At 37.8% G+C, this 69,547-nt stretch overlaps 2 protein-coding genes and 1 pseudogene across 2 annotated transcripts; 1 reads left to right on the plus strand and 2 right to left on the minus strand.

Annotated features, from left to right (window-relative positions):
- Positions 1-28,631: 28,631 nt before the first annotated feature.
- LOC125809981 (uncharacterized) lies at positions 28,632-29,270 on the minus strand. Its single transcript, XM_049489505.1, has one exon. The coding sequence runs from the start codon at positions 29,268-29,270 to the stop codon at positions 28,632-28,634; it is 639 nt and encodes a 212-aa protein (XP_049345462.1).
- A 3,791-nt stretch (positions 29,271-33,061) lies between these two features.
- Positions 33,062-44,270, minus strand: LOC125809982 (protein FLOWERING LOCUS D-like; annotated as a pseudogene).
- A 15,563-nt stretch (positions 44,271-59,833) lies between these two features.
- Positions 59,834-60,718, plus strand: LOC125809983 (uncharacterized). The gene has a single exon (XM_049489506.1). The coding sequence runs from the start codon at positions 59,834-59,836 to the stop codon at positions 60,716-60,718; it is 885 nt and encodes a 294-aa protein (XP_049345463.1).
- Positions 60,719-69,547: the final 8,829 nt, after the last annotated feature.

The raw sequence follows: 69,547 nt of genomic DNA on the forward strand, positions 1-69,547 counted from the left end.
TTTTTGTTTACACGGTGTTGTGAACCACTAGTGTGTTTTTGTTATTATATGTGGGTATAATTTTTCTAAAAATGGCATTCCTAATAGCATATCTTTTGTAGTCAATTCAAAGTTATATATTTCTTCTATAGTTAATATCTTATCCCATATTTGTATTTTTATATTTTTTGCCTTATATGTGATCATGCTTCCTTCATTATTAAATCATGTTACTACTATCGGTGTTTTTAATTATTCCCACTTATCTTCTGGTAAACAATTGTATTTACATATATTAGCTTCTGCTCCCGTATCTATCATTGGTGTATAATATCTGTTGTAATATCCCTCTATTATTATCTTTGCAAGTATATATATTTTCATATTTTTATCATACTAAAGTCCTTTTTATTATTACTCTTTTATTTTCATAATTTATTATTAACTGTTTGTCTTCTAGATTATATGGTTTTACTTGTTCTAGCTATTTTATTCCTAAAGTTATATTTTCATCTCCTTGATATATTTTAAATTTTATTACTATTGGTACGCCTCCAATGATTATTTCTTTTACTGTAGTTTCTTCGGTATACATTAATGCTTTTGGTAGTTCGGGGCATAATTGTTCAGTAGTTATTATTTCATCTTCCGTCACTAATTCTCTTGTAATATAGGTTTTTTCTAGTCCTGTATTTATTAGTATTAAATATTGTCGTTGTTCCATTATTCCCGTTATGTAGTAATGATGTGGTTTTATTTCTTCTTTCATTGATTTTTGTGGGGTTTTATCTATTCTTGTTGAGGTACTCATTTTTGATGATATTTGGGGTAATCCATTGTTTATTCTTTTTGATGTACTTAGTCTTTCTTTTACTATTTCTAAATCTTTTTCTATATCAATTTCATTATAACTATAATCATTACTATCTATGATTGTAACTATCCTTTCAAAAGGATTTTCTATTTTTATTTTATTTATTTTATTTTTTGCTGTTATTTTATGTTTTCTTGTTAAAACATATAAGTTTTTACATCTGACTGTAAATATTTTACTTCCTGGGGCTAGTTCTATTCCTGACATTTTCCAATATGAACACTAGTGATTTATCTATGTTCCTGTCATTTACTGCTACTGAGTAGTTAGCACCTATTATAAATTTAAATTTTTGGTATATGAGGTTACCTTTTACTGCACTTATTATACTTTTTTCTATGGGTTGTTTAATTCTATGGGTGTATCTATTCCTTCTCTAAAACATGCTTTTATTGGTATTTCTGTTCCTCCTAAGTGTACATATTTAATTGGATTTTTAGTCTTAAGATCTTGTATTTCTTTGTTTATTATTCGTTTATTTATTATTGGTATTTTAGTCTTTCAATTCCTTTGGTGTATTTGCAATCTATGATATGTTCTCTTTGACTTACTACATAATACTCTTCTTTTTGTCGTTTAAACCAATTTCTTATTGTTGGTATTTCGAATATTTTTTCTATGCTTAGGTCTAATTCTTTTCCTTTTATTTGTTCAAATATATTATTATCAAATATTATTTTTTGTTCTGCGGATTCTTCATCTTGGTATTTTTCTTTAGTTATTATTTGTATATCTGTTTCAGTCATTGATATCGTATTCATTTTCTAATTCTATTACTGGATTATTTTCCATTTCATTTTCCGATAATTCATATATACTATCACTGCTTTCTAATTCATAATCTATGTACTCTATCTGCATATATTTTTCATCGTCTATTATTATTTCTGATATTTGTTTTTTCTTTGGATTTTTAGGTAATTTACAATCTCTAGCTATATGTCCTAATTTTCCACAATTATAACAAGTACATTCCGTTAGTTTTCTTTTTGGTCTATATGGTCTTTTGGTTTGTAGTTTTTTACATAGTATCTTCTTCTTGGTTTTTTATATTTATATTTCGATCTATATTTTTTGTTATATCTCTTTTTATAGTATTTGTCCGTACAATCAAACTGGGGTGCCGTTTTATTTTTGCAACATGCTAAGTTTTTTACAAGTATTTTTTCAATTTTTATTTCTTCTTTATGTTTTTCACATAGTTCTATAAACCATCGTTATAAGAATTTTATTCTAGCTCCTAAAGTATTTGTTAATCCTGCTTCATTCCAACTTTTTATTACTTTCGAATTAAAAGGTTCCGGTAATTTTGTAAAATATAATTTTCTTATTTCTTTACTTTCGTCTATGCTATATGTTCCTTTATAATAGTATTCTCTAAATGCACATGTATATTCATCTATACAATACATGTTACATATTGCTAATTTTGTCATTAGATTCCGGTTTATGATTCTTTCTTTATTTTGTTCTTCTACTTCTGTTGTCATACTACTAAATTCGTTTCTTATGGCTCTTTTGTATTTATATAATATTTCCATGGATGCAGTAGCTATTCCACCATCAAATTTTTTATTACTTCTTAGAGTTTGTAAACTTTCATCTGATAAATTTTGTAGCCATAATTTTACTGTTCTTATAAGTGTTCTTTCTATATATCCTGATGTTTCTGTTATTACTATTTTGTTATCTATTAATTGTTTTGATAGATATCCCATCTATAATTGGATTGTTTTATTTATATCTGCTACAAAATCTACATCTAAAAAATTATGTTGTTCAGTTATTGGTTTAGGCGTCCATTTTTTATTTAATCTTTTATCCCATATAGTTTTTTCTCTATCATATTGTCCATAGTTTTCATTATAATATTTTGGATTTAAATTTTTTGGATTTTTTACTCCTGATGTGCTAGGTTTTTCATCCATGTCTATGTCTCCTGTATTTATTTCTAAATTCTTTGTATTATCTATGTTTGCTAAAAGTTCCGTATATGTTTCGCTTGTTTCCGAATGTTGTTCATCTAAATCATTGTCATTGATTTCATCAATTCTTATTTCGGGTAGATCATTTTGGTTATTTTCTTCTTTATCTTCTAATTCATCTTTTAATTGCAATTTTTCTTTAAATTTATTTATCTCATTTGCTAATTTTGTTTTTTTGTTCTCTTTCTTTTTGTTTCATTTCATACATTTCTTTTAACATTGCCAACTTTTTTTCTAGTTCTATTATTTTAATATTTTTGACTTCTTCTAATTGTTGTACTTCCTTTTTTGCTTGTTGTTTTATTCTTTCAATTTCCGTTTTTCTATCTATTTCTTCATTTTCTTTTGTTATTCTTATCATAGCAGTTAAACTATCTTCTAGTTTTACCGTTTCCTTTTCTAACATCAAACTTATATTGTCACCTATTTTATTATATCTTCTTCCTAGATTAGAAAATATTATCTTTATTTTTAATCCATCATAGTTTTCATATGTTTTTTCATCTATTGTATATTTTTCCTTATTCATTTATAGATTGTGTTGAAGTTTATATTCTAAATTTTCTATTTGTATTTCTAGATATAAAATAGTTTTTCTCTGTGTTATTATAGATTTTTTATAAATTCATGCGAATATATTACTGTTAAGTCTACTTTCCCTAAGTGCTAATTCTTGTCTTTTTGCTATAATTATTTCAGTAAGTTTTTGTCTATATTCGTTATTCTCGTTATTCATTGTATTTTTAAATATTGAATATATTTATATTATATTTTAGATATATTATCTATTAATTGGTTTAATTTGTCGTTATCGGTTTTTGTGATATTGAGTTGTTTATATTCCGGATATAATTTGTTTAATTTTCTTATCTTTCTACTAGTATGTTTCTTATTATCCATAGCTCTGATAGTATAATAAGTGCTGTAAAAGGTAACCTCATATACCAGAAATTTAAATTTATAATAAGTGCTAACTACTCAGTAGCAGTAAATGAAAGATAAGAGAATAATTGGTATATTAACCATTATACAAGAACTAGCAAATAATTATTTAAACGGAAACGCTATATGGAGCTACTATGCAAGAGATCAATTGATGATTTATTCCAATTCAAGGGAGCTAAGGAAAGCAGATATGGATAAAGTCCAAAGATGAATTTTATCATTACTTATGCGGATAGCCTACACCATGACAAAAGAACATATAACCATATTATGCGAACCTATATAGAAAATATATACAAAATCCAAACATTTATAAACCTTAAACCCAGATCTACTACAACCCAAGAACCCAACCAAGATTATTTAACCCAAAAATTACAAGGTTATAATAAACTGATTGCACAACCGAAAACTTACGCCAACTTAGTAAGGACATGTTACAACTATGGACTATTAAATACAATATATCTGCGTATATTTTTCATCGCCTATTATTGTTTCTGATATTTGTTTTTTCTTTAGATTTTTAGGTAATTTACAATCTCTAGCTATATGTCCTAATTATCCACAATTATAACAAGTACATTTCGTTAGTTTTCTTTTTGGTATATATGGTCTTTTGGTTTTAGTATATGAGGTTACCTTTTACTGCACTTATTATACTTTTTTCTATAGGTTGTACAATTCTATCATCCGCTAAGTATATTTCTATGGGTGTATCTATTCCTTCTCTTAAACATGCTTTTATTAGTATTTCCGTTCCTCCTAAATGTACATATTTAATTGGATTTTTAGACTTAATATCTTGTATTTCTTTATTTATTATTCGTTTGTTTATTATTGGTATTTTAGCCTTTATCTACATTATGACACATCTACCTACTTTATGACACAATGACACACTTTATGACTTTTTACATATATAATACACCTACTTTATGACAGACTTTCATGACTTTTTACATACTAATACTATTTACTTTTGCCATATGTCTTCTTTTTCTTCATCTTTATCTTCTCATCATCTTCTTATCTTATCTTTTAGGCTTCCGTCTTTATCTCTTATTCCAGCTGGACGTCTGGAATTATATTATCTTCTCTATTGCATTTCGGACATATATGGTCAGGGTATTTGTGACCAATTAGCTTGCAATATCTGGTTATAACTCTACCGAAATAAATTCTACTTTTAGTGCTCGTGTTGTAGGTCATTCTTCTGGCTTAAGTAATGATAAAATCCATCTCTGGACTTCATCCATATCTGCTTTCCTATTGTTCTCTCGGATTTGATGATCAGTTCATCTATTTCAAAGTCAAAGTACGCTGCATGTTAGACAACGTTGATACCTATAGGGATGCCACACAAGCAACTATTGGGCTAAGAAAGAGAAATAGAACCATAAGCCCTTCACAAAGATTTATTTGGGATCCAGGCCCAATTAGCAGCTAGTTTAAAAGGACACATAGTTAGAAAGAATAGTTTAAGAGTATCATAATCATGCTTAGGCAAAATCTATATCTCTCGTCCTGCTTTCTGTTTGTCTAATTTCTCATATTTTTCTTCTTCAGTAATTAGCTATTTTACTTCTGCAATTTCCCTTGTAATTTCTGATTCTAGAGATCCAATACATCTACTACTTGTATGTTGAGTTATAGCTTATAAATACAAGTGCGGTTACTGTTTCATTGTGTCAATTTATTACCGTTAGAATTCCAGGGACAACCTATTTTATAAAAAAAAATTGATTTGATCATTGGAGACTAATATTTCTTCTTTCCATAATGGTTAAAATCCCAATTGAAACAAAAAAAGATAAATCTTTGCACTAAGCTCTCTCACTATGCACATGGTCGAAAGACGTAGAGGTAGTTCCAATAGCTCGAACCTAGGTCTTTCTATTCATAGGATGACAACTCTTATCGTTAAGCTAAGGCTCCCTTCAATCAATACAAAAAAGATAACTAACAGTTGGCTATATACATCAAACAACAATGAAAAGAGAAACAGTTGACCAAAAATAACCATATATCATATAAACTCACAAAGTCAAGTTTCTAATTAGTCTATAATGATTTTGTAAAGTTTATACCATAATGAGTCTAAATATTAGTATATGAAGCTATATCCCGTCGCCAACATTATCGTTGAAATTACCCCAGAATCGCATAGTGTTGTAACATCAATGTTTTGGTGACTTTAAAAAAATGCTTGGACCTAGAACTTTGTCCTAGAGTTGAATATTTTTGTTGTTGCCTAATGGTAAATAGTTTTAAAGTTGTCTTATCTTACGGGTTGGTGAACACAGGAAACAAGATTAGTTTACTCCACCAATCAAAGAACATTAGGTTGTCTTTTCCAGAGGATAATATATCCTCACTTGACATGAAATAACCTAGTCAATACATTCAAGCACCATCACAAAAGTTTTATCTTGTCTTTTGAGAACACAAGTTTATTCAAGGACCTCAGACGGACCTGATAGAGCTATCACCTGTACCTTTTGAGTATTGTAGTACTTGTGTGCGGTCTATAATAACGTTACATTTCTAAATTATAAAGAAATGAACAATTTTTTCTTTATGAAGTGACACTTGAGCTTGGTTAGAGTTAACTGGGCTGGTGGTGATTAAAGTCTATATTAATTACTTTTAGTTAATATAGTGGGCAATAAATATATTGCTTCGTCTCATTTTGTAATAGAGTTATTATGGGTGGTAGGATTAATAGTTTAATCCGTACATGAGGGTTTGTGATCTATAATCACATGTTGCTTAAAAATAGTGGACGCAGTTAGAAATCATGTGTGACAGGTCATGTTTTTTCTCTCTTGAGCAAGGAGGTTTCCACGAAAACTCCTTGTTGATCTTATTTCACAGTTTAGTATTTCTCTACTGCTTCTTGATTCATTATAAACCCGGTCCCTTAGTGTGCGGTGGACTAGAACATCTCATTAATTAGTATTAGAGCAGAACTTTCTATCTAATTAACATAAAGAAAGGATCCTGCAAAGATGCATGGAAGCCTTACAAAGCTTAGAAGAAGGACAATTTACCACATGTCCCCCTCGTGTTTACGGACAGTACGTAGTACAGTTAGTGGAAAACTAAAATACATGGCTATATGATGGAAGAAGAGAGTGAAATATGGGACATCATTCTCATTGGCCCTCATGTTCCGAATAAGGAAGTCAAAGAAGGAGAGATAACTCAGGTGGTTCCTAAAACTAGAAGATAATATGATAAAGTTGACAGAAAGAAGATTGAAAAGACATATAAATCCAAGAAGTTGTTGGTTTATAAAATTAGTGCAAACCAGTACAACATGATCTGAATGTGTGAAACAACCAAGGAGATCTGCGACTGTCTGAAGACAACCCATGAAGGAACCATCCAAGTGAAGGAATCAAAATTGGACATACTCACTACTCAGTAGGAAAACTTCAGCATGCAAGAAGGAGAGACCATTCATGAGATGCACACAAAATTCACTTACATCATAAATGAGCTTCGATGAGTTGGTGAATCCATTCATCCAAGTAAGCATGTTCGGAAGATTCTTGAGCTCTTCCCAAATCATGGGAAAGCAATGTAAATGCGATCATTGAAACTAGGGACCTAAACACTTATCATGGATGAGCTGATTGGGAATCTCCAAACATATGATCTAAACAAGAAACAAGGATAATTCCAAAAAGGACAGAAGGAAAGACAAGTCCTTGGCAGTAGCCTGTCGGAAGATGATAAGGAGATGGCCTATCTGACAAGAAGATTTTAGAAAATAGTCAAAAAGCATGGAAGAATTTTGAGGAAGGGAAACTTTAGTCGATTAGCAAATGTCAATGCTATCTGTGACAAGTGCGAAAAGCCATGACACTTCATGAGAGACTCTATAATGTACAAGGTGATTACAAAGAGTACGCCAAAATTGGAGGAGATTGAGAAAATAGTAGGGACTACGTCCCTAAAAATTCTGGAAGAAAAGCAACTAATGACTAGGTGTCATGACCCAAAAATGGACGTGATGGCACTCATCTTATCTCACCAAGACCAGTCAGCCTAAAACTCAACCATTACAACAAAATGCGGAAAAATTCATAATCAACTCAAAAATACCCCAAAAATTTGGTTGTCACGTGTACAAGCCTCAAAAGTATTACAATTAATTCAAAAGAAAACACAAGTCTCAAATGACCTTGTTTCTAGAATAGAAGAAGATCATAATAAAGAAGAAAAAAGGTCCACTGGAATGACAAACAGCTACCTCACAAACATCCACAAGAAGCCTCGGACAAGGAGAAGAGAAAATATCACAAAGGTCTGGGCTAGTAACCTACAAAAAAATGTAGTAGCAAGGGGTGAGTACCAAACCACATGGTACTCAACAATTAAACCTCTAAACACGAGCTAAGGGGATAGAATACGAGTACTCGTAACACCCCAACCGAACCTTCACAACTACAATCTGTATAAAACCAGCCCAATCTAACAGTTCACAATTTACAAGCACATATCTCAACAACAACATTCTAACAGTCATATATTCTCAACAACAAGCTCAATATTCATTAATTACAACCTCCACAACTACAACCTGCTTAAAACCAGCCTAAGATAACAGTTCACAGTTTACAAAGCACATAGCTCAACACAACACTTTAACAAATTCATACCCTCAACAACAACAGTTTCATATCCTCAACAACAACACTCTAACAATTGCATATCTTAAACAACAAGCTCAATATTCATCAGTCACAAGTTCCACGGAAAGGCACTCACAAGATCAGCAACACACAAGATCAAGTTCACCAATAATAAAGAAGTGCAATGCAATGTCAAGTATAGTGATGCATGTCTGACCTAATGATACACAGCCGTTATCTCTCAGTCTGGGATACATAGGGGATATATATGTCCATGCATCCATCGCGGCGCGCGATACGACCCTAGATAATAGTAACCATCGCGGCGCACGATAGGTCCCTAGAAATTTAGTATCCATCGCGGTGCGCGATACGTTCCTCGAAATGGTACATCCTCTTTAATTTATTATTCTTTCTCAATTCACATAACATTTGTCACAACCATGTCTCAGAACAATGCAAATGACATGTTCACACAAATAATGAGGAAATGACCATTTTCATAACATTGCACAATTCACAACAACACAATCATGATACAACATCAATAATGATTCAACAAGCCTTTCAAACCACTCAACACATCACACACAAATAATTAATCATTTTGCATTTTATTACCCTTTTTTCATCATTAGAATTAATCAATGTGGACAAGTCAACCATCACGAAGTCTCATTACCCCCAACACATATTACAAGGAAATACACGAATTTCATACACTTAACAAGGGTTTAGAAATCCACTTGCCTCAATCAACCAAGAATTCACTCCGGGACTTGAACCTTCCCTTTTCGTTGAACTTCCAACTCAAAGCAATCTATTCAAATAAATGACCACAATAAGATTTCGAAACTAACAACATTCATATTGTTATGTGTTTTGTCTAGACCCAATAACTTACCCCAAATTTATAATAAAGTTTTTAAGTTTCAATCTTATGGTTAAGTCTTAATTTCTCCCAATAATACAATCCTAATAGTTTTCCTACAATATAATACACCCACAATTTAACTAACCATAATATAATATCGAACTTGATTCACAGTATGATAATCAAAGAGTAAAAAGTCAAATCGGTGACAAGTTATATCAATTCTTATGTCGTCCGAGGTCCGTAGGTCAGACCGTGGTCGTGAGCCTCGACAACTTTGCCAAGGTGGCCAATCCACGGACCACACTACAGTCTATGGTCCTACCCATGGGCCGTGGTTGGCCTCCGTGGCTGGCACCTGCAATTTCCCAAAAGTTGTTTCATTTTTCTTTTTCGGATACGAGGTATTATAATATCTCCCTCTTGGGGTCATTCGTCCTCGAATGAGATTCAAATTGGTTCTAAAAGAGTAGGAGAGGAACTAACAACCCAACCCACAATGCAACTTCATCTAATTGTATGCAACCAAGGAGGAACTATTGACTCCTAGCTAGGACGATATCAAAACATCATAAGAGGGGTGAAACTAATTCTAACAACGCACCATGCATGGAATGCACAAATCAATGAGGAAACATCAACTCCAAGCTAAACCTACTTAAGGCATCATAAGGAAGTATGAACTACATCTACCAAGCCAATATGCATGAATTTTCAAATTTACTCATGTTCAAGGAGGAACTACCTTCTCCAAGCTAAAAGCATGCTCAACACAATCTCATGGATCCCATAAGCAATTCGTTATCAAAAAGCATAGCTAAAGCATGTTCATCAATTAATCTCATGAAGTCTATAGGAAACTCATACACAATGCACAACAACATGAGTAAAATCAATCATATAAACTCATTTTATTTCAAAACACAATGTTTTCATGAACATGCATAACATAAGTAAATCATGGAAACACATAAAACACATGACTCCAAAACAAAGAATAAACCAATAGGAACTCACTATCTCAAGCTAGAATAGGAGTAGAAGGAAAAAGATGAGGATATCGAGACATCATATCGACCTCGGCCTCCCAAGTAGCACCCTCAACTAATTGATTCCTCCACAACACTTTCACGGAAGCTATTTCTTTATTTCTCAACTTCTTGACTTGCCAGTCTAGAAACAATACTGAAACTTCCTCATAATAAAGATTCTCCTTAACTCCCAAACCATCTAAGAAAACTAGGGATGTCGGATCTCCAACGCACTTCTTAACCATAGAGACATGGATAACTAGATGCATTGATGCCAACTCATTCGGCAATTCTAACTCATAAGCAACCTTACCAACATGTCTCAAAATCTGATATAGGCCTAGGCCTAAATATCGGGGACTAAGCTTCTCTTTCTTGCCAAATATCATCACACCCTTCATGGGTAAAATTTTCAAGTTAACCCAATCATGAATATCAAACTCAAGATCCCTTCTTGTCACATCAGCATATGACTTTCGCCAACTTTGAGTCGTTTTCAACCTTTCTCTAATAAGTCAAACTTTCTATATGGCCTCATGTACCAAATCGGGACCTATTAGGGCAAATTCACCCCCCTCAAAAAATCCTATTATGAAACCTATACCTCTTACCATACAATACCTCAAATGGAGCCATACCAATACTCGAGTGATAGCTATTGTTATAGGCAAACTAAATCAATGGTAAATAGTCATCCCAATTGCCTTTAAAAGCAATCACACAAGACATTAGCATGTCTTCCAAAGTTTTTATAGTTCCCTCCACTTGGCCATCGGTTTGTGGATGAAAAGTCGTGCTAAGTTTGACCTTAGTGCAAAGACCCTTTTGGAAAAACTTCCAAAACTGATAAGTGAACTGGGTACCACGATCGAAAATAATGGAAAAAGGGCACTCCATGCAACCTTACCATTTCTCTCAAGTATAACTTGGCATAGTCCTCTGTCGTACTGGAAATATTGACGGGAGAGAAATGAGCTGATTTCGTCATCAGATCTACTATCACCCAAATTGAATCATGTTGTCACCGGGTGCGAGGCAAAAATACTATAAAGTCCATATTCAAGTCTTCCCACTTCCAAGTAGTTCATGAGAATAGCCTTTCAATGAATCAGAAAAACATTATCATAATCATGGATATTCACTCATAGTCATGCATAAGTGTGTGAGAGAGAATAGCCTTTCAACAACACCACAATTATATCATAGGCATAATCACTTTACTCTCAAAGTGTTCTTAAAGCATATACATAAAATTCATAAAGCATGCATAATATCATATATTTCCCTTTGAAGGGTCAAGCTCATATCAAATCAACAGATTTAGAATGACTACATTAGACATGGATATAATCATAATTCAAGTAGTTCAATTACTAAAAGCATAATCTCATACTTCACTTCCTTGAGGTTCAAAACTTACTTTCAATCATCACACTTTCGGTCCAAACACTAGACATGGAAATCATCATATCTCATGTCATTCTATTACTTCATACCTTCAAATATTCATGAGTTAGATTAGGTAGGTACAGGTCTTTCACCATAGTTCTAACCATTAATCTTCTATTTTCACTTTACTAGCAATCCTTAACATACATAATTCATCTTATTAACTTTACCTTCAAAACCCTAGAAGTCAACATCCATGACTACAAGACTTAATCTCAAAGATTTACTTCTCACAACCATCATACATATCTAGATCGCAAGATAATCTAGTTACAAGCTTCATCTTTAAGCAATTCTAGTCATAATTCATCATAAAGGCTCGATATCATTCATTACTAGTCAACATCCATCATATAATATTTAATATAATTCAATTCATGTTTACATATTTCTATTGTTGAATAATTCAATGCATGTCATCAATTCTAGAAGATCACCTATGAATCCTCAATTTCACTTCACAAGGCATAAACCCACATTCTTCAATTTCATCAATTAGACTAGGGTTAGCAGAAAACATATAATATCATCAATACATCATGATTCAATACAAAATCAAACATAAAAAGGTACTATCCACTCAATTGGAATCATACTCAACTTAACCCATGATTTTGAAAGGAACCTTAACATGAATTGGGAATTTCATCTTCACAATTAGGGGAAATCTAGAGGGATTAATGGATGAAAGAATGCATGGATTAATAAGATAACATACCTTGATTATAAATCCCACACAAAAGATTGCAACAAATGGAGGAATTTTCTTAGCTTTCTTCTCTTCTTCTTCTTCACTTTCTAGAGAGAGAATTTTAGGGGGGAAATTGGTTTTTGATTTGGGTTTTAGGATTTTATGAGATGGATGGGTTGTTTAATGACTTAAAAAGTCTTAAATAGGTAAATTAAAACTATACAAAATGACTTCACTTAATACTAATTAAAATAGGAATTACCTAGACTACCTTTCACCTAACCAAAAAAAAAGACAGTTTACAGATCCCATCTACGACCCCCACCTATGGGGCATGGACTGACCCACGGCCCTACTGGTGGGGTGTGGGGTGGGGTCCGCAGCTCCTTGACTTGTCCTTGACCCACGAGGATCCACCCACAGAGCGTGGACCACCCTACAGGGAGTAGGTCCCTCCGTGGGTACACTATTTTGGGCAGTGTTTAGGTAGGGTCCTCCTCAAGGAACCTTGGTTGGTCCTTGTGGAGTTGTACCTTTATGTTAAACCCCTAAACCGTTCATTCTAAGTACGAGAAGTCATACTTACGATTTTAATCCTCACGTCAAATTCTAGAACCCTCTGTGTGGTGAGATATCCTTGAAATACATCTTGGGTAATACCTAGAACTTGTCCAGTTAATCCAATTGACTAATGTAGGCGAACCATAGAGATGATCTTAGGCAAAAATTGTGAAGAGTGAACCAAAATTGGTATTATACATCTTTGTGACCACCTTGTGAGAGTGTGAACCTAGCTTGGCACCATTAAAGCCTAGCATTTTATTTGGATGAAACATGACCATTTTTTACCTCTTTGTCCCATCACCCATAACCTTCATGAAGCATTGGTTCGTTTGAATAGCCAGCTTAGGCCAAAAGCCTAAGTTGGAGGTGTGGTGAAAAAGGAGAAAAGTCACGAAGTTTGTAAAAGTCTGACGTTGATGAATTATGTTGAAAAAGAAGGAAACCCTCTATATTGACAAAGTGACGGGATTGTTCTATCTTTTAATTTGTTTGATCTTTAACAATCAATCTTTCCATTTAAATTTGTTTTCTAAAAAAAGGTGTAATAGTTACTACAACAACATACCTAGTGTAATCACGCAAGTGGGGCCTGTGGACGGTAGTGTGTATGGAGTCCTTACCCCTACTTGGGAGGTAGAGAGGTTGTTTCCGATAGACCCTCAGCACATGTATTGTGTAAATACAAAACCAAAACATCAAAATTAGTATCAAGCGTTTGCGGATTTCTATGAGATGGTGTGTTGTCTCCTTCATCGAGCTAGTTAAATAGGATAACCATTAATCATTCTTAATTTTTATACTTCGTATATAAAACACATTTTAAAATAATATTCACGTGATTTTGTAAAAAAAATATTTACTTATTGGCAACACGGTAGATGTGCTATGTGCATGCCCTAAGACTAAAATGGGAATATTTAAAGTAAAATATTGAAAGTCCAAAAAGCTTTTCAAAAGTTGACTGACCATTTTTCCCTTAAAAGTATAATTTATCCTTACAAAATCAATTCATTAATTTTCTTAGTTACTCTTTATAGCCAAAGAAATTGAAAACTTATATTGATTGATACACTAATATAGACCACATTCATGTGCAAAAGAGCTGAGAAATTTAAAAGTATGAAATGTTTACTAATATAGACCACATTCATATGCAGCAACAAAAGGTCATTTGAATAGTCATTTCCTAAGGTTATATGTACCTATTAGAGTTAGAAAAGATATTATGATATATAGTTGTTTTAATACCCACAGCCTTTTGTTTAGCGCTAAAGGAAAGTTGATATCTAACGTCTAGTCGGGTTTTATTTCCTTGTTTAAAGCTCTATAAGGATTATATGTAGATGAAATAAACGCACTATTGTGCATGATCATACCTTTAAATAATTAACTAGGAGATCTAATCTTGTAACGTAGGTTCATTGCCTCTTTTGTACTCCTTGATACGGCTTTTAGCTACTTACACAGTTTAACTTTACCGTAAATCAACTGTCACTAAAAAATAAATAAAAAATGCATACAATAACTGTCCATGATACGTATTACGATATTTTGTAGATCTTCATTAAAGGACAAATAATTCTCCTTTATTTTTGAATTCAAATTAGTTTTTGCATTTTGTTTTGTTTTTGGTTTTTGTTTTGTTTCATTGTTTACTCTAAATATTTTAGTTGTCTTTGCTATTTGTTGCTCTTGGTCAATTCAACTGCATGTTGCTTTTATTGTTCTTCATATTTATGTCATTTGCAGTTGTAGCGTATATTATACTTGAGGCTAACATTTCATATTTATTTCGTTTGCAGGTGTTGTAAAGTGAAGAGCAGTCAATGTCAAGTAAAAAATAGTCAGGTATGAGTCCTTCCCTTTAGCTTCCACATTCCTATTTCTTTCCTTTAGTATGTCCTTTCGTTTCTTTAGGATGATAACACTCAACTGCACCTCATCTAATACTAGGTGTAGGTGATCACAGTCTAATATAAACCCAACAAAGAGTTGGGGTCGATCCCACAGGGAATGATACAAGTTAGAATTCTGTTACGAAGTGAAAGGCATGTTCTAATCGATTGTAGGAATAGAAATTATCCAAATCATGTAAGTAAATCAAAGGGTTGACCACAATTGTCAAATGGGTGGTTAAGGTTTGTCAATTGATAACTAAGAAAAAACATATGAGTAATCAAGTAGATAAGGGATACTTGGGGATGTGATCGATTAATTGTCAATTTCGCTATACGGGTGATTATTAATTATCAAAGTTTGCTGGGTCTTAGTAGGTAGGATAGGCTTTTGATGTAATAGACCTCTCCCTATCAACTACTAGGAATCAAGTGAGTTCTCTCGAACCTCAACAAGCACCTACTATGAACAGCCCATTACCTCAATTCATCTACTTTCTCGAGCTAGAAGGTAGTTTCGGATAAAGATTCACTCTCTCGAGTTGAACCCATAACAACCCAATCACTACAATCATCAATTAGTAATCTTAACTATAAAACCTCTCTCTCAAGCAACCATAGAATACTAAATTAGAATTGCATTTTTCAACTACAATTCATAAATTGAACCTCAATTACCAATCAAATGCACTTCCAAACAGCAATTAAATCAGTAATTACTAATACCCATAAGCTAATTAAGGAAATTAATCACATAATCACACCCCCAAGACTGGCGGTTTTAACCACACATCATAAAAAGTAAGAAATCAATATCAATTACGTTCTCCATAGTTGGGTATTAATCTCCGAGTCTTTATAATGATTCAATTTAGCTTTAACTCCAAAAACCAATTCAAAATCTAGTAGAAAAACTCTTCAAAACTAAGCAAAAACAATGTTTTCATTCAAAACTCTAAGTCTAACAATGATAGCCTCCTTTTTATGTTCTTAAAAATCAATTTATATGTTCTCAGAATTTGGCCTTCGGGATCGTTCGACGGTATAAATCGATTGTCACTGAAAAAATCAAAGACGCGCTAAACGCTTCTTTCCATCGCCATTTTATCTTGCATTATCACCATTTTGGTACTATAATATTAGGCGATCGAGGTCGAGATCGCCGACCTAATCGGCGATTCGCCATTTGTCCTTTCTGATAGTCGTTTTTGCATGTATCTTCACCAACAGTTCTGTACATTAGGCAATCTGAGTGGATGTCGGTGATCCGGTCGGCGGTTCGCCAAAAGTACAAATCCATCGCCAAGGTAGCTTCTCCCTAGGGCTGGCAGTCTGGAACTTTAGGCGAGCTGAAGTTCCACTTGGCGAGTCGCCGAGTGGCTTTGGCAATTCTCAGCTTTCACTATCTTCGGCCTTTTTCATCTTTTTTGCTCCTTTTTCCCCGGTTTTGTCCTTGCCTTGCTCTTTTGCCTTTATATCTGCAAATTAGCATTAACACATCAGTTTAGAGCACAAATAGGCATCGAGGAAACTAATACTATGAATAACAAGCCCTAAATGAGTCTAAATCCCAGAGTCATCAACACCCTCAACTTAAATTTTTGCTTGTCCTCAAGCAAAACACAAGATAAATCAGTTCAATGAAGATGTCTACAAACAGTTCTACTCAAGACTCAACACAAATGCACACAAGCGGTTCAAACTACACATACAATGTTCAAGTGTGCACTCTAAGTTTCAAATTGTGACTAACCATCATTAAATTGAACTCAAGCTCACAAAGATTGCTTCAAATGCGAGTTCAAGCTCAACAAAAGTGTTCAAATGCCCTTACACAAAAAATGATTCCATGCACACACAAAATTCATAAACAATTTATAATTTCGTTATTAAATACAACTCTCACACTCCTGAAGATGAACACATGCATGACTCTACCCATAGGCTAGCCCTTATTTTCCAATCAACATTATTTTCAGCTCACTCAAGATCACAAAGGTCATTCAAGAATTGTAATAGGCTGAGTGTAAAGGTATGGTCATTTTGGTTTAGTGACTTCTACCTTCATGATGTATGGCCTGAAATTCACTTTTTCTCCTTCTCTTTCACACTCTATGATGTTCACAATCCATCCTATTGTTCATTTAATCATGATGCATTAGATACCTAATATCGTTTACTCCTTTCACAAACTTTACTTCAAAAACTCTTCTTTTTTTCAATCTTTTTCTATTTTCTCATTTTTCTTTTCTTTCTCTCTCTTTTTTTAACATGGAGGGGTTCCATATTTTTCAACATGATCCTTCAAAGGTGGATTTTTCACTTTCCTTGATTTTTCTTCTTTTCCACCACACCCCCAACTTAGGTTTTTGGCCTAAGTTGTCTATTCAAACAAACAAATACTTCATGAAGGTTATAGGTGATGGGGAAAAGAAGTCAAAGTTGTTCAAGTATCTTCAAAGGAAAAGGATAGGCTCAAAATGTGTCAATCTAGGTTCACACTCGCACGAGGTGGCCACAAAGAGGTATAATATCAATTTTTGATTCACTCTTCATAAATTGGGCCTAAGATCATTTCAATCAATTACTTACATTAATCAATTGGACTAACGGGGCACGTTCTAGGTATCATAAGAACATAGTTCAAGACAACCTTACCACACATGGTATTCAACAGAGTCATCAAACAAGACTCTACCATTTTCAGCTAACGTGTAATGATCATCACAAGAGATCAACTCAACAACCAGCTAGTCACAACGAGATGCTAGGAGTTTGCATATGACTTATGTAACTCAATTTGCCTCATGTAGCCGTACACTCATATCGTTCAATTGAGAGCACTATTAAAGTCATCGGTATTGATCATCACCAACGCTCAAAATTTCAAGAGAACAGCCATATTCAGAAGTGGTATCAAGCCTTCATCCCACCAAATAGACCTAACATTGTCCTCAATGCAAAGTGAAAAAAAAAAATATCAAGAGCAAAGTACTATATGAAAGAAATGGGTTTAGAAGAATTCTTCACTATGGTACCCAACAGTGAAGCTTGTTATAGGTCACCGAACAACTTGGTGAACTGTCGAACTACATGTGGCCCACTAAAAGTTACAGAACACTGGCCCTACAAAAGTGACCAAATGGCAGTTAAAATTGAGCTCATCGAACCCCATTGGCGCAGCGAGATGAGTCCACAAATTGGACTCATTTAGGGCTATATTTTGATAGAAATAGTGTCCTCAAATGCATATTTTATCTCAAAGGCAGCTAAAAGAACGAAGATCTGAGAATCGCCGAACCCATTCGGTGAATCACCAAAAGGTCTTATCCTCACCTTGTGTTCCACTGTGCTGAGCCCTAAGAGAAAGGATCAAATCGGCAGTGAAAAAGAGCAGTCAGTGTGTCACCGAGAATTTTGCGAAGAAGTACTATGTTGCCCAATGATCCAAAACAGGACGAAGCTAAAGGACAGAGCAAGACGGTGAAGAAACCTACCAAAGGGCGGATCGCCGAGTTGATCGGTGATCTCCACTAACGATGCCGAATGATCCGCTGCAGCACAGATTTTTGAAAACTATAAATACTCGTTGAGAGTTGTAGCTTAGTATCAGATTTTTAATATAGAATTTTTAACATAAACTTTTGAGTTCTAAGTTTGGAGAGGGTTTTGAATAACTTGAAGATTAAGAGGGTTTCAACTCCAAGAATTTGGACTTGGGTCTTGTGGATTCTTCATTCTTTGCTTGTTTTGAGACTTAAATCTTCATGCACATTTGAATGCAAACTCATTTTGGTATATATTTCTATCACTTTTACATGTCTAGCTAAAACCCCAATTCTTGGGGTTTGATTTTGTGAATATGGGTTAGATTATCTGTTGGGTCTTACTTGTTGATAGTTTATTTGTTGTGTAAATGTGATTTCATTTAGTAGTTGTGGTCGAACTTACCCACTTGAAACAGGGTAAGTTGCTCGAGAGAGAGCTTATCCCCCTTTAAGTCTAGCCTAGTCACAATTATTCTACAAATTCTCTATCAAAAACATGTACCCAATAATCTCGTTTATCCCGCATTCCTATCACATCCCAAGAATCCCGTCTCCTTAATTAGTACTCTTTGCAATTTTGTTGTTTTAGCTTATTTGTCACAAACCCCCATTGATAATTGACGCTTGTGTCACCTCTTAGATTTAATATGTTTACATTCGATAATATTTTTAGCTATGACTAATTAGAACTTAATTTTATTTTTCTATTAATTCTCAAGGCCACTCCCTTGGGATTCGACCCCAACCCTTGGTTGGGTTACTTTACTATTGTACGATCGTAGACACTTGCATTGGAAGTTGTGTCTTGATTATGCAAACATCAAAATGGCACCGCTGCCGGGGAATGGTGTTATTTGAGAATTTTTAGATTAGTAGAAATTTTGTTCTTCTTAGTTGTAGTTACTCACTTAATCTTTAGTATTCTTTTATTTACTTGTGTGAACATTTCAGAAAGCATGAGTGTTAACTGTAGCTAGGTGGGCTACCAAGACGATATCGAAAATCTCAACGATGTCCAAGAGACCAACATCCACGGTACCCATCTCATGGGAGGTATTGGAGCTATCCGGTTACCTCCAGCCGAGGGAAATGCAGTGTTCCACATAATGGGTACTATGTTGCTACTCTTGCAACTAAAAGGACTTTTCAGCGGGTTGGCTCACGAGGATCCTCACGAGCATCTTCGAAACTTCGTGGATGTGTGCGGACCATTCTCGTTAAAAAACATATCTCAGGAGTCAGTTCGGTTAAGATTATTCCCTTTCTCATTGATGGGAGAGGTGTGCAAATGGTTGGCCGAGTTGCCGCGTGAATCCATCACTTCCCGGGAGGAATTGGTAACCCCATTTCAAGTGTAATTTTTCCCTCCCTCGAAGATGATAACCCTTCGGGATAGCATTTAGAGCTTTAAGCGTCTGGAAGGAGAGCCTCTGCGAGAAACTTGGCTGCGGTTCAAAAATTTGGTGCTTCAATCCTAACCCATAATGTGTTGCTTCAGTACTTTACTGAAGTTTTGACTCAGTAAACAAAGAGGTCGTTGACCAACTTTCACTTGGAGGCTTAATGCAGCAACCGTATGTACTAGCAGCCCAACTTTTAGATGGCATGAAAACCATCAACAAAGCGTGGTACAGTCGCGAGGACCAAGTCTTTCCTCTCACCTTCAAGCTATCTAAGGAGCAGATTGAAAATGATCATGAGAGAGACCAAAACATGGCCAAGATCATGACACAGCTTGACATTTTATCCAAAAATGTCATGGGGGCTGGTGCCCGTGGTGTCAATGTCGTGGGGTCGGGTGTGCAAATCCTGAAGAGATGAAGTTTGAAGCCTTGTATAACAAGGAGGTAAATTTTCTATCCAACCAAGGTGGTGGCTATCGTTCAAACTACCCAAGGCACGGTGGTAACTAAGGTTGGGCTAGAGACGAAGGCTGGAAGGATCGAGATCGTGAAAGGAGGGACCGTAATCCGAATTGGAAGGATGTGGAGAAAGATAGATATGTGCCTCCCCATGAGCGCCAAAAGCCCAAGGACTCAGAAGGTGGTAGGTCAGAGGATATGCTCTCACATATTCTCAACAAAATTGAAGGGTCAGACAAAATGCTAAAAGGAATGAAAGAAGATGTGTCCACCCTTAACCAAACTGTCACCTCCCATTCAGTTATGATTAAGCAGTTAGAGACCCAAATGGGTCATATTTCGTCTCACCTCAATCTAAGACAACAAGGGGGTTTTCCTAGTGACACTATGGTAAACCCCAAAAATGAGGTTTAAAGGTGGACTTGCATTGTGCCACGACGTTAACTAAGGCGTTGTTTGGGAGGCAACCCAAAACCTTTCATTGCTTTATGTTGGTTTTAGAAATAATGGTGTGTTAATTATGTAGGATTAAGTGTGGGAACCATTTGGAAAGAAATAGATTGGCAAGAGAAATGTTCGTTTGGTGAGTCGTCGATCAGCTCGGTGAACCCAATTTGTATCGCAGTTTGGATTCCACAATTAACTGGGGGATTCTGTAAAACTCGATGAGGAAGGTGATTGCTCGGCGTGACCGTGAATGGTTCGGCACTCACGACTAATGTCGTCGAGTGGGCAAGAACTGGATGATTTTTCAAGCCAAAGGTTTAAAAGTTTCAATTTCCTATGCTCTCCCTCATTTTCAAACTTTGCAAACTCGCACCTAGTTTTATTCTCAATATCGATGCATCTCTATTGTGTTTTGGTTATTAAATTGTGCTTGGATCTGGATTGCATTGCCGCCTAGCATCTCAGTAGCATCTTAATTAGCATCTGAGGTTGATTTCCGAGCCCTAAGTTCTTTTTTATCAAAAGTTGTGCTCAAATGCGATGACATTACTTTGATGATGTGTGTTGGTCCTCTTCGGTAGGATTTAAATTTTTGTTCACTTCCTTTGATTCGATAATATTGATTGTACTAAGTTAAATAGTTAATTCCTGAAAATTGTGCCCTATAGTGGATGAGAAATTATGGGTTATGCATAAGTGTCGCTGGGTCTGAGCCTAATTTGGCTATTGCATGTTTTGATTTTTCTTTCTAGGGTGGGTTGCAGGGTTGAATTCGAGAAGCTGGGTCGATAGTAGGCACGTTGGGTCATTTGGTGAGCTGGGTCGAGCTCGCCGAACCACTCGGTGGTTCGCCTAATGTCCCCTCTCGCCTATAATTCAATGCTAAATGTGATGTTGAATTCTATAACTTTCGGTGAGAAGCATGATGTTATCAAATGCATTCGGCGCCTCGCCGAAAGGCTACCTCTACGCCCTTTGTTTGCACCCTTGTATTCTCTGTGCACTGTACTCGATGCACCGCCTAAGTTGTTTAGCGCTTCGCAACTAGTTCGGTGAAGTGATTATGAAATTGAACGGCCTTGCTTTAGTCTGAATACTTTTTAACTTTTTCTCAATGCTTTGCATAAATAGCTACATCGAAAGTAGTTGGAAGAGATATGTCACCCCGACAAACAAGAGCAAAAAAATTCAGGAAAAATACAAAGGTAATAGATCCTCCCAAAATGGATAATAAGGGCAAGAAACCCCGTTCAAGCCAGAGAACAAATCCCCTAAACCCCATTATTCCCTCGTGGAGACGTGGATTCTTCTCAGCTATCCACTCCTTTCTGGCGGCTTATGACTTGGACAATCTCAGTAAGTCAGCTGCCGCTGAATCTTCTGAAGAGACTTCAAGGACTATTATCAAATTCCAGGCTGACAGATCGAGCACTAATTCCCCGACAAATGGAGAGATTGCATAGACAAGATTGCTCATTACCTCCCTCTCTGTCTTTCTTTATTTTACATTTCAGATTTTGTGTCATTTGCATTTGAGGACAAATACTTTTATTTGTGGTGGGGTGAGGCCCACTTTTGTGTGCTATTTGTGACTCGTATTGTTATGTATATATTTGGGCAGTTCTGTTTAAATTGTGTTTACACTGCTTTCTGTGGATGTTTGAGCTTGTGGCGCCTTTTATTTTAAATTGCAAAATGATTTTTGACCCGTCAGAAAATTTTTGCCACCTCTCATGTGTTGAATGTGGTTGTTCTTTTGCGAAATTTGAGTCTCGGTTTCTATCAATACCGATGACTTGAATAGAGCTCTCAATCAAATGAACATGAATGCGCAGCTACGATGAGTACAAATGAAGTCAGATAGACAATATGTGAACTATTTGCATATCGTTATGACTAGCCTAGTACCGAATTGAGTCTCTTGTGATGATCATTGCACACTAGAGAAAGTGTGGAGTCTTGTTTGACTTGTAGTGTCAATGCCTAGTGTGATGAGCTTACCTGTGAACTATGCATGATGGATCCTAGAATTTGCCCCGTTGGTCCGGTCAACTAATTGTTTCTATCTCTTGATATGATCTTAGGCAACTTCAAAGAATGTGAGCCAATTTGACATATACCTTTTTTGTGGCCTACCTTGTAGTATGTGTGAACCTCTTTTGAACACCCCTTGAGCCTTAACTTTCTTTGAAAGAAATTTGATGAAAACAATGACCTTTGTTTATCCATTACCCATAATCCTCATGAAGTTGTGGTTTAGTTGAATAGCCAACTTAGGCCAAAAGCCTAAGTTGGGGGTGTGGTGAAAAGATAAGAGGAAGTCAAGAAATGCAAGGAAAGTCTCCTCTTACCCATGGTTTTGAGAAAAATAGAACCCCTCCATATAAAAAAAAAGAATGAAAAAGAAAGTTGTGGAATAAATGACAAAAGAAATGGGATTTCCAAACAATCCATGGGGAGTGAATAATAGGATGACTTATGAACACTAAAGAAAATGATTAAGGAAAAGGAAAGGAAGTGTTGTGAGCACCACATTCCATGAGGAAGAAAGTCACTGAGCCTAAATGACCATACATTTGCACTCAGCCCCATTACAAGCCTTGAAAAGACCTTTTTTATCTTTAGTAAACTGAAACAAAAGTTGATCAGAAAATACGAGGAAACCTACATGTGAAATTATGCATTGTGTTATTCCTTGTGAGAGTGAGCGTTGAATTTGATTCCGGAACTTTAAATGATTAAACCATTGTGTGTGAATATGGAATCAGTCCTTGTGTGAGGGAATTTGAACACTTTGGTTAATCTTGAACTTGCATTTGAAGCAAGTATTGTAAGCATGAGATTCTTCGATATTGGTGAGTCACAACTTGAATCTTTGAGTGCACTTTTGATCTTTGCTTAAGTAAATTGAGTCTTGTTGTGTGCATTCATGATTGTCTTGTGTAGCACTGTTCGAGATACCCTTTTTGAATGGCTGAAGTTGAGTTTAGTTGAGGACAAGCAAAAGTTTAAGTTGGGGGTGTTGATAAGTCCACAAATTGGACTCATTTAGGGAAATATTTTGATAGAATTAGTGTCCTCAAATGCATATTTTATCTCAATATCTGATGAAAACCCTTAAGTTCCAGGTATTTGGAGTTTGAGGGAAAGCATGGACACTACTTAGCAAAAAAGGAACAAAGGCAGATGAAAGAACGAAGAAATGAAGATCTGAGAATCGCCGAACCCATTCGGCGAATCGCCAAAAGGTCTTATCCTCGGCTTTTGTTCCAGTATGCTGAGCCCTGAAAGAAAGAATCAAATCGACGGTGAAAAGGAGTTGTCGGCAAGTCACCGAATAGTTTCGTGAAGCAGTACTATGTCGCCCAATGATCCAAAACACGATGATGCTGAAGGATAGAGAAAAACGGCGATGAAACCTAGCAAAGGGCGGATCGCCGAGTTGATCGGCGATCTCGACTAACGACACCGAATGATCCGCTGCAGCACAGATTTTTGAAAACTATAAATACTCGGTGAGAGTTGTAGCTTAGTATCAGATTTTTAATATAGAATTTTTAACATAAACTTTTGAGTTCTAAGTTTGGAGAGGGTTTTGAATAACTTGAAGATTCAAAGGGTTTCACCTCCAAGAATTTGGACTTGGGTCTTGTGGATTCTTCATTCTTTGCTTGTTTTGAGACTTAAATATTCATACACATTTGAATGCAAACTCATTTTGGTATATATTTCTATCACTTTTACATGTCTAGCTAAAACCCCAATTCTTGGGGTTTGATTTTGTGAATATGGGTTAGATTATCTGTTGGGTCATGCTTGTTGATAGTTTATTTGTTGTGTAAATGTGATTTCATTTAGTAGTTGTGGTCGGACTTAATGAAATTGTAGTTTCAAATACAATTTCACCTTTGTATTTTCGGCTTGCTCGAGAGAGAGCTCGTAAAACTAATACTACTAAATTGATGGCAGTGGGATTGGGTCAACATGAGGTTCAGCTCGAGAGAGTGAACCCTAGTCTCATTCCCACACACACAGCTCGAGATAGTGAGTGGGCTAAGGTGGAGGCTGTTCTTCATGCGGCAAGAGGGTATTCGAGAGAAACCCACTTGAAACAGGGTAAGTTGCTCGAGAGAGAGCTTATCCCCCTTTAAGTCTAGCCTAGTCACAATTATTCTACAAATTCTCTATCAAAAGCATGTACCCAATAATCTCGTTTATCCCGCATTCCTATCACATCCCAAGAATCCCGTCTCCTTAATTAGTACTCTTTGCAATTTTGTTGTTTTAGCTTATTTATCACAAACCCCCATTGATAATTGACGCTTGTGTCACCCCTTAGATTTAACATGTTTACATTAGATAATGTTTTTAGCTATGACTAATTAGAACTTAATTTTATTTTTCTATTAATTCTCGAGGCCACTCCCTTGGGACTCAACCACAACCCTTGGTTGGGTTACTTTACTATTGTACGGTCGTAGACACTTGCATTGGAAGTTGTGTCTTGATTACGCAAACATCACAGTGCTGAACAAACAAGTAGGATCGCCGAAAGTTCCAAAACAGCGGCCCTTCAAGAGTGATCAAAGGGTAGTCGAAGTCTGGCTCGCCAAACCTCATCGGTGCATCGCCGAGAAGACTGGTCACTTCGCCAAATATTCCAGGATGATGGTTCTCCTGTCATGTGAGAAAGGCAAGCCAAGTCGCGACCGCCGACCCAATTGGCGGATCACCGAAATGGTCGTGCCAACGCACAAGCACCTCTTCCTGCATATCCAGCACATATTATTCGAAAATAACTAAAGCTTGGGTTGCCTCCCAAGAAGCGCCTTATTTAACGTCGTGGCAGATGTGGAAATACATTCAAGTATCTTCCGAATACACCACTTCAATTACTGATATCTCATGACATTCCCCAAAATAGAGTTTCGGACGCTGCCCATTCACCTTGAAAGTTGGTCCATCTTTTATTTCCACTTCGACTGCCCCATTTGTAAATACTCGAGTCACCTTGAAAGGACCAGACCATTTTGATTTAAGTTTACCGGCGAAAAGTCTCAAACGAGAATTGAAGAGCAAAACAAAATCACTGACTCAGAATTTGCGCTGAAGATTTTAGCGTCATGCCATTTCTTCATTTTCTCCTTTATAGGGCTGAGCTTTCATATGCTCTCAATCAAAGCTCCTCCAACTCATAAATATGAGTTACTCTCCCTTTCACAGCCTTCTCCCAGTTTAGATTTGGTGTCTTCAATGCCCATAGAGCCTTATGCTCAAGTTCAATTGGCAGGTGACATGACTTTCCAAACACTAATTGATAAGGTGATATACCAATTGGTGTTTTCAATGCAGTATGCCCACAAAGCATCATCCAACCTTCGAGACCAATCCGTCCAATTTGCATTCATAGTTTTTGCCAAAATACTTTTAATCTCCCGATTTGAAACTTCCACTTGGCCGCCTATTTGTAGATGATATGGTGTTGCAACTTTATGCTTGACCCCGTAATTTCTCAACAATAAGGTAAATATCCGGTTGCAAAAATGAGATCCTCCATTACTAATGATAGCACGTGGGGTACCCCGAGAAAAAATATATTGCTTTAAGAACTGTACAACACTCTTACCCTCATTTTTAGGTAATGCTATAGCTTCCACCCATTTGGAGACGTAGTCGACCTCCACCAAAATGTACTTGTTTCCAAAATATCTTACAAACGGACACATGAAATCTATACCCCAAACATCAAACAACTCAACTTCGAGGATGGGATTAAGAGGTAATTCATGCTTTCTTGATACTCCTCCTTGCTTTTGGCAAGGTATGCATTGTTTTACAAAATCATGTGCATCTCGGTAAAGTGATGGTCAATAGTAGCCACTTTGAAGTAGTTTTGTTGTTTTTCGCACCCCACTATGATGCCCACCAACAAGTGAGGTGTGACAAGCATTGAGAATTGCATTGACTTCCTCTTTCGCTATGCATCGACGAATTATATGGTCTGCACATTCTCTGAATAGATATTGTTCAACCCAAAAATATTTCTTCACATCAAACAAGAACCGGTTTTGTTGGTAGAAATTCAGACCTTTGGGTATTAAGACACAAACTACAAAGTTAACAAGATCAGCATAGCAAGGAGTGCTGCTTTGGGTTACCCACATCACTGTTTCATCTAGAAATTCATCTACAATGTCCCTTTCTTTGGGATCAATCATATGAGTTACCAATCGCGACAAATGATTTGCCACTTGATTCTCACACCTCTTTCAATATTTTACCTCAAAATCAAACTATTGCAACACTAAGACCCATCTAATCAACCTTGGTTGTGCATCCTTCTTAGCCATCAAATATCTAATGGCTGCATGATCTGTATATACCACCACTTTTGTTCCCAAAAGGTAAGCTCTGAATTTTTCAAACGCATACACTACCGGTAATAATTCTTGTTCCGTGATGGTGTAGTTCTTTTACTCCACATTCAGGGTATTACTTGAATAATAAATTGAATGAAACAATTTCCCTTTTAGTTGGCCAAGAACAGCTCTTAAAGCTACCCCACTAGTATCACACATGAGCTCAAACAGGATACAGCAATCGGGGGCAACAATGATAGGAGTTGACACCAACTTTTCTTTCAAGCATAAAAATGCCTTTAGACAAGAATCCTCAAAATTGAAAGTCGACTCCTTTTCTAATATTTGCAAAGAGGGTGTGCTATTTTGGAAAAATCCTTTATGAACCTCCTATAGAAACCTGCATGGCCTAGAAAACTCTAAACACCTTTTACCGAGATAGGAGGGGGAAGTTTAGCAATAAATTCAACCTTAGCTTGATCCACTCGCATACCTTTTCCTGAAATTTTATGCCCCCAGACATTTCCCTCCTTTACCATGGAATGACACTTCTTCCAATTTAGAACTAGTTTGGTTTCTACACATCTTTATAGCACCTACCCAAGATGTCCGAGACAGTCTTCAAATGAATTACCAACAACTGAGAAATCATCCATGAAAACTTTTATCGCATCTTCCACCATATCAGAGAAGATAGATAGCATACATCATTGGAATGTTGTCGGGGCGTTACACAACCCAAAAGGCATCCTTTTGAAAGTAAATGTCCCATGGGGACATGTGAAAGTGGTCATCTCTTAGTCTTCCGGTGCAATGGAAATCTAGTTGTATCCTGAATGACCATCCAAAAAGCAATACCACCTATGTCCCGCAAGCCTATCAAGCATTTGGTCCATAAACGGCAATGGAAAATGGTCTTTCTCGGTCCATGCATTTATCTTCCAGTAATCCATGCATACTCGCCAGCCAGTAACCGGTCTCATAGAGACAAGTTCACCTTTTTCATTTGGAACTACTGTGATCCCTCCTTTCTTTGGTACACATTGCACAAGAGTCACCCATTTGTTGTCCGCAATCGGATATACTACACTTGCATCTAACCACTTAATGATTTCTTTCTTTACTACCTCTTGCATTGCCGGATTTAGCCATCTTTGATGCTCAACACTCGATTTGCATTCGCTGTCCAATTGAATTTTATGAGTTTAAATCCCCGGGGGAATACCTACAAAATCAGCAATTGTCCAACCTAAAGCCTTGATGTATCGCTTTAACACCCCTACAAGTAATTTTACTTGTCATTCAAGCAAGTCAACTGCAATGATGACGGGTAAGGTGTTATTTGATCCCAAAAATACATACTAAGATGAGATGGAAGCACTTTCAACTCAAGCTTTGGAGGTTCTTCCATGGACGGTTTGGCGGGGGGACTCTCCCAATATTTTAAATCAATATCAAGCTTCATTGGGTTTCTTACATGAACACCTAGTCCCAATAGAGCATCCACTCCTTCATCATACACTTGAAATTTGATCTTATCATAATTCGAAGGACAGCAGCAAGAGGTTCACCCATACACATCATTTCACTCACACTAGCCACTGCTTCATCAATTACATCAATGGTTGAAACTACACGAATGTCACTAGGTTGCTTCATTGATTTGCACACATTGAAGGTGACCTCCTCTTCATTTACCCAGAACTTCAACTCACCACTTTCAACATCCATTAGAGCTCTTCCGTTTGCCAAAAATGGTCTACCTAAAATTATAGGCACCTCTGCGTCAATCTCACAATCCAAAATGACAAAGTTAGCCAGAAAGATAAATCTATCCCCCTTCACCAAAATATCATAAAGTATTCCAATGGGGTGTTTGATAGACCGATCATCCATAAGAAGCCTCATTGTTGTTGATTTTGGTTCACCCAGCCAAAGTTGCATAACGATGGCATATGGCATCAAGTTTATACTTGCCCCCAAGTCGCATAATGCTTTAGCAAACTGAAGCATACCAATGGCACAAGGGATAGTAAATACCGCTGAATCTTCTTTCTTTGGGATCACATGATTAGTCATAACAACACTGCAATTCTGAGAGACTTCAACTGTTTCAAAATACATACTTCTTTTCTCAGTGACAAGCTCCTTCATGAATTTCGCGTATCCCAACATCTCCAACAATGCTTCCACTAACGAAAGGTTTATGGAAAGTGACTTGAACACAGATAGGAATTTTTTTAAATTTTTTATCATCATTTTGCTTTTTGAGCCTTTGAGGGAATGGTGGATTGATTTTGGATAGCGGTTGCACTAACTTTAGAGATAATGCAGCCCCTTCTTTAGCTATGTGCAGCTCTTCAGTGGTGCTTTGCCTTGGGTTTTCTTCATTCTTTTTTAGCATGTTATTTTTTGGTGCTTGAGTGTACATCTCTACCTCAATGGTGTCTTTCTCTTCTTCACAGGTGTTTGTCCCATCATTTACCATCACATCACCACTTGTTGTTTTCCCACTTTGTGTAACAACTGCCAATCTTTTGTCACGATTAGCTTTTGAACATGCCGTATAATCATCTGCAGTCTTCTCTAACAACTTGGGTTCTAATTGTGTTGAAAGTTGGCTCATTTGACATTCAAGTTGCTTAATAGAACCCGCGTGATAATTTACCTTATTATTCAATGATGAGAAATCAGCCTTTATTTCCTTAAGCATGTCATTAGACCCTTCAACTTTATCTAGAATGTGTGACAATAAATCATCCACTCGAAGACTACTTGAGCTACCCTTAGACCTTGGGTTGTTATCTTTTAGCATGTGATACTCCTTATGATTGTCTTCTCTCTTCCAAAAGTCATTTGGTTATCCCAACCTTGATTGTATTCTCTCTATTCTTCTTCAATAAATGTATTCCAACCTTGATTCCCACCCGACTTTAAATAGCTCAGGCAAGAACCCTCCTCAAGCCTAGACACTCTTTTTACCTACTTGTTCTCATCAATGCTTTCTAATGATTGTTTCCTCAACAATTCCATTTGAGACATGATCTTGCAAATATTCTCATCCCGCTTTTTCTCTTTATCAATTTGTTCCTTCTTCATCCTGAAATTCAATGGAGATACTTGGTCCTCTTGAGTGTACCAAACCCGATTAATCTTTGTCATTTCGTCAAGAAGGGTGGATTCTACTTCAAATGGTTGTAACATTATCCCTCTTCGGACAAGCTGGTCAGCTACACCTTTGTTCACTGAGTCTAAAATCTGGTAAAAGTATTGTAGTTTCACGTTACCCAGAAGCCCATGAGTTGGACACTGTGACAGCAACTTTTAAAATTTTAGCCATGTTTCTTGAATCGGTTCCCCGTCTACTCTCTTGATGTTCCGAATATTGTCTCGCAACTTAACCATCTTCGAGGGTGGAAAGAATCTTTTGTAGAATGCCTGAATAAGTTCTTCCCAAGACAAAATGAAATCCCTTGGTAGATCTGCCAGCCACTTGGTCGCTTCCCACATCAAAGAAAACGGAAACAGCCGAAGCCGGACTAATTCTTACAAGATATTCTTGAGAGAGAATGGGCTACATATGTCCACAAAGTTTCGAACATGCGCATGAGTATCTTCATGATCCAGCCCTCCGAATACACCTTTCATTTTCAATAGTTGCCGCATCGTGCTAATCACATAGAATGTAGCATATCCAACGACCGGAGGTAAGCAAATACCACTTACGCTACCTAATTGAACTTCATTGACATCATTTAAGTTTCCAACATAATCTTGTTCATCCAATTGGTTCACGGTGCTTCCGTTCACACTCATTTCGTCACCTATTCTCAAACAACCAACAACAAACCCAAAACAAAGTAAGTCGATCCAACTACACTAAAGATTAGATCATAGCTATACTTCAATAAGAGAATTCTAAACACCACTCCCCGGCTGCGGCGCCATTTTTGATAACACTCAACTACACCTCATCCAATACTAGGTGTAGGTGATTGCAATCTAGTATAAACCAACAAAGAGTTGGAGTCGATCCCAGAGGGAGTGATACAACTTAGAATTGAGTTACTAAGTGAAAGGCATGTTCTAATCGATTGTAAGAATAGAAATTATTGAAATCATGTAACTAAATCAAAAGGTTGACAACAATTGTCAAATGAGGGGTTAAGGTTTGTCAATTGACAACTAAGAAAAACAGAGAAGTAATTAAGTAGATAAGGGATACTTGGAGATGTGATCGATTAATTTCCAATTTTTCTATATGGGTGATTATTAATTATCAAAGTTTGTTGGGTGTTCGTGGGTAGGCTAGTATTTAGATGTTAATAGTCATCTCTCGATCAACTACTAGGAATCAAGTGAGTTCTCGAACCTCAACAAGCACATACTATGAACAACCATTACCTCAATTCATATACTCTCTCGAGCTAGAAAGTAGTTTCAGATTAAGATTCACTCTCTCGAACTGAACCCACAACAACTCAATCACTACAATCATCAATTGGTAATCTTAACTCTAAGACCTCTCTCTCGAACAAGCATAGAATACTAAGGGGTTGTTTGATAAAAAAAATAACACAGGGATTAATAACGCAGGGATTAGTAGTGCTGGGATTAGTAATGCAGGGTATATTTTTTATCAAGTGTTTCTATCATTGCTTTTGACCTCATCTTGTGTTTGGATTAAAACTCTACAAAAAGCTTCTTTCCAATTATATCCTTGCACTGTTATGAGATTTTCTATTTTATGTAATCGATTAGATAATTGTCGGGACAGTATTATTTTTTTATGACCTTCTAACTAGATAGGAGAAACAATTTTGTTGTCATGTTTGCAATTTTCTCACTTGAATTATTTGAGGGTAAACAATTATTATCTTAATAAATTAATCACTTAAAACGTTAATTTTTCATTTAGAATAGATAAATCATCTACTTTAAAACCGAAAAGACGATAAACAATAGTAAAATTGAATAAATCATCTACATTTACACATAAAAATTACAAGTTGTAGTTTTAATATGTATGTAATTTATAAATTGTTCAAAATACAAATAATTAGAAACCACATATAAATCAACAAATAATATATTAAATTAAGATCACAAAAGTTATGTGGTGATATATTTGTCTTTTCAATTAGTAAATGTTAAATAACCCACATTTTAAATATTGCATTGAAATGTATTGCATTTATTTATTAACAAACAACTCTCTCTAAATAATAAAATTTGTAAGTTAATTTGTTTAAATAATTTTTCTAGTACAAATATAAAACATAAAATCAAGAAAATAAATAAAATGATTTGAGGGATATTTTTATCTTTACATAAATAATCCCATGGTATTAAATCCAATGTATAACTAATACCACCAAATGGAAGGTATTAGTAATACATCTTATATACTATGTAGGGTGTATAACTAATCCATAGATTAATTATACTTAGCCCCAAAAATTCTACCAAACATAGTACTAAATAATACCATACATAATAAATGGATTATTTCTCCTAAGACCTCCTACCAAACGACCCTAAGTTAGAATTGCATTTTCCAACTACATTTCATAAATTGAACCTCAATTACCAATAACACCCACTTCCAAACAACAATTAAATCAATAACTACAAATACCCATAAGCTAATTAAAGCAATTAATCACATAATCACACCCCCAAGATTGGGAGTTTTAGCCACACATCAGAAAAAGAAAGAAATCAATACCAATTACGCTCTCCATAGCTGGGTATTAATATCTGAGGAGTTACAATGCTTCAATTTAGCTTCAACTCCAAAACCCAACTCAGAATCTACTAGAATAACTCTTCAAAACTAAGCAAAAACAATGTTTTCATTCAAAACTATGACTCTAACAATGATAACCTCCTTTTTTATCTTCTTAAAAATCAATTTATACGTTCTCAGAATTTGGCCTTTGGGGTCGTTCGGCGGTATAAGTCGATTGTCGCCGAACAAGTTGGCGATGCGCCAAACGCTTCTTTCCAATGCCTTTATATCTTGCATTATCACCATTTTGGTACTGTAATATTAGGCGGTCAAGGTCGGGATCGTCGACCTGATCGGCGATTCGCCATTTGTCCTTTCTAATCGTTGTTTTTGCCTGTGTCTTCACCAACAGTTCTGTAACATTAGGCGATCTGAGTGGATGTCACCGATTCGTTCGGCGATTCGCCGAAAGTTCAAATCTATCTCTAAGTTGGCTTCTCCCCAGGGTTGGCAGTATGGAACTTTTGGCGAGCTGAAATGCCACTCGGCCAGTTGCCAAGTAGCTTTGGCAATTCTCAACTTTCACTATCTTCAGCCATTTTCATCTTTTTCCCTGGTTTTGTCCTTGCCTTGCTCTTTTGCCTTTATATCTACAAATTAACATTAAAACATCAGTTTAGAACACAAAATAAGCATCGAGGACACTAATACGATGTATAACAAGCCCTAAATGAGTCTATATCCAAGACTCATCAACGCATCCCCTTTTAAACTTGTTTCTTAGAAAGGCTAAAAATTTTGGCAGAGGCAATGGAACAACTTTCTATGTTGGGGATATCACAACTAATGTAACTGCAAATTGTTTTAACTCTACGCATCTGGACTCCGGCAAGTAAGAAATTGACCCTTCTATTAGTTTGTGATAAGGGAACTCATTTTCTCTAAGTTTTAATATTCTAGAAATGACTATATGGATATGTGCTTCCATGAGAAAACTTCTTGGAGCTTCCTTGCCTAATCCTGTCACGACCCAAGCCTAGGGCCTAGACGTGATCGGCGAATGGGAAACCCGAAGGAACCCCAAACAAGCCTCATAGCATATCATTACACATCCTTGGTCGCGGAAGCAATTAAAATGACCATAAGTGATAAGCATAATCAAGGGGAAGTAGGGACTAAGGGAGCAAGAGAAAAAGAGAATGATACATCAATACCATAGATGAGTCAAGCTCAAGCATAATACACAACTTGTCTAACACCACCTCTAAACATGGTTACTTAGCGGGGGCCAAGACAAACTACCGGGCTCACCCTTGTAGTCAACACATAACTAAAAAGGAAAAGTCTTATACATAGCAAGAGATCATAAGCAACGTCCCCGGAATGGAGGACTCACCAATAAGCTCGATAGAAAATCGTATTAGCCACGCGAAGAAGGATGGTCAAGTGATGCTCCAGTCCCTACATGGTGACATCATGTAGGCATAGAGTATGCATTAGTACACTTGAATGTACTAAGTATATGGGATGCAATGCAATACAACAATAGATGGACATCATAGGCAAAATGCATAATCATACCCGATAGATAGCATATTAATGAGATGATATGTATAATGATGCTTACATAAAAATCATATTTAGTGGGGCGTAGTACATGTGTGGTGAGTGACCATCAATATAGTATTTCCAAGGCCTACCACCCCCTTGAAGAGGCGAAAGAGGTACAAACCCCTCAATGTGGTTACCCGGGCCTACCACCCCCGAGCTAGGGACCAAGGTACAAACCCCTCGATATGGTTATACGGGCCTACTACCCCCCGTACTAGGCAACCAAGGTACCAACCCCTCAATTCGGTTACCCGGGCCTACAACCCCCCGAGCTAGGCTTGGTCGACTCACAACACTTATATAGAGAAAATCATATGCATGTGTCCATTTCATCATCATTTTAGTAATTATATAACAATCTGACTCATAGGACATACATTGGACCTTCCATTTCCTAAGAATTCTATAAATGGGCATTTTATCAAACACATGGTGGGCTACTGTTCATGTAAATAAAATCATGTATTTCAAGAATACTAAGTCCAACCAATTCCAAAATCCATATAAATCTGCCCACCAACAACATACATAAATATATATATATCAACCTTCATAATTTGATCGTAGAAGCATGAAAACCATAAACATCACATAATAATTCCATTTCATGATAATATGCAAAATAAACCATAAATGGGTGTGTAGTAGTAATTCCATACTTCAAGAGTTCATAAATAACCATAAGGAACCATAAACTTGAAGTAGAAACAGAGGATAAATGGTTGGAATTGTGGAAAGGAAGGTTTCCACAATCAAACCCACATACCTCAACTTTGGAGAATCCTTGATTAAGATTGAAATGGAGAATTGAAGCTTGAGATTGAGTCTTGAATCCGGAATTAGAGCTTGAGATGTTTGAATTTGGTTGAGGATATTGGTGGAAATTTGGAGAGGGCTTAGAGAGTGTTTTTGAAGTTAAAAATGTCTAAGTATGGGACATATCCCCTTTTATAAAAAAACGTCCCCAACACTTAGCCTCAAAAAAATAGCTCACTGGAAATTGCAAATCTGCACAGACAAGTTTTACGAAAACGGTCATAACTCCCTCATCCTAACTCGGAATGAGGTGAAACCAAGTGCATTAGAAAGCTAACTCAAAGTGCTTTAATTTAATAGGTTGTGGCCCTTCCAGTTGCTTGTGTGCTAAGAGATATGCCCCTTTAAAGTTGACCCTCCAAATCGCATATTTTGCGATTTTCAAATTTTGAAACGGTTGCTCTAAAATTCGGGTTAGACCCATCGCCCACTCAATTTGACCCCATTAATAAGAATATGAAGTCGAATTTCCGAAATCATGCACAGATTTTGAGATATATGGAAAATACAATTATAGGTGTTTCCGAAGTACATTTTCGGTCTTTCTTTTTTTTAGGTCGTTTCAATATCTCCCCCTTGGGAACATTTGTCCCCGAATGTTAAAGAAACGTACATGAGAGACACAAACATGGCAATTTCAGCCCACATAAGGATGCAACAATGCACTTACGCCTTATTTCAAAAACCTCAACATAGTTGTAAAACCACAATGAACTTGTCAACTTAAACATGAATGTATGCAATGACATGGGGGCTGAACTTAAGACCTGAGATTTTATAAAGGGCTTAGATCAATAACTTAGGCTTGAGTGGAGTGGAAAAGATAAGGATATCGCCTTTGCATGTCCACTTCGGCCTCCCAAGTAGCACTTTCAACTTGTTGATTTCTCCAAAGGACTTTAACGGAAGCCACATCTTTGTTTCTCAACCTCTTCACTTGTCTATCTAAAATCTGGACTGGAACCTCTTCATAGGTCAAATTATCTTCAACAACACCCACAACATCAAGAGGCACAATGGCATTCGGATCCCCCACACACTTCCTCAACATAGACACATGAAATACCGGATGAACCAAATCCATTTCGCTAGGAAATTCCAACTCATAAGCTACCTTGCCAATTCTCCTCATCACCTTATAAGGACCCACGTATCTTGGGCTCAACTTGCCCTTCTTACCAAAACGAACCACACCCTTCATGAGTGACACCTTCAAATAGACCCAATCACCAACTCGAAATTCAAGAGCCCTTCTCCTCACATCGGCATAGGACTTTTGGCAACTTTGGGCCATCTTCAACCTTTCTCTAATCATCCTAACCTTCTCAAGAGCCTCCATAACTAGATTTGGTCCTAACAAGGCCACCTCACCAACCTCAAACCACCCAACCAGTGATCTACAACGCCTCCCATAGAGAGCCTCAAAAGGAGCCATACCGATGCTAGAATGATAGCTATTGTTATAGGCAAACTCAATCAATGGAAGATGATCATCCCAACTACCCTTAAGCTCCAATACACAAGCCCTAAGCATATCCTCAAGTGTTTGGATGGTACTTTCGGCTTGTCCATCCGTTTGCGGGTGAAAGGCCGTAGTAAGCTTAACTCTCGTACCTAGACCCCTTTGAAAGGACTTCCAAAAGTGTGAAGTAAATTGAGTACCACGGTTCGATATGATGGATAGAGGAATCCCATGCAACCTTACCAAGTCATGAATATATAACCTTGCATAATCTTCCGCCCCATATGTTGTCTTTACCGGTAGAAAATGAGCCGATTTTGTCATCCTATCAACCACCACCCAAATAGAATCAAAACTTTTTCTAGTCTTGGGTAAACCAACTACAAAATCCATATTAATTTCTTCCCACTTCCAAGTAGGAATCTCTATGTCTTGAGTTAGACCACCCGGCCTTTGATGTTCGGCCTTGACTTGTTGACAACTATGACAACCGGAGACGAATTTGGCAATGTCCTTCTTCATGCCTCCCCACCAATACACAACCCTCAAATCTCTATACATTTTGGTGGAACCAGGGTGGATGGAGTAGGAAGAATTATGAGCCTCCTCAAGAATTTTCTCCCTCAAACCATCAACACAAGGCACACACAACCTACCTTGGTACCTAAGGGCACCATCTCCCCCTTGGGAGAAAACTTTCACCTTGCCCTCTTTCACCAAGGCCTTCAATTCTAACAAGGAAGAGTAAAGATCTTGTTTTGCTATCACCTCATCAACCAAGGAAGACCTAGCACCATCAACAACGACCACACCACCATTACCAACCTCTTCCAACCTAACCCCCAACCTAGCCAACCGATGCACCTCCCTAGCCATTTCCCTATCACCAATATCAACATGAGCTAGGCTACCCATAGACACCCTACTCAAAGCATCCGCCACCACATTAGCTTTACCGGGATGATAATGCACACTCATATCATAATCTTTAAGAAATTCTAGCCACCTTCTTTGTCTCAAGTTGAGATCTTTTTGGGTGAAGACATATTGGAGGTCTTATGATCGGTGAACACATCAACATGTACCCCATACAAGTAATGACGCCAAATCTTTAAAGCAAACACCACCGCAGCTAATTCAAGATCATGCGTAGGATAGTTCTTTTCATGCACTTTGAGTTGTCTAGAAGCATAGGCTATCACCTTACCATTTTGCATTAGGACACAACCCAAGCCAACTCTAGAAGCATCACAATACACAACAAATCCCTCAAGCCCATCCGGTAGTGACAATATAGGAGCGGACACAAATTTATCTTTCAAGGTTTGAAAACTCCTTTCGCACTCGTCGGTCCACTCAAACTTAGCCTTCTTTTGTGTCAACTTAGTCATGGGAGAAGAAATAGAAGAAAACTCATTCACAAATCTCCGGTAATAACCCACTAAGCCTAAGAAGCTCCTAATATCCGACGGGGTCAATGGCCTAGGCCAATTTCTAATCACATCGGTCTTCTTAGGTTCTACCTTAATACCATCCCCCGACACCACATGACCTAGGAAGGCAACCTCCATCAACCAAAATTCACATTTTTCATACTTGGCATACAACTTCTCCTCTCTCAATCTTTGCAACACAACCCTCAAGTGACCCATATGTTCTTCCTCGCTATGCGAATTGATTAAAATATCATCAATGAAGACCACAACAAAGGAATCAAGGTAGGGTTTAAAGACCCTATTCATTAGGTCCATGAAGATAGCCGGTGCATTGGTCAACCCAAAGGACATGACCACGAATTCATAATGCCCATACCTAGTCCGGAAGGCTGTCTTGGGAATGTCACACTCCCTCACCTTCACTTGATGATACTCGGACTGATGATCAATCTTAGAGAAGTGGCTAGTCCCTTGCAATTGGTCGAACAAGTCATCAATCCTAGGAAGAGGATATTTATTCTTGACAATGACCCTATTGAGTTGCCGGTAATCAATACACATCCTAAGGGACCCATCTTTCTTCTTCACAAACAACACCGGTGCACCCCATGGTGATTGGCTAGGCCTAATAAAACCCTTCTCCAACAAGTCCTTCAATTGTTCCTTCAACTCTCTTAACTCCGCCGGGGCCATACGGTAAGGGGGAATAGAAATGGGTTGAGTATCGGGGAGGAGGTCTATGCCAAAATCTATTTTCCTTTCGGGAGGAACACCGGGAAGGTCATTAGGAAAGACATCAAGGAATTCATTTACAACCGGAACTGACTCTATAAGAAGGGTTTGGGACTCCACATCCCTAACCCTCACAAGGTGATAGAGACACCCCTTAGAGATCAACTTACGGGCTTTAATGCAAGAGATGAACCTACCATTGACTACCACATTTTGGCTCTCCCACTCATGAATGGGTTTACTTGGGAATTGGAACTTGACCCTACGGGTTCTACAATCAATGGAAGCATAGCATGCATGCAACCAATCCATCCCAAGAACAACATCAAAATTGACCATGTTCAACTCAACAAGATCACAAGGTAATATTTTATGCAAGATGCAACTAGGGCAATTTCTATAGACCTTCCTAGCAACAATATATGCACCAATAGGAGTAGACACCTTATATGACTCATGCAACAAGTCCGGCTCAACATGAAACTTTTAGGCAACAAAGGGGGTGACAAAAGAAATAGAGGCACCCGGATCAATTAATGCATATACATCAAAGTCAAAGATTTTCAACATACCGATAACGACGTCGGGGACTTCATCGACCCCTTGCCTCCCATGTAAAGCATAAAATCGATTGTGTCTTGGGGCACCATCTTGTCGACCCCCTCTCCCCAAAGGAACCGCATTGGCACCTTGTGGACGGACTTCTTTACCCTTGTTGCGATTTCGAGGACAATCCATTGCCTTGTGCCCCATTTCCCCACAACTGTAGCAAGCACCAGTATTTCTCAAACACGGGCCACCATGGCCCTTACCACACTTCGGACATACATCAATAGGACCCATACCACCAACACCTTGGGCCCTTGGAACGTCATTGGCAAACCCCCTATGGGGCGCATGAGAAGGCCCTTGGCCTTGATGAAACCGGCCTCCCCTTCGACTTTGGAAGTTGCCCTCAAAACGGGCCCTCTTGGCCTTATGACCCCTCCTCTTCCTCAACTTCTCCTCCTCCATTTGTTCGGCATAGACCATCAAGCGGGACAAATCCATGTCACTAATCAACATTGCAGACCGGCATTCTTCAATCACTAGTTCGGACACACCCATCACAAATTTGTTCATTCTAGACCGTGAGTCGGCAACCAAATGTGGAGCATATCTTGAAAGTTGGTTAAACTTGAGGGCATACTCCCTCACACTTATAGACCCTTGTTTTAAATTCATGAACTCCACCAATTTGGCTTCCCTAAGTTCAAGAGGAAAGAATCGATTAAGGAAAGTCGTTTTGAACTCTTCCCAAGGCACCACATAGTTTGCCCCCTTCTCTTCCTTCCATTGGTTGTACCATATTTGGGCCAGTCCTTTTAGTTGGTAGGCCGCCAACTCCGCCTTATTTTCTGACCTCACGCCTATGATAGCTAATATCTTGTGGACTTCATCAATGAACTCTTGAGGGTCTTCATCTAACTTAGACCCATAGAATTCCGGGGGATTCATCCGCGCGAAGTCTCTCACCCGAGATGCCAGGGTAGGACCCTGAGGGGCTTGGGCCCCGTGGTTGGCTTGATTAGCCATAGCTTGTGCAAATAAAGTAAGGGCATCCCAAAGATCCCCATTGGTCGGTTGTTCCTCGGGTGCGCGGGCTCGTCCTCCTCTTGTATTAGGCATGATCTAGCATAGCAAAGAACAACTGTTAGGGAAGAACTTAATTCAACTCTACAGCACGACTTAGAACATGGAGAAGGGAAACATTTCCTAAAATGTCTCATAGCCTCCTACTCATAGTTGTGGTGCACAACACAACCATGAATCGGACTCTAATCAACGCAGTGTGTTGGACTCCGAGCATCTATCAACCTAGTGCTCTGATACCAAGTTTGTCACGACCCAAGCCTACGGCCTGGACGTGACCGGCGAATGGGAAACCCGAAGGAACCCTAAACAAGCCTCATAGCATATCATTACACATCCTTGGTCGCGGAAGCAATTAAAATTACCATAAGCGATAAGCATAATCAAGGGGAAGTCGGGACTAAGGGAGCAAGAGAAAAAGAGAATGATACATAAACACCATAGATGAGTCAAGCTCAAGCATAATACACAACTTGTCTAACACCACCTCTAAACATGGTCACATAGCGGGGGCCAAGACAAACTACTGGGCTCACCCTCATAGTCAACACATAACTAAAAAGGAAAAGTCTTATTCATAGCAAGAGATCATAAGCAACGTCCCCGGAATAGAGGACTCACCAATAACCTCGATAGAAAATCGGATTAGCCACGCGAAGGAGGATGGTCAAGCAATGCTCCGGTCCCTACATGGTGACATCATGTAGGCATAGAGTATGCATTAGTACGTTTGAATGTACTAAGTATATGGGATGCAATGCAATACAACAATAGATGGACATCTTAGGAAAAATGCATAATCATACCCGATAGATAGCATATTAATGAGATGATATGTATAATGATGCTTACATAAAAATCATATTTAGTGGGGGGTAGTACATGTGTGGCGAGTGACCATCAATATAGTATTTCCAAGGCCTACCACCCCCTTGGAGAGGCGAAAGAGGTGCAAACCCCTCAATGTGGTTACCCGGGCCTACCACCCCCCGAGCTAGGGACCAAGGTACAAACCCCTCGATATGGTTATACGGGCCTACTACCCCCCGTATTAGGCAACCAAGGTACCAACCCCTCGATACGGTTACCCGGACCTACAACACCCCGAGCTAGGCTTGGTCGACTCACAACACTTATATAGAGAAAATCATATACATGTGTCCATTTCATCATCATTTAAGTATTTATATAACCATCCGACTCATAGGACATACATTAGACCTTCCATTTCCTAAGAATTCTATAAATGGGCATTTTATCAAACACATGGTGGGCTACTGTTCATGTAAATAAAATCATGTATTTCATGAATACTAAGTCCAACCAATTCCAAAATCCATATAAATCTGCCCACCAACAACATACATAAATATATATATATCAACCTTCATAATTTGATCGTAGAAGCATGAAAACCATAAACATCACATAATAATTCCATTTCATGATAATATGCAAAATAAACCATAATAGGGTGTGTAGTAGTAATTCCATACTTCAAGAGTTCATAAATAACCATAAGGAACCATAAACTTGAAGTAGAAACAGAGGATAAATGGTTGGAATTGTGGAAAGGAAGGTTTCCACAATCAAACCCACATACCTCAACTTTGGAGAATCCTTGATTAAGATTGAAATGGAGAATTGAAGCTTGAGATTGAGTCTTGAATCCGGAATTAGAGCTTGAGATGTTTGAATTTGGTTGAGGATATTGGTGGAATTTTGGAGAGGGCTTAGAGAGTGTTTTTGAAGTTAAAAATGTCTAAGTATGGGACATATCCCCTTTTTATAAAAAAACGTCCCCAACACTTAGCCTCAAAAAAATAGCTCACTGGAAATTGCAAATCTGCACAGACAAGTTTTACGAAAACGGTCATAACTCCCTCATCCTAACTCGGAATGAGGTGAAACCAAGTGCATTAGAAAGCTAACTCAAAGTGCTTTAATTTAATAGGTTGTGGCCCTTCCAGTTGCTTGTGTGCTAAGAGATATGCCCCTTTAAAGTTGACCCTCCAAATCGCATATTTTGCGATTTTCGAATTTTGAAACGGTTGCTCTAAAATTCGGGTTAGACCCATTGCCCACTCATTTTGATCCCATGAATAAGAATATGAAGTCGAATTTCCGAAATCATGCACAGATTTTGAGATATATGGAAATTACAATTATAGGTGTTTCCAAAGCACATTTTCGGGCTTTTTTTTTTTTTTTTGGGTTCGTTTCAAATCCAAAAGTACATTATAAGCAGCCTCAACTTTTTTATCCAAATGCTTGTCTACAGGCTTTCCATCATCCCGACAACTAGAATAATCAACAACTTGACCAAATATATCAACATTGGAGTTCCAAAACACATACGGAAATAACATTGCAACCTTATTTAACAGTTCAAAATCCAATCTTTTATTGTGTACACGTTTTGTTGAGGGAACTCTGGAATGAACCTAATAGAACCACTCTTCAAAACTCCGAGAGGAATGGTGCACAATGCCATATATCTCTGAAACAATTGGCCCATAGTAATCATCTTCACACTATTTCTACTATAACGAATGGCAAGCACAGTTTTAGGGCATGCACTAATCTTCCATTTCCACCGGAAAGAAGTAATGATCCCCTCCCATGTTCAAAATTTGGGGTCATCTTGGTCCCAAAATGCTAAGGAATGTTGTGAAAGAAAACCTACATTTGCATATTCAAAATTTGCCAGATACTAGTTAAACAAGCTCATCTCCTCATCATTCATTGCAATACCAAAATCCTTTCACAAAGTCTCTGATTCCTCTCCAAGAGAAGCAACTTAGGATAACTCTTGCCAGACCTTGCTTGCCTTTTCCAAAATTTCGTTGTAAGAAGCCTCCAATTTTGCATCCAAATACTTATCTACGAACTTTCCATCATCACGATAGAGTGGACATTGGTCGCTCATCTTATGAAGTGTATACAGTAATTGTCATGCCAGTCAAAACACTCCCTCCTAAATCAGCAACTTCCACCTTATTCCCTCATTCCATATTTTTTGTATACACCCTTCCACCTACACGCTTTCATCCCTCCAAAACAATAACCTCAAACCCAAATAACATCAGTTGCCTTGCAGCCGCCAACCCAGCAAGACCTGCCTAGATAAAAATCACTATGCCTTTACTTGGCTCAGCTGGAATCCTATTCTTAATTGTCAGTGCCACCCCAAAATTAATATACGCGTATGATAACACAAATTTATAGGCCAAATCCAATAACCCACTACACCGTTTAGGTATAACATCACCAAACATATCCTTCTTCACCCAAATCGACATGTTTTCACGCCATTCTATAATAATGTGATTCATAATTAAAATATAGTTACATAGTTTTATCCCGCTAACTACAGTAACAACTTCAACTTCCATTTCATCATCTGTTAATGAGTCAGACGGAAACCCATCCATTAATGCAGCTAAAGCCTCATAAGTTGGCTCTTTATTTAAACAAATAATCTCATCCGAAACAACTCCCCTTCTCGAATTCTTAATTCTAACCACTTTAGAATCAACATTTCTATAAGAAAAATCTAAAATATGCACTCGGGTTTTGCTAACTTTAACTGAAGGAGATAAAGAAACCAATATAGATTGTTCTTCATTGATATTGTCGAGAAAACCACTGGAGACCTGATCCAAAGATTGTTTACTATCTAGCCTACCTTGTCTTCTCTTCATGTGGATAGATATATGATGGAATTGTTTTGGGATTGAACCGGAATTAGGGTTAGGATTAGAATTTTGGAAGTGAATTGAAATTGGGAGTACAATTACTGTTCGGGTTTTAATTAGACAAATGAATTGGGAATTGGAGAGGAATTTTTTTTATCTAAATTCAAGCATTAGTGATAAAATTGGGGTTTGTGTCATTGGATTTATTTCTACCCTTCTTAATCCTAGTGTTGGAGGAAGAATATTTTTTGAGGGTAGCTCTATCCATGTTTCAACAACTTTTGAAGATAGCACGGGTGCATATGCTTTGTCTTTCAGCTCAAATCATGGTGGTTGGTAAAAGATGATATTGATGAAATTCGCATTGATGTTATATCTGCTCAATAAATAGATCCATGTCAATTCATATATGCGAACTTTTTCTGAAATAACATGTTAAAGAGTTCCACAACAACTCATATGGCACTCTCTCAAGAAATTTAGTCTCACTACTAAAGTAAAGATGATGAGATACTACGTTGTCCTCTTTTTTACAGCATAGTTAATGAGAATTACAATATATTTTGTGTGATTGCGTTGTAAGAGCTATGTTTTAAAAGCGCCTAGATTTATGAAGGTGCGATTACAGTTAATAGATCTGGCTTGCAGTGATTAGAATCAGATTATAGGTGACAATCAACTCTTTTGCTCATTGTCTCCAAGCGTTGTACATATTTAACAACTCGATCAATGGGTTAAAACTGGTGGAAGAAAGGACTCGATTTAATAGGTTATCTAAGTTCTTGGTGAAGATCTTTCTCCCTTGTCCAAGTGAGAGGAAAATGAAATTAATGCACTGATAGCGAATATCGATCCACAAAAAATTATTCGAGCAGTTCATTTTTTTTCTAATGAGGATCGAACTATGTACTTTTCTATTGTGCATGTCAATCCATGAGAAAGATTTTGCTATTGCTAGAAGATTAACAAGTAACAAAGTCTTTTTACATATATGGTCAATAATGATAAAGAGCACATTATGTGTGGCATGTTCAAGATCTGAAAGGACTCCCATTGAAGAGTGTGATGAATGTGCTCTTTATCATTATTGACCATATATATAAAAGGACTTCGTTACCTGTTAATCTACTAGCAATAGAAAAATCTTTCTCATGGATTGACATGCACAATATTAAAGTACATAGTTCGATCCTCATTATAAAAAAGAAGAATTGCTCGAATACATTTTTGTGGGTTGATATTCGCTATCAGTGCACTAATTTCATTTTCCTCCCACTTGGACAAGGGAGAAAGAGTTTCACCAAGAACTTACCTATTAAATCGGGTCTTTCTTCCTCCAATTTCAACCCACTGTTTGATTATTTAAATATGTATAGACCTTGGAGACAATGAGCAAAAGAGTTGATTGTCACCTATAATTTGATTCTAATCACCTGCAAGCCACAGCATCAAGGTTGATAATCAGATCTGTTAACTGTAATCACACCGTCATAAATCTAGGTGTTTTTTAAAACAGAGCTCTTACAATGCAATAATACAAAATATATTATAGTTCTCATTGACTACGCTGTAAGAAAAAAGAGGACAACAAAGAATCTCATCATCTTCAACTTAGTAGTGAGACTAAATTTCTTGAGAGAGTGCAAAATGAGCTGTTGTAGAAATCTTTAACGAATTATTTCAGAAAAAGTGCACATAAAGGAAATTGACAGGGATGTATTTATCGAGTACATGTAACATCAACGTGAATTTCTTCAATATCATCTTTTACCAAACCCCGTTATTTGCGTTGAAAGACAGAGCACATGTACCCGTGCTATCTACAAAAGTAGTTGAAGCATGGATAGAGCTACCATCATTCAATACTATTCCTCCAATACTAGGATTTAGAGGGGTAGAAATAGAGCCAGTAACACCAACCCCAGTTTTATCACTAATGCTTAAATTTGGATCAATAAAATTCCTCTCTAATTCCCAATTCATTTGTCTAGCTCAAACATGAACAGTAGATTTACTCCCAATTTCAGTTCACTTCCAAAATTCTAATCCTAACCCTAACTCTGGTTCAATCCCAAAACAATTCCATCATATCTCTATACCTATGAAGAGAAGACAAGGTAGGGCAGATAGTAAACAGTCTTTGGATTAGGTATCCAGTGGTTTTCTCGGTAATATATATGAATAACAGTTTGCATTGGTTTCTTCATCTTCTTCATGTAAAGTTAGCAAAACCCGAGTGAAAAAATCAGATTTTTCTTATAGAAATGTTGATTCTAAAGTGGTTAGAAGTAAGAATTCAAGAAGGGGGGTTGTTTCGGATGAGATTATTTGTTTAAATAAAGAGCCAACTTATGAGGCTTTAGTTACGTTAATGGATGGGTTTGCGTATGACTCGTTAATAGATGAAGAAAGAAGTTGGGGTAGCTAGTATAGTTGGCGGGATAGAACAATGTTACTATATTTTAATTAGGAATCACATTATTACAAAATGGCATGAAAACATGTCGATTTGGGTGACGAAGGGTATGTTTGGTGATGTTATACCTAAATGTTGTAGTGGGTTATTGGATTCTGCCTATAACTATTTGTTATCATATGGGTATATTACTTTTGTGGTGGCATTGCCACTAAGATTAGGATTCCAACTGAACCAAGGAAAGGAGCAGTCGGCGAGTCACCGATTAGTTCTGCGAAGCAGAACTGTACCGCCCAATGATCCAAAATGTGAGGATGCTAAAGGCAAGACACTTAAGGCGATGAGCTGACCAAAAGGTGGATCACCGAGTTAATCGGCTATCTCGACTAATATCGCCGAACAATCCTCTGCAGTACAATCTGTGAAAACTATAAATACTAGTTAGAATTGTAGTCTTAAGGGTGGAACATTTTTAGAGTAAATATTATTATTAGCCTATAGTATTTTTCTGTATTTTTCTCTCAAGTTTGGAGAGGGTTTTGTGAAGACTTGAAGAAAGGAGTTCTTTTTCCCCAAGTTGGAAGTGGGTCTTCTCTATTCACTTTCATTTGCTTAATTCAAGGTTTAATTTCTTATACCCAGTTGATTTCATTATCATGTTAGGTATAATTTCTTATTTCTTGATGTGTGGCTAAAAACCCCCATTCTTGGGGTGTGATTTAGCAAATATGGGTTGATATTCTTGTTGGGTCTTACTTGTTGATAGGTTAGATGTATGTTAATGGTGATTTCACCTAGTGGTTGTGGTTTAATCTAAAGGGTTTGTAGTTGCAAATACAAAGCCACCCATGTGTTTTCGGCTTGCGTGAGAGGGAGGTCGCAAAACCAAAATCACTAGACTGATGGCCTAAGAAGTGGGTCGACAGGAGGTTCAGCCTGAGAGGGTGAGCCCTAGTCCCATATCCTAGCACTCAGCTCGAGAAAGTGAGTGGGGTAAGGCATAGGCTAGTCTTTATGTGGCAAATGTGTTTCTGAGAGAAACGCATTTGAAACAGGATAAGTTGCCCGAGAGGGAAGTTATTTCCATTTAAAGCTTAGCCTAGTCACTATTATCTTGCAAATTTCCTATTGAAAGCATGTACCCAGCAATTTATCTCAACTTGTATTGCGGTCACATCCCAAGAACCTTTCCCCATACTTGATTTTCTTGTTTATTTTGTTGTTTGAGTACTTGCTACAAAACCCCCTTTGATATTTGACACTTTTGTGTTACCTCTTTTTAATCTACTATGTCTTTTATCGCAAATGTCTTTAACTACAACTAACTTGAATGAAATTCTAATTGGTTATTAATTCTCAAAACCACTCCCTTGGGACACGACCCCAACCCTTGGTTGGGTTACTATATTATTGACGATCGTAGACACTCATATTGTAGGATAGTGTCGTTGGTCACGATAAGCTTCAAAATGGTGCCACTGCCGGGGAGCGGTGTTATTTGAGAATTCTTAGTTTAATAGAACTTTTGTTCTTACTAGCGGTAGTTTACTAACCTTACTCTTAGTGTTGTTTTTATTTGAGTTATTGATTTTACACAGGCACCTTGAGAATGGCCGAAAGAAGTGGTACCAAGTTAGCTGAGGCGAATCATGAAGTCAAGGGTGACTTCATGTTAACTGCGCTGGTAACTCAGCTGAACAGCTTGGCCACCAAGATCTCAAAGGTGGAAAACCAGTGCACAAGTCTTGGGAGGTACATGCCCCTTCATGAGCAGATGGAGTCTAGAAACAATGAACACAGCCGTGTTGAGGATACACTGCAAATTATTCTCCTAAAAGTCACTGAACAGGACCGAGTGATAAATGATATACAGGAGAATGTTGAAGTGTTGAACCAAATGGTTAGTTCTCACTCTAGATCGATCCAGCTGGTCAGGTCGCTCTTGAGTTATGCAGTGCCTCCCCTCCACTCAAATGAACTATTAGGGTTGCTTGGTAATGTTGGGGTCGACCCCAATAAGGGAGATTGAGTAAGTACTTGCGTCGTGCCACGACGTAAAATAAGGCGCTTCTTGGGAGGCAACCTAAGGTTTTACTGCTTTTTAACTAATTATTTTGTTTGAATAAGGGTGTGTTGATTTTGTAGGGTAAAATTCGAAAGGTGTTGAGTAGTACAGGATGGCGAGCCAAGGACATAGTGGGCGAGTCATCGAATTTCTCTGTGGTTCTGACTTAATCCGCCATTGGGACCCCAAAATAAGGGATGTCTTGTAAAACTCGGTGAGGTAAGTACTATTTCGACGCATCACCGATTCTATCGGCGAAAGACTTGGAACTGGACGGTTAATATATTGCCAAAGACTTCAAAACTTTCAATTCACTTTCCCTCGCTTTTATGCTTAACAAATTCACCCTATATTAGTATTTTCAAAATTAGTGTCTTCAATTAGTATTATAGTTGTCAATTGGTGGTCGGAACTAGGATTTCTTTGCTGCCTAGCATTACAAAAAGTTATTTGATCGACATACAAAGCTAGTCTCTAAAACCCCAATTTTATTTTTGAAAATTTTGCACTCATTTGCAGTTATAGTATTAGGAGGATGTGTGTTGGGCCTCTCTGATAGAAATAGGTTGCTATGATGTTGTTTTCAATTCGTAAACTTTGCCTAAAATGCTTAAATGATCGAATGCCTTAGTGTTTGCACTTTGAATTAATTGATATCGATAGGGGTGTTGCATTTTAGTTGTTAGGATGATTGGGGGAAGTCTAAGTATCTCGAGAGTGATGGGTAGTGTGGGTCTTGTTGGAATTCCACAAGTGCATGCTTTGATTTGATTTTCTAGGATTGGGGGATTGAATTCGAGAAAGTGGGTCGAAAATAGGCACGTTGGGTTGATTGGCGAATTAAGTTGAGCTTGCTGAACGACTCGGCGGTTCGCCTAATGTCCCCACCCCGCCGATGATTTGGCACCTCGATTGGAGTTTGATTCTATAATTTTTGGTGAGATGTCTGAGGGCACCGAAAATGCTTGGTGACTCAGCGAAGTTATTACAATAGCCTTTTATCTACATCCCTGGAACCCTGAGCCCCATCACTCAATGATTTGAAGGGTTGGTTAGCTCTGATGATCTCTGACACCACCCCGAGGTGGATGGACACGGAAGTCTGCATTGAGAAGAAGGATATGAACACCGCCTCTCGATATTGGTTTGGGTTCATCAGTAACTATCATGTCATCCCAAAACGAGTCCATTCTGCGTCATCTGAAGGCGGCTTGCCTTGGCTCTATCATGTCCAGGAGCCAGATCAACTTGGGATTGCTAGTTTCACAGGAGATGGCTGTGATGGCCAAACAGACACATACGTCTCTGTCATTTCCTGTACTGATCACTGATCTATGTCGGCGAGCTGGAATACCACGTGACACTACGAGGGATGTTGAGGCTACCCCATCTTCCTCCACCGACATCCGGCGTATAGAAGCTGAGTTCCCAAAATAGGAGATTGACAGGAGGAGGGTACCCCAACAGATACATCTCCAGAGGTCGATGTTGATGCATTACCAGCAAACACACTTTGGCATACTCCATCATCTGAGCTATCAGGTATACCCGATCCTCCCTCCTCCTCCTCACAGGCCCCAGGTGTTTCATTATCAGCCCAACCTCCCAGGATCACTCAGGCCGTGATCCTGAAAATGGGATGGCTTGCCTATTCAGCAGATGTTAGGGCGACACGATTAGAGAGATCCGTCCCAGAGATGATTGACAATCCCATCTTGACTGCACTAACCCCTGTTAGAAACACTGTTGATGAACTGACTGCAGAGTCACTGCTTGAGAGAGCATACAGGGGGAGACACCCGAGGTTTCAGCCCTAAAAGCTGAAATAGCCGAGTTGAAGAAGGATGTAGCCTATCTGAAGGCCATTGACTTCACAGCACTGATGCGGGGAGCAGATGACACAGATAAACCTGAGACCTATGGGATTCCCTCGACCACTACTAGAGACGTGTAGAAGGATGATGTAGGGCACGAAGAGTCAGAGACAGAGACCGACGAAGAGCAGGTAGCAGTGCACGATAAGGTGGTGAGCGAGAGCCAAGAGGACATCATATTCAGATATTTGCCGAATCTCATAGAGATGGTGGTGTAGTCGGCAACTCAAACAGTGCCAGTTGAGCCGCCTACAGCAGCTCCCAGTGGATCTGGCATTGCTAGTCTGTCTGAGGTTACTCCTGAGACTGAGCCACGCGACCAGATAGATATACCGGGCACCGATGCCCATATTCAGGCCCAGACAGATGGAGCGACTGCTTAAACAGGATTCCCTTTTTACCTCCCTCTTTGTTTTTCTTTATCTGCCCTTTATGGATATTTTATTACTTGCATTTGAGGACAAACGTTTTTTATTTGTGGTGGGGTGAGACCCACACCTTTTGTGTGTTATTTGGATATTTGGGCTGTCTATTTTAATTTGTGTTTTAAATACTGCTTTTCTATAGATGTTTGAGCTCATGGCTCCTATTGTTTTAATTGCAAAAACAATTTTGATCCTTCGAAAAAAACTTTTCGCCACCTCTTGTGTTGAAAGTGGTTGTTCTTTTGCAAAAAATTAAGTCTCGGTTGCGATCAATATCGATGACTTGTATAGTGCTCTCAATTGAACAAACATGAATGCATGGCCACGACAAGGACAAATGAAGTTACATAGACAATATGTGCACTCCTTGCATCTCGTTGTGACTAGCCATTTATCGAATCGATTTTCTTGTGAGGACCTTTGCACACTAGCGAACGTGTCTAGTCTTGTCTGACTGAAGTATCGATGCCTTTTATGATTAGCTTACTTCGAACCTTGCATGAATAAACCTAGAATTTACCCTGTTAGTCTATTGATTTAGAAATGTTTACTCTTGAGATGATCTTAGGCAATTTTAAAGAGTATGAGCCAATTTGACATATACCTCTTTTTATGGCCTACCCGTGAGCGTGTGAAACTCTCTTGAACACCCCTTGAGCCTATCCTCCTTTGGAAGAAGCTTGATGAAACTTAGATTTTTTTTCATCCACTACCTATAATCCTCTTGAGATATGTTTAGTGAATAGCCAACTTAGGCCAAAAGTCTAAGTTGGGGTGTGGTGAAAAGGAAAAGGAAAAGTCAAGAAGTGCAAGAAAGTCTCTTGAACCTATTGTATTGCAAAACAAAATGGAAACCCTCCATATAAAAAAAGAGAAAAGAAAAAGAAAGTCGTGGAATAAAAGTGCAAAAGAAACTGGGTTTCCAAGCAATACATGGAGAATGAATAATAGGATGACTTATGAGCACTAGAAGAAGAATTGAGAAAGGAAGGGAAGAGGATGCCTTGAGAACATCACATCTCACGAGGATGAAAGTCACTGAGCTTAAATGACCATACCTTTTCACTCAGCCCCATTACAAGCCTTAGAAAGACCTTTGTGATCTTGAGTAAGCCGAATCAAAAGTCAATTGGATAATAAGGGCAAACCTATGGGTGAAAGCATGCATTGTGTTCCTCTTTTTTAGTGTGAGCGTTGTATCTAATTCATGATCTTACATTGACTCATATCTGTGTGTGAATATGGATTCATTCTTTACGTAAGGGCATTTAGATACTTTTGTTGAGCTTGAACTTGCACAAGTAGGAAGTATTGCGAGCATGAGAATCTTTGGTAATTGTGTGTCACAATTTGAATCTTTGAGTACACAAGTGATCATTGCATAAGTAAATTGAGTCTTGTTGTGTGCATTCATGATTTAGTCTTGTGTAGTACCATTTGAGGCACCCTATTTGAACTGTTGAGCTTGAGTTTGCTTGAAGACAAGCAAAAGTTTAAGTTCGGGTGTTGATGAGTCCACAAATTAGACTCATTTAGGGCTTTATTTTAATAGAAATAGTGTCCTTGAATGCTTATTTTATGTCAATATCTGATTAAAATGTTGAAGTTTCAAGTATTTAAAGTTTTAGTGCAAGCATGGACACTTAGGCGCAAAACGAAGCAAATAGGGCTTAAAAGAACAAGAAATGGAATCCTGCAGATCACCGAGTTCAACTTGGCGAGTCACCGAAATGACATGAACCGCCATTCATTCCAGTACGCGAAGCCTTGAAGGAAGCAGATCAAAAGGCGAGGAAAGGAGCAGTCGACCAGTCGCCGATTAGTTCCGCGAAGCAGCACTATACCGCCCAATGATCCAGAATACAAGGATGCTATAGGCAAGACACTTAAGGCGATGAGCTGACCAAAAGGCAGATCGCCGAGTTCATCGGCGATCTCGACTAATGTCGTCGAACAATTCTCCGCAGCACAATCTGTGAAAACTATAAATACTAGTTAGAATTGTAGTCTTAAGGGTGGAACATTTATGAGTAAAAATTATTATTAGTCTGTAGTATTTATCTATATTTTTCTCTCAAGTTTGGAGAGGGTTTTGTAGAGACTTGAAGAAAGGAGTTCTTCTTCCCCAAGTTGGAAGTGGGTCTTCTCTATTCACTTTCCTTTTCTTAATTCAAGGTTTAATTTCTTATACCCAGTTGATTTCATTAAAAAGTTAGGTAAAATTTCTTATTTCTTGATGTGTGGCTAAAAACCCCAATTCTTGGGGTGTGATTTAGCAAATATGGGTCGATATTCTTGTTGGGTCTTGCTTGTTGATAGGTTAGATGTATGTTAATGGTGATTTCACCTAGTGGTTGTGGTTTAATCTAAAGGGTTTGTAGTTGCAAATACAAAGCCACCCATGTGTTTTTGGCTTGCCCGAGAGGCAGGTCGCGAAACCAAAACCACTAGACTAATGGCCTAAGGAGTGGGTCGACATGAGGTTCAGCCCGAGAGGGTTAGCCCTAGTCCCATATCCTAACACTCATCTCGAGACAGTGAGTGGGGTAAGGCGTAGGCTGGTCTTCATGCGGCAAATGGGTGTCCAAGAGGAACGCATTTGAAACGGGGTAAGTTACCCGAGAGGGAACTTATTTCCATTTAAAGATTAGCCTAGTCACTATTATCTTGCAAATTTCCTATTGAAAGCATGTACCCAGCAATTTATCTCAACTTGTATTGCGGTCACATCCCAAGAACCTTTCCCCATACTTGATTTTCTTGTTTATTTTGTTGTTTGAGTACTTGTTACAAAACCCCCTTTGATATTTGACACTTTTGTGTCACCTCTTTTTAATTTACTATGTCTTTTATCACAAATGTCTTTAACTACGACTAACTTGAATGAAATTCTAATTGGTTATTAATTCTCAAAACCGCTCCCTTGGGACACGACCCCAACCCTTGGTTGGGTTACTATATTATTGACGATCGTAGACACTCATATCGTAGGATAGTGTCGTTGGTCACGATAAGCATCACGGCTGCAAGGCAACTGATGTAATTTGGGTTTGAGGTTATTGTTTTTGTAACACCTCTAATTCGAGAAGATGGAAAAGGCAGCTTTCTAGGATTTGGTGTCTGAACCAACGGAAGCCACCGACGGATCGTGTGTCAGATTATAGGTGGGATCCCGTTGTTGAGTCGCAGACTTAAAGGGAATTTTAGCATCAAAAGATGAATCATACGGCCGTGGTCCACGGTCCGTTGATGAACCCACAGACCGTATGTGGGGTCCCGTCATTGGGGTCCAAGACTCAGTGGTCTCTGATCCCACCCACGACCAACCAGTACGGTCCATGGTTGGACCTACGAACCGTAGGTCTGGCCGTAGGAAAGGGTTAGCAGCTATTTAGAGGAAAATGATTATTGGGTCAACTTCAAACAATCATATCTTTTAGCACGAGATGAATTAGGTGGCCCATGACCTATCAAATTAAAGATTATTGAATCCTCTTTTCAACGCCAACAAGTTTGCTAAAATCCAAGTTTGAAGTAAAAATTTATGCTCGTTTTAGTGAAGCCATGTCAAGTAAGCCACGAACCATGACCCAGTTGACGGGCAGTGGTACAAACGACGTCATGTCAGTCCACTCGTGAGTGGCACTTCAGCAGCTTTAAGTTAGGGTCATTTTTGTCCTTTCCCTATGCATTGGAGCACTTAAACTACGTCGTTGATGCCTAAACAATGCCATTTTACTCTGTCTAATCCTAATAACCTATTTAGACAGACCCAGGACCCTCATTCTACAAAAATCATCCAAATTATACAAAAAGAAGAGAAAAAGGTGCCAATTTTCAAGAACAAGCAGTAGTGTTCTTCAAAGTTCAACGCCGAAATCCAAAGGATTTCTCCGTAGATTTCGTCACCAGGTATGTGGGATTTCACTAGTGAGTTCCATTCATCCACTAGGTCCCTAGAATTCAATCAGTTCCTTGATTCCGCATAACTTGTTTAGACATAGGGTTTGTAAAATCTTGGGAATTATGGCGATTACAGCTGCTATAGTATCCATAATCTAAATAATATTTTTTCGGTGAAACGTTGCTTAATTCATTGTATAAAGCTCAGAACCCTAGTTTATGTAAATTATCTTAGTTCATGGACTATATATACTAGGTTAGTTAAACAGAAAAATCATTCTCCAGATTTCAAATGTTTCACAGTATATAAATGTTGTATTCTCAGTTAGCATGTCAGTATTTTGAGCTATTCAGTATTTAGTGCATTTTAGCTCCGTATGTATTTAGTTGGGAGTAAAATTAGCACCGAGTTGGACTAGGGTTCAGCGTACCCTCATAGACCAAGATCTACATGCATGCGTAGGATTATAAGTCCTTTCTGTTGGGCATCAATATTAGTGATCACGAAACAGTCATGCCTTTATACCCCTGCAAGGTATATTGGGCCCTCTCAATGGGACTTATACATCGGACTCTTCATTTAGCTCACGTGGTTTATATCAGTTAATAGTAGCTCCCACAGTCAGACTTTTAGTGCATTGACCATGTTTTTCAGCATTTACTTTAGTAATCAGTTCAGCATGTTATCTTCATGATTAGTACTTGGTCATTATATTCAATTTAGTTTTTCAGTTATATTTCATTATTTATATATTTGCTCAAGTTACATTATTGCTCAGTTATGTATTATTCAGCTTATATATTTTTTATTCATCTTAGTGTCTGTATCCTGCATGCTCAGTACATTCCAAGTACTAACGCATACTTTGCACTACATCGTTTCGTTATATAGGTTCAGGCACTCAGCATCTAGATCACGCTTAGATCGATTCTCGATCCGAATTCATTAGCTTCAGTAGTGAGTCCTCATACTTCGAGGACAAAGACATGCTTTCCATTTTAGTCTTTATTTCCAGTTTTAAGTTTTGTTAAAGTTAACTGGGGGTATGTCCCAGCAACTCAATTCAGTAGAGGTTTTTCAGATATAGTAATAGATCCAGCTTGAGTTGTTAAGTGGTTGTCATTTATCATTAAACTCTTAGTAAGTTTTATATATTCAGACTAGTTGGGTTTTCCCCATTTCAGATATTCACTATTTTAGCTTCCGCATAGTATATGTTTTACTCAGTTATTTTCAGTATGCTTGATATATGTCAGACTTAGGGTTAGCTTGGGGTCACTCGTGATCCTAGGTCCCGTGTTACGTCTAGGGGGTAGCCTCGAGACGTGACAAACTTGGTATCAGAGAATTAGGTTCAAGACTCCCGTCCTGAACCATGAGGTTATGCAGAATTTCAAAATGTGATCCAACTCTTGGATCAGAGTGTGGCCAATCAGAACAATCACCATGCTACAATTTCTTCAAACACTAATGGTGGATCAGCTACATCTAGGGTTTGAGACTTTGTTCGTATGAATTTGCCGGAATTTCTAGGGTCAAAGGTTGGTGAGGATCACAGAACTTCATTGATGAGGTTAAGAACATTCTTCGAGTAATGCAAGTGACTGATACTGAGAGTATTGAGTTAGCATCCTATCAACTCAAGGATGTTGCTCATATTTGGTTTATGCAGTGGAAAGATAACAGTAGTGCGGATGCAGCTCCTGTAACTTGGGATTGTTTTACAGGAGGTTTCCTAGACAGGTTCTTCCCAAGGGAGTTGAGAGAAGCTAAGGCACAAGAGTTTTTGAACTTGAAGTAGGATTCAATGTTGGTCTAAGAATATGAGCTGAAGTTCACCCAGATCTCCAGGTATGCTCCCCACATAGTTGTTGATCCAAGGGCACAAATGAGTAAGTTCTTGTTTGGGGTATCTGATCTGGTGAAGATCGAGTGCAGGAATGATATGCTTCTAGGGGATATGGATATCTCAAGAATAATGACTAATACTCAGCAGGTTGAGGGAGATAAGCTTAGGGAAATGATTAAGGAAAACAAAAAGGCCAGAATAGGAAATTATGAATACTCACAGCAAAGTCGAGCGGTGGGAATCACTCATAGTGTAACACCCCTAAAATACTAGATCAACTCTTGCATGTCGATGCATCATTTCTTAATTACTACAATATGTTTTACTCTTATTTTGGGAACTTGAAATTTTGTGATATATGCAACCTTGTTTAAAATAGATTGTTCTCGTAATTTAAGGTATTGTATGAGGGTATTTACGTAATTTTTCTAATTAAAATTACATATGAATTGAAAGTGTTCGTAACAATTATATACATATAGGTGTATATGTATACATTTAGGGTAGCACACAATAAAATGGGGCAGCACCCTTTAGCGACAGTTGTATACGTGACTAAGCATCACTCATTAGACTATATTATCACACCTCCTCTTGTGATTTTTGTTTGGAACTGAAGTCAAAGAACATAAGACCATTTTCTAACCAGTTTTCATCAAAATCACAAGAGAAAACCTTGGTCCTTCTAGCTGGAAGTCAAGACATCCTACCTTTGGTGAGTAATCAAAACTTGTTTTTTTGAAGCTGGGTAGTGTTTAGTAATTTTAGAATATCTCGTTCTGTATAACTTCTTTTGAGGTGAATAAATATGTTTTGGAAAGCTGATTCCTATACCTACAACTCTTATGTCAATGGTAAGCTCTAATTTAGCTATTAGGACTACGAAATAAGGGACGAAACCCATGACATGTTCTGTCCAGATTCTGGAATTTGAAATCATGTATGTTCAACTGTTAGTGTTTTGTTTATATCTTTTTGTACAAAGCATATTTTGCGGTGTTTATTGATTATTTTCAAGCTTCAGAGATGTGCCTACATCTTTTATGAAGGATATAAATTCCATTTTGGCCGTTTTCTGTTTCAAATCTAAGTTGCGACATGAAGTGTTTTTATTAGGCAGAATTTCTGTTTCGGGAGTATAGTCGTATTTGTACAAGTTAGGCTTACTTATGATGATAACCCTGTGGTACGCCATCAATATTGAGCTACTAGAAAGTAAATAAGCGATTGAATTCATTTTTTAAAGGTTGTATATCCTCGTGTACGAGTTGAAGACTTTGATACGCTGGTTGGTCTACAATTTGAACTCGTGAAGTTGTGTTGGACTGTTTTTGTGCTAAAGAACTGAGGTTTATGTATAAAGTAATACCTGTACTCTTTTTTACCTACTGGTATAGCTGAAAGTTATCTTGATACCTTGGTTACCTCTTGTCACTTTGCATTGTCGTATTGGTATTCTTTAATACATTAAAGACGCTTATGTAACTCGCCCCCTTGTACGGACTGTTTGATCACTTGGCACTCTTGTTGGGACCTTGTCCTTCTTGTGGCTGTGACTTTGTCACTCTTGGCAGGCTTCTTGGTTCAGATCATTTGCCATCTTGACTCTGGATTTTTAGTCCGTCTTAAGAATGGAAGGTGTCCATTTTAAGTACGAACTAGAAAGCCATTTTTAATATGGTTCTTGGTTCTTTTGATTATTGGGTTTTGACCCTTCTTGACACCTGCTCGTGCCTGGTGTGACGACATGATGTATATATTGGGCGAGCCTTGTTATTGAATCTCTTGAAAAGTTGTGTTATGAGCTTTCTTAACATTTGGACCTTTAAATATTGAACTTGATACTCCTTGTATATTGGTTACTTGATTTACTGATTTTGTTTCGATCGTGCTGCCCTTGACTTAAGAATGATAACTTGGTGAATTTTAGGGCTCCAAACCTATAGTTTGCACACCACTAAGCTATATGCTTAGCGATAGTTGTTTCTATCGTAGGGGCTGTTCGTGATGATGCTTGAAGCTGGCCATTGATGATGGAGATTTTGAAAGCCTTAAGGAAGATCACATTTGCATATAGGCATCTATATTTTGTATAAACCTTTGGCCTTGTACATCATCTTTGTGTTGTATATTTACATGAGATTTTGGGGGTTGATTTGGTCATGTCACCATGGGTTGTAATATAAGTATGGTTATACATTTTTTTTATCTTTTTGGGGTGTGTAAACCCAAGTTTTGTAATATACTAATTTGCTATATGTCTTGAAAGTTGTGTGAAGCATGAGTTGGCTGATTTCGGTACTCGGAAGTGTAATATTCTTGTTATTTCACCTCGAGTGTGAGGTTAATATATGCATGAAGATCTGGTCGGTTAATTGCCTAGATTATTTTTTATTTTTTTTATTTTTTTTGAGTTTGTTATGAATCTAATCCCTCTACTAGATTAAAATCAGTATGCCTCCTTAATTGGTTTTGAATGTCGCGAGTATTTTAATTAGATTTCTTGTTTAAGTAGGGGTACCGTTTTGAAAGGGTCGCTACAAGTGTTGGTATCAGAGCCTAGGTTTGTGGTTCTAGGACTGTTGTTGTGAATTACTTGTATACTTGTTCAGTTTTGAAAAAGTTCTATTTGGATTATTTGTTCACTTACATGGTTTATAATATTTTATCGCATGTAGAGTGCACATGCATCATGTACATGTCCCTAATGCAATGTGATCTTTGCTTTTGAAGGAATTAAGTTATGGGCAATTCTTTTGACCGACTTATGGAAGCTGCTCGTGAAGGTTCAGGTGCCTCTGTTTCCCAACCTCATGCACTGGAAGGGGTTGGAGAACATATCTCGAATCAATATGTTCCCCACACTAGTGGTTCTGAAGTGGGAAACCATCAGGGTGTAAGAGCTGGTCCACATCCTCACATGAGTCATGGTACTCAAACCATGAATCCTCATTTTCATCAAATGGCTGAATTCTTCCACCAGATGGCTGAATGATGCATGATCCCTACAAGATTAACTTTGAGAAAATGAGGAAAATGGGTGGAGTGGAGTTTGAAGGCACTGTTGATCCCACTGATGCTGAACAATGGCTTGATCGCATGGAGAGGGTATTTGAGCAGTTAGAGTGCTCAGATGTTGCAAAATTTAAGTATGCTATTTCATTATTACAAAAGGATGCTTACGATTGGTGGGTAAGTGTTCTGAATGCCAAGGTAAAACCTCCTATTCTTACTTGGGATGATTTTCTTAAGGAATTTCGTATGAAGTATGTTCCACCTGCTTATTGTGATGCAAAGAAAAAAGAGGTTTTGAATCTAAGGCAACGAGGCATGTCTATTGTTGAATACGAACAAAAGTTTCTAAGGCTCTCTCGCTATGCTAGTGGTATTATTAAAGAGGAAAAAGACAAGTGCAGGAAAGTTGAAGACGGTTTAAATGATTCCATTAGGAAGAATGTGGCAATCCTGCAACATGAGAAATTTTCTAAGTTAGTGTCTGTTGCTTTTACTTGGGAACGACTTGATAAAGAAGAAACTAGTAGAAATGAAAACAGATTCCGAAAGCCTAGACCAGATTTTAGGGGTCCATCCAAAAGGGGAAGGTTTGATAATTCTAAGGTTGGCAGTGATAACAGGCCACCTCAACAAAGGCAAAATAGATCCGAATTTTCTACAGCTAGCACTCCAAATTATGGCCAAGGCAAGCCTTGTGTTCCCACTTGTCCACAATGTGCAAAGAATCATTATGGTACTTGCAGGAGAGCTTCTGGTGCATGTTTCAATTGTGGGAGCTTTGATCATAAAGTGAACGATTGCCCTAATTCTAATAATGCTCCATCGTTGAGAACTGAAGGCTCAGTTCATAAGCCTTCTTCCAATCCTCCTCAAATTAATATTGATGCAAGACCTAAAAACACCTAGGCAACAGGTACAAGTGGAGCTAATCAAGCCAGTGGGCAAAGGGCTACTGCACGTGCTTATGCTATGAGGCAGAGGGATGATCAAGATGGACAAGACGTGGTTGTTCGTAAATTTCACTTATTTGGCTTATGTGTGTTTACATTAATTGATCCTGGTTCTACACATTCCTATATTTGTTCATCGCTTGTTCTTCCTGAAAATGTGAAATCTGTGAGTCTTAATTATGATGTGTTGGTTGAAAGTCCTTTGGGTTATCAAGTTATGTGTAATCGAGTTTACCAAGATTGTCCCTTCGTGATTCAAAACCTAGTCTTCCCTGCTGATTTGATTGAAATGCCCTTCAAGGATTTTGATGTTATTATCGGGATGGATTGGCTTTATAAATATCATATAGTTGTAGATTGTAGGTCTAAGCATGTGACTTTTAAAGATCCTACCTTTTCACACATCATTGTACAAGGTGAAAGATCAGTGACATCTCGTATTATTTCTGCGGCCTTGGCAAGAAAGTTGATACGTCAAGGTTGTGAGGCATACCTTGCTCACATAGTTGATACACAGTGGAAGAGTTCTTGTATCAAAGACATACCTATTGTATGTGATTTTCCAGAAGAATTTCCAGAAAACCTTCCGGGATTGCCCCCGAAAATAGAGGTTGAATTTCCAATCAAACTTATTCCTGGATATACCCCTATTATTATCACTCATTATAGAATGGCTCTAGCAGAATTAAGAGAATTGAAATCTCAACTGCAAGAACTTCTTGAGAAAGGTTTTATTCGTCCTAGTGTTTCTCCTTGGGGAGCCTCTGTTTTATTCGTAAAGAAGAAAGATGGCACTCTTAGGCTTTGTATTGACTATAGACAATTGAACAGAATATCAATCAAGAATAGATATCCACTACCAAGAATTGATGATTTGTTTGACCAACTTAAAGGTGCTAAAGTATTCTCAAAAATTGATTTAAGGTCTGGATATCACCAACTGCGTATTAGAGAGAAAGATATTCCTAAAACTGCTTTTCGCACTCGATATGGTCATTATGAATTTTTGGTGATGCCATTCGGATTGACAAATGCTCCTGCGGTATTCATGGATCTAATCAATCGAGTATTCAAGCCTTATCTTGATCAGTTTGTGGTTGTTTTTATAGATGATATTTTAATATTTTCCAGAAGTAGTGAAGACCATGATAAACACCTCCGGATTATTTTGAAAATTTTGAAGGAGAAAGAACTTTATGCTAAACTTTCCAAGTGTGAATTTTGGCTTGATGAAGTAGCTTTTCTAGGACATGTTGTATCAACTGAAGGTGTGAAAGTGGATCCTAGTAAAATACAAGCAGTTGTTGAATGGAAACCTCCCAAAAGTCCGACTGAGGTAAGAAGTTTCTTGGGCTTAGCAGGATACTACAGAAGATTTGTGAAAGGCTTTTCCATTATCGCCTCTCCTTTGACTAAGCTCTTGCAGAAGGAAGTAAAGTTTATCTGGGATGACAAATGTCAAGAGAGCTTTGAAACTCTCAAATCCTTGTTGACTCAAGCGCCTATACTTACTCTACCAATTGAAGGGAAAGAGTACGTTGTATACAGTGATGTTTCTCACAATGGTCTCGGATGTGTTTTGATGCAAGAAGGGAAGATAATTTCTTATGCCTCTCGGAAATTAAAACTGCATGAATTGAATTATCCTACTCATGATCTTGAACTTGTTGCTATAGTGTTTGCTTTAAAAATATGGCGGCATTATTTATATGGAGAGAAATGTCATATCTTCACTGATCACAAGAGCTTAAAGTACTTGGGTACCCAAAAGGAGCTAAACCTTCGACAACGTAGATGGCTTGAACTCATCAAGGATTATGACTGCACGATTGATTATCATCCAGGTAAAGCCAATGTGGTTACAGATGCCTTAAGTCGGAAATCCTTCGCAAGCATTTCTTTGAGTCCTTTACCCTTGCTCCTTGAGTTAAGAGCGATGAATGTTTGTTTTACACTTGATTCAAATGGTTCAGCTATTGCTAATTTACAAGTAAAGCCAATATTACTTGAGCAGGTGAAAGAAACACAAATGTTAGATGACAAGCTTGTAAAATTGTCCAGAGAAGTTAAAAGTGGGGAAAAACTTGATTTTACATTTACAGAGGATGGTGGCTTATTTTATCAAAACAGGTTATGCGTCCCTAATGATGACAAATTGAGGAGAGAAATATTGAATGAAGTACATGATTCACCATATGCAATGCATCCTGGAAGTACAAAGATGTACCGGACCATCAAAGAAAATTATTGGTGGAATGGTATGAAGAGAGACATTGCAGAGTTCATCTCTAAATGTTTGGTTTGTCAACAAGTAAAGGCTGAACATCAAATCCCAGTGGGTTTACTACAACCCTTGTCGATGCCAGAATGGAAATGGGAGAGAATAACTATGGACTTTGTTTCTGGACTTCCTCTCACTCAGAGGAATCATGATGCAATATGGGTGATTGTGGATAGGCTAACCAAGAGTGCTCACTTCTTAACAATCAGGATGGATTACTCACTTGAGCGTTTAGTTGAGTTGTACATTAAGGAGATTGTAAGACTACATGGGATCCCTGTGTCTATTGTATCAGATCAGGACCCAAGGTTTACATCTAGATTTTGGGGTAGCTTGCAGGAAGCTTTGGGTACTAAGTTGAAGTTTAGCATTTCGTTCCATCCTCAAACTGACGGCCAGTCGGAAAGAGTGATACAAATTTTGGAGGATATGATTCGAGCTTGCATTATGGAGTTTGAAGGTAGTTGGGACAAACACTTGGCCTTGATAGAATTTTCTTACAATAACAGTTACCAATCGAGTATTGGAATGCCTCCCTATGAAGCCTTATACGAAAGAAAATGTCGGACCCCTCTTTGTTGGAGTGAAATTGGTGAAAAAAATCTTATTGGTCCTGAAATTGTGCAACAAACAGAGGACAAGGTAAAAATTATCAAAGATCGTCTAAAGATTTCTTCGGATAGACAAAAGTCGTATGCTGATCTTAAAAGGCGTGATACTGAATATCAAGTTGGGGATAAAGTATTCTTAAGGGTGTTTCCATGGAAAAAGATTATAAGATTTGGCCAGAAAGGAAAACTTAGTCCCCAATTTATTGGACCTTATGAGATACTTCAAAGGGTTGGACCAGTTGCATATAAATTGGCGTTGTCACCTGAGTTAGACAAGATCCACAATGTCTTCCATGTTTCTATGCTTAGAAGATATCGTTCTGATCCATCTCATGTTCTTCCAGTTGAATCTATTGAGGTTAATCCTGACTTGACGTATAATGAAGAACCTATTCTAATTCAAGCTCCAGAAGTAAAGCAACTTAGAAACAAGAGAATCCCCTTAGTAAAGGTACTTTGGAGGAACCATTCTGGAAAAGAAGCTACCTGGGAAAGATAAGAAGACATGAGGACCCCATATCAGCACTTGTTCCGGGACTAGCGTAAGGTAAATTTCGAGACGAAATTTCTTTAAGGGGGAGAGAGTTGTAACACCCCTAAAATACTAGATCAACTCTTGCATGTCGATGCATCATTTCTTAATTACTACAATATGTTTTACTCTTATTTAGGGAACTTGAAATTTTGTGATATATGCAACCTTGTTTAAAATAGATTGTTCTCGTAATTTAAGATATTGTATGGGGGTATTTGCGTAATTTTTTCTAATTAAAATTACATATGAATTGAAAGTGTTCGTAACAATTATATACATATAGGTGTATATGTATACATTTAGGGCAGCACACAATAAAATGGGGCAGTACCCTTTAGGGACAGTTGTATACGTGACTAAGCATCACTCATTAGACTATATTACCACACCTCCTCTTGTGATTTTCGTTTGGAAATGAAGTCCAAGAACATAAGAACATTGTCTAACCAGCTTTTCATCAAAATCACAAGAGAAAACCTTGGTCCTTCTAGCTGGAAGTTGAGACATCCTACCTTTTGGTGAGTAATCAAAACTTGTTTTTTTGAAGCTGGGTAGTGTTTAGTAATTTTAGAATATCTCATTCTATATAACTTCTTTTGAGGTGAATAAATTATGTTTTGGAAAGCTGATTCATATACCTACAACTCTTATGTTTATGTTAAACTCTAATGTAGCTATTAGGACTACGAAATAAAGGACGAAACCTATGACATGTTCTGTCCAGATTCTGGAATTTGAAATCCTGTATGTTCAACTGTTAGTGTTTTGTTTATATCTTTTTGTACAAAGCGTATTTTGCGGTGATTCTTGATTATTTGCAAGCTTCAGATATGTACCTACATCTTTTATGAAGGATATAAATTCCATTTTGGCCGTTTTCCGTTTCAAATCTAAGTTGCGACATGAAGTGCTTTTATTGGGCAGAATTTCTGTTTCGGGAGTATAGTCGTATTTATACAAGTTAGGCTTACTTGTGATGATAACCCTGTGTTATGCCATCATTATTGAGCTACTAGAAATTAAATAAGCGATTGACTTCATTCTTTAAAAGTTCTATATCCTCGTGTACGAGTTGAAGAATTTGATACGCTGGTTGGTCTACGATTTGAACTCGTGAAGTTGTGTTGGACTGTTTTTGTGCTAAAGAACTGAGGTTTGAGTATAAACTTATACTTGTACTATTTTTTACCTACTGGTATATCTGAAAGTTATCTTGGTACCTTGGTTACCTCTTGTCACTTTGCATTGTCGTATTGGTATTCTTTAATACATTAAAGACGCTTATGTAACTCGCCCCCTTGTACGGACTGTTTGATCACTTGGCACTCTTGTTGGGACCTTGTCCTTCTTGTGGCTGTGACTTTGTCACTCTTGGCATGCCTCTTGGTTCGGATCATTTGCCATCTTGACTCTGGATTTTTAGTCCGTCTTAAGAATGGAAGTTGTCCATTTTAAGTACGAACTAGAAAGCCATTTTTAATATGGTTCTTGGTTCTCTTGATTATTGGGTTTTGACCCTTCTTGACGTCTGCTCGTGCCTGGTGTGACGACATGATGTATATATTGGATGAGCCTTGTTATTGAATCTCTTGAAAAGTTGTGTTATGAGCTTTCTTAACATTTGGACCTTTAAATATTGAACTTGATACTCCTTGTATATTGGTTACTTGATTTACTGATTTTGTTTCGATCGTGCTGCCCTTGACTTAAGAATGATAACTTGGTGAATTTTAGGGCTCCAAACCTATAGTTTGCACACCACTAAGCTATATGCTTAGCGATAGTTGTTTCTATCGTAGGGGCTGTTCGCGATGATGCTTGAAGCTGGCCATTGATGATGGAAATTTTGAAAGCCTTAAGGAAGATCACATTTGCATATAGGCATCTATATTTTATATAAACCTTGGGACTTGTACATCATCTTTGTGATGTATATTTACATGAGATTTTAGGGGCTCATTTGGTCATGTCACCATGGGTTGTAATATAAGTATGGTTATACATTTTTTTATCTTTTTGGGGTGTGTAAACCCAAGTTTTGTAATATACTAATTTGCTATATGTCTTGAAAGTTGTGTGAAGCATGATTTGGCTGATTTCGGTACTCGGAAGTGTAATATTCTTGTTATTTCACCTCGAGTGTGAGGTTAATATATGCATGAAGATCTGGTCGGTTAATTGCCTAGATTTTTTATTTTTTATTTTTGAGTTCGTTATGAATTTAATCCCTCTACTAGATTAAAATCAGTAGGCCTCATTAATTGGTTTTGAATGTCGCGAGTATTTTAATTAGATTTCTTGTTTAAGTAGGGGTACCGTTTTGAAAGGGTCGCTACACATAGTTTCAGCAAAGGACTACAGCCCCAGCACCTTCATCAGCTAGTGCTTCATCCCCAGGTTTGGACAGGATCTGAAAGGTAGGGCATGAGGCTCTAAGTCATAGGATAGCGCTTCAGGTAACAGAACTTTCCCAACTTGCCCAAAGTGTGGTCAGAACCATCCAAGGGAGTGTCTGGGAGGCATGGAAGAGTGCTTTGGGTGTGTCAAGTCTGGTCATAGGTTGAGGGAATGCCTTTCTGCCAGGCAAGGACAAGGAGGTAACAGGGCTCAGTCTACTACTTCAACAGCGCTAGCAGGTCGCCCCACTCAGCAGGGTGCCTCGTCAGAATAGGTTGTATGCTCTCCAAGCTCGCCAGTACCAGAAAGATTCTCTTGATGTGGTCACTAAAACGTACGAGTCTTTCATTCAGATGTTTATGCATTGTTAGATCCAGAGGTTACACTGTCTTTTGTAACTCCCTATATAGAAGTAAACTTCGATATGAGTCTAGAAACTCTCTCAGAACCCTTCTCAGTCTCTACTCCAGTTGGTGACCTAGATATAGCTAGACAGGTATGCAGAAATTTCCCTGTCAAAATTTCCCAGAAAGTCACCTCAGCAGATCTTGTAGATTTAGAAATGGTATATTTTGATATCATTCTAGGCATGGATTGGTTACATTTCTATTATGCCTAAGTCGATTGTAGAACTAGGATCGTTCGGTTTCAGTTTCCAAACGATTCGGTCTTAGAGTGGAAGGGTAGTAGCTCACTGCCTATAGGTCGATTTATCTCTTACCTTAAGGCAGGAAGATGATTTCCGAAGGGTAAATCTATCATCTAGTTCGAGTTAAGGATTTAAACTCTGAAACCCAAACTCTTGAGTAAGTCCCAGTAGTAAATGAGTTTCCAGAAGATCTTCCCAGAGTTCCTCCAAAAAAGGAAATCAACTTTGAAATAGATCTCCTCCCAAATACCCAACCTATTTTGATTCCTCCTTACAGAATGGCTCCAGCCGAGCTTAAGGAATTGAAAGAGGAATTGAAAGACCTTCTAGATAAAGGCTCCATCAGACCCAGTATCTCTCCATGGGTACTCCAGTATTGTTCGTGTGCAAGAAATATGGTTCTCTCCGAATGTGCATTGACTATCAATAGTTGAACAAAGTCACGATCAAGAATAAATATTCTATCCCTAGGATTGATGACTTGTTTGACCAACTTCAGGGTGCTAGTTACTTTTCTAAGACATACCTCATATCCATCTATCATCAGCTCAGAGTCAGAGATAGTGACATTCCAAAGACAGCCTTTAGAACTCGGTATGGTCATTATGAATTTGTAATTATGTCTTTTGGACTAACAAATTCCCGTGCAGCTTTCATGGACTTAATGAACAGGGTGTTCAAACAGTAATTGGACTTGTTTGTTATCGTCTTTATTGATGGATCCTCATTTATTCTCGGAGTAAGGAGGAGCATGCGACTCATCTGAGAGTTGTTCTACAAACTCTCAAAGATCGCCAACTTTTTGCTAAGTTCACCAAATGTGAATTGTGGTTACAATCCATCACTTTACTTGGTCATGTGGTATCCAGCGAAGGGATCTGAATGGATTCTCCAAAAATTGAGGCACTACAGCACAGGCCCAGACCCACCTGTCCAACAGATATCAGAAGTTTCATGGGTTTGGCCGGTTATTACAGGAGGTTTGTTGAAGGATTTTCCATAGCTTCCCCATTGACCAAGTTAACTCAGAAGAAGTTCAAATTTCAGTTGTTAGATGAGTGTGAGAAAAACTTCTCAAAACTGAAAGACTAAGTTGACTACAGCTCCCATCTTAACTCTACCAGATGGTTCAGACGGTTATGTGATTTATTGTGATGCCTCTAGGGTCGACCTAGGTTGTGTGTTGATGCAGCGAGGTAAGGTCATAGCTTATGCTTCTAGACAACTTAAGGTCCATAAGAAGAATTACCTGAATCATGGCCTCAAACTTGCAACCATAGTATTTGCCCTAAAGATTTAGAGACATTACTTGTATGGTGTTCATGTTGATGTGTTTACAGATCATAAGAGCCTCCAGTATATGTTCACCTTGAAAGAGCTAAACCTTCGTCATAGGAGATGGCTTTAATTCCTCAAAGACTATGACATTAATGTGTTTTACCATCCGGGTAAGGCCAATGTAGTGGTTGATGCTCTCAACAGACTGTCTATGGGTAGTGTAGAACATGTTGAGGAAGAAAAGAAAGAGTTAGCCAAAGATGTTCACCGGCTTGCTCACTTAGGAGTTTGCCTTATGAACACATCAGATGGTGGTGCGATAGTTCAGAAAGGATCAGAATCTTCATTGATAGCGGAGGTTAAGGAAAAGCACGACAGTGATCCTATATTACTTCAGTTGAAAGGTGCAGTTCATCAGCAGAATGTTGAGGTTTTCTCCCAAAAGGGAGATGGTGTGCTTCGTACCAGAATCAATTATGTGTTCCTAATATGGGTGAGTTGAGGCGGCAGATCCTTACAGAAGCTCATAAATCCAGGTATTCCATTCATCCAGATGCCACTAAGATGTACCGTGATCTACAGGAAATTCTTTTGCTGGAATGACATGAAGAAGGACATAGTAGACTTTGTGGCTAAGTGTCCTAAATATCAACAGGTTAAGGTAGAACATCAAAAACCAGGAGGTATGACTCAAGATATTAACATTCCTACATGGAAGTAGGAAGTGATAAACATGGACTTTATTACGAGTTTACCTCATAATCGCAAATAGCATGACTCCATTTGGGTGATAGTGGATAGAGCCACTAAGTCCACTCACTTCTTGGCTGTCAAGGCTACAGATTCAACAGAGGACTATGACAAGCTCTACATCAATGAGATAGTTAGGTTGCATGGGGTTCCCTGGTCTATCATCTCAGATAGAGGTCCTTAGTTTACCTCTCATTTTTGGAAATCCTTTTAGAAAGGTCTTGGTACTCAGGTAACTCTCAGTACAACATTTCATCCACAAACAGATGGTCAGGCAGAGCGTA

Source organism: Solanum verrucosum, unplaced genomic scaffold, assembly GCF_900185275.1.
Source record: "Solanum verrucosum unplaced genomic scaffold, falcon-dt-bn FXZP01000257.1, whole genome shotgun sequence".
In the NCBI taxonomy this organism is placed as follows: Eukaryota; Viridiplantae; Streptophyta; class Magnoliopsida; order Solanales; family Solanaceae; genus Solanum; species Solanum verrucosum.

What these genes read in the sequence shown, in the direction of transcription:
- LOC125809983 (XM_049489506.1), top strand. Translation starts at nt 59,834, where the DNA reads ATGGGTGGAGTGGAGTTTGAAGGCACTGTTGATCCCACTGATGCTGAA.
- LOC125809981 (XM_049489505.1), bottom strand. Translation starts at nt 29,270, where the DNA reads ATGTATTTTGAAACAGTTGAAGTCTCTCAGAATTGCAGTGTTGTTATG.